The 61,957-nt window shown below is 42.0% G+C and overlaps 3 protein-coding genes across 7 annotated transcripts; 2 read left to right on the forward strand and 1 right to left on the reverse strand.

The window, feature by feature from the left end:
- The first annotated feature begins 7,705 nt into the window (after positions 1–7,705).
- LOC124256512 (zinc transporter ZIP1-like) lies at positions 7,706–11,048 on the forward strand. Its single transcript, XM_046690502.1, has 2 exons — positions 7,706–9,193; positions 11,004–11,048. Exon 1 carries the CDS (start codon positions 7,756–7,758, stop codon positions 8,902–8,904), a length of 1,149 nt encoding a protein of 382 aa, XP_046546458.1. The 5' UTR covers positions 7,706–7,755; the 3' UTR covers positions 8,905–9,193; positions 11,004–11,048.
- A 9,739-nt stretch (positions 11,049–20,787) lies between these two features.
- Positions 20,788–28,352, reverse strand: LOC124256568 (TELO2-interacting protein 2-like). Its single transcript, XM_046690552.1, has 3 exons — positions 27,762–28,352; positions 26,839–27,290; positions 20,788–22,264 (listed from the first exon to the last, which is right to left on the reverse strand). The coding sequence occupies exons 1-3, from the start codon at positions 28,257–28,259 to the stop codon at positions 21,751–21,753; spliced, it is 1,464 nt and encodes a 487-aa protein (XP_046546508.1). The 5' UTR covers positions 28,260–28,352; the 3' UTR covers positions 20,788–21,750.
- A 3,579-nt stretch (positions 28,353–31,931) lies between these two features.
- On the forward strand, positions 31,932–58,320 carry LOC124256562 (vesicular glutamate transporter 1-like). Of its 5 annotated transcripts, XM_046690545.1 has the most exons (13): positions 31,933–32,108; positions 40,808–40,897; positions 43,648–43,822; positions 44,221–44,354; positions 46,578–46,692; positions 47,252–47,339; positions 49,160–49,246; positions 49,363–49,499; positions 50,079–50,228; positions 50,801–50,933; positions 54,845–54,955; positions 55,448–55,572; positions 57,322–58,320. In XM_046690545.1, exons 2-13 carry the CDS (start codon positions 40,878–40,880, stop codon positions 57,613–57,615), a joined length of 1,569 nt encoding a protein of 522 aa, XP_046546501.1. In that variant the 5' UTR covers positions 31,933–32,108; positions 40,808–40,877; the 3' UTR covers positions 57,616–58,320. The 5 variants fall into 5 exon arrangements, with proteins under 5 accessions (XP_046546505.1, XP_046546501.1, XP_046546502.1 ...); XM_046690549.1 differs by lacking the exon at positions 54,845–54,955 and having other exon boundaries at positions 31,932–32,108; XM_046690546.1 differs by lacking the exon at positions 40,808–40,897 and having other exon boundaries at positions 31,934–32,108.
- The last annotated feature ends 3,637 nt before the right edge of the window (positions 58,321–61,957 follow it).

A 61,957-nucleotide genomic window follows, 5' to 3' on the forward strand; every position in this document is an offset into this window, starting at 1 on the left:
AAGAGGCAGTCCTGGGTCAAAGGGAAATAGTGTTGACACAGGCTAGCTGTCCTTCCGCTGGTCAGGTTTTGTTTCCTGATCAGAACTCAAGGCTGTTTGGATATTTCGTCATAAAACTCTGCGGATATATCAGTTCTGCCACGAATAAGTGCCTTTCGCCTGAAACGTTCATTTCCAGAACTGTGTGATATTTATGGAATATTGCCCAAACCGGGGTAAATCCCGGGTAAGCGCATGCCTTCGGAAACTTTATTCAAATTATATGGTGTCCTCCCATTACGCAGACAGCCAGTTCGCAGACACCTTAAAACAACAACATTTACGGTTCAGTGAACAGATTATCTACTACCTGTTACCTACACATTATAATGGAATAGTCCAAATAAAAACACAGGAACAAACTGATGTATACGGGCTTTTTTAATTTATTTCGAAAAACTGAAGTAATATTTATTTTGAAAGATGGAAAAACAGTTTATTTGTCAATTGGGAGATAACCGATGCTAACCAATTATATCCTTATTTATTAATCAAGTATAGAAAGAAGAAATATAGTTTATTAACGTGTCACATGCCTGCAATTCATTAAAAAGACATAATCGCCGTTTACGACACGCATGGGTTGCTGAAGACCAATTCTTCACGTGCCATTACAATCCTGAAACAATCAGAACTACTTTATACCTCATACGAACGACATATATTACATAAAGATTATACGCATACTCCATAGTATATGTCACAGGCATTTCCCAAATATTAAATATTAAAGGACGCGTAATGAACCAATGTTATATTTGTAGTAAACAAGTAATGCAGTATCAAAATTAACATTTACTATTTTGGGTTCACGTGTACTCCAACCACCATTCACTGTGTATAAGAGTTGCGTCCCTTGGGTACGTGAGAACTCATGGTCAGTTCAAATCCAAGTTCGTCTCGATAATTTGTCTAGGTTTTCATTACAACCCGTGGCTTTCACCAAAGTGGCTAATATTACTTCGGGTTTCCATCCCCCATTAAGCCGACACGCCGTGACATCACTGGCGTTAAACAGATCTCTTTCACCTTTCCTTACAAAGCAATAGACGAAGACTATGATTATGACTATGATAAGCACAACTACTTACAAAACACGTATAACACCTAGATTCGTCTAGACTAAGGCTTAGTCTCTGAATATATATAATTTTGATAGTAACAAACAAGCCCATTTATATTGAAAAGGAGCCCTAGGGAGACCAGAGATTCAGAACCTGAGGAAATCTAGACTTGCTTTATTTAGGGCTTTAGCACTGCAGAGAGGGCTTGGCAGTAGGGAAATTAATGTGGTTCAGGGACTGTGAGACAGACTAAGATTCGTCCTACAGCTGAGGAATTACATCCATTGTAATAGCAATATATTACTTTCTCCATGTTGGCAGCGAAAGTCTTTTCTAGTTAACACATGCACTACATACGGACATGGTAAGTGAGAGAGCTGGGTTTTAGGCAGTTTATAACAATACGAGGGGCGTTCCAAAAGTAGTCGGCCTAACTATATTCTCGAGGTTCAATTCTATTTTGAAGGAATCATTAGCAAAGCCATATCCAAAATTTCACATATGTGGGTAATGTGGTTAACGAAACATTAGTCATCACAACACATTGGGATATAATATTTCTGTAAAAATTGAAGAAAGTGAAAAACGATCTGTCATTATGTACCTCTTGGATAATGGTATGCCCTCAGATAATATCATATAAAATATGTTCAGTATAGTATTGGATGACTTCTAGTCATAATCAATATTCAAAGATTTGGATTGCTTGGTTTATATTTAGACGGGGCTGTTTAAAGGACACCCCCATTTTAATCTTTCAAAAAACATTTTATTGTGTCCAGATATTCAAGCTGGCACTGTTCACAATATACTGACATCTGACACTTGTGTGACCATTCAGTATTTAGTTTGAACCCTTCGCATCATGTATGAATAAGTGAAAACATTACAATAAGTTATGTCCGTATGATTACGTCATCTGGAAGGGGTGGGGGTAGTGTCTCCAAAACAAGCTCTTTCACTTTGACAAGCGAGTGTAGTTTCAAATTGCATTTTTATGCACTTTAATATCTACGTTTGATTTTTGATTGAGGTTGACAGCTGCATTTGTATAATTTTTCTAAGTGGGGCCGACTACTTTTGGGACACCTCTCGTATTCCAGGAGACAATGGGGAATCGAATCCGGGTCTTTGGCGAGACGAGCGAATGCTTTAAATAACCACTAGACTACCCTACAGTCCTCGACGTACTAACAAGAAAATGAGTCTGCATTATTACTTTATATATGCATATGATATAAGTAAAATACATTTTCATTCCTCATCCACACATTCGTGAATTCATTATTGATTAATTCATAAGAAGCCATCTTTACCTATACCCGTCTATACCAGACTCGATTATTTACAGACCGCCGCCATATAGCTGGGATATTGCTGAGTGCGGCGTAAAACTAAACTCACTCACTCACTATACCTGAGGAAACTTTCAACTTAGTGACCAGACTGAATTTGTAATGATAATTTGGTTGTTAATGAAACTAAACAGCAAGGAATGCAATGTACCGAATATTCGCGTCCCAAGGGCAGCTTACACACAATCTGATTAGAAATAAAAGCGACTGTAAAAATTCAAATAATATGGACAAAAAATATGGAGGTCTCCCCCGCAAGTCTTTTCTTTTTCCCTTTCGTGAAGATCCGGGTTAGAATTGGTCTTCAGTAACCCATAGTTGTCGTAAGATGCGACTGACTAACGGGATCGGGTGGTCAGCAATCAAATCAGGGTTGTAAGAATTAGAATAAGGAAATATCATGCTTTTGACGAACATAGATGCAGTGTCTATCAATATTAATATCAATTTTTATTTCCGTGCTCAGGCGGCATCGGGCTTATAGTACAAATACAGCTAGTGAACAATTAATCAGTAATTTTTTCTGTATGTGGTAGCGTAATAGATATACAAATGTACATAGATATTCTTTCTAAATGGAATTTACTAGAATTGGTTAAAAGGGATATGAATTTTGTAAATGTCAGAATGTACATAGTAGTAGCTCTTAATATACTTATTTCTCAACATATAATAGGCTGGGCATATACAAAGAAAATGGTACTCGTCTTCAATTACATTCAGATTACACATTTTACATATCCTATGTTCTTTTATTAAACCTACATACCTACCAGATTCTATTAGCAAATCAGGAGATGAACAGCGGAATTGGGCAAGGCTTATTCTGAATTTTCTTACGTTTAACACAGACAGATACTGTTCTTTGTGGATAGATTGTGAACAGAAGGAAATAGATGTTTACGTTTTTAGCTTGGGTCAGCGCGCCCGAATACACCCGTCGCTATGCGTATATGCACGTGGGTTTTAAAATTTCGTGCATTTCGTGGTCATAGCTGACGACAGCGCTAATCAGTATTAACATCGGCGATATAGTTAGACATATTGTTGAGGGACAAAGACGTCCATACGCAGCTCCAACCAGGGGTAAAAGTTATTATTTAGAAATAGCTTCCATTATCGGGAAGACATTCATTACATAGAAGCTAAGTTATCATTCACACTTTCGGTGAATGTACAGTGTGGGGGATTTTTCATTGGGTTTACTGTTTTGTTTTAGTTTTGAAGCATTAAATGTTCAAACATAATTATTTGGACTTTTCGTTTATTTATAAATGGGGAATACGAACTGCCTCATTCCCATATGGTAGCAGAGCGTGGTTTCAAGCGGTAAGTCAATTAATCAAGCTGTAAGTCAATTAATCAGTTATGTCTGACATACAGGAAAAAGGCTCTGTATAAAATGGTCAGTTAAAACCCCAAGAACCAAACGGGTCTCAGTCACAACTTGAGGGCATTTTGAAACTGAAACAACAAAAAAACAATGCAAAGTCAGCCTTCACCAAAGCTAAAAACAAGTTGTACAGTCTACTAGAATCACCTAATCAACCATCTCGTACAGACATAAGAGATGGTGTAAATAAAGTAGGTGATGCTGAATGTCTGCCTCTTGGAGCAAGATTTCCCATAATTCTGCCTCGCAAAAGTTGGGTGACAAAGCTCATCATAAAACAGTATCACGAGGATGGTAAACATGTACTGGGAACAAACCAGACATTTCCTGCTGTGTCCGGCACGTACTGGATTATCTCAGGACGAGAAGCTATACGAGAATGGGAGAAGGAATGTGCTAGATGTCATAGGCACAAAGCAAGACCTGCTTGTCCACTGATGGTACCATTACCAAAAATGAGACTCCAAAAGTCACTCCGTGCATTCAGTCAGACTGGAGTGGATTATGCTGGGCCATTGATCACAGTGCAAGGCAGAGGAAAGGCTCGTCAAAAACGTTATTTATGTTTATTCACATGTTTAACTTCTCGAGCCGTTCACCTGGAGATGGCATATAGCTTGGACACAAGTGCATTCCTAAATGCTTTCTACAGAATGGTAAATCGAAGAGGCCTACCACAAGGTCATATCGGACAACGGAACCAACTTTGTTGGTGCCGTTAAAGAACTCGAGGAACTTTTTCGCAATCTGGATCAAGACGCTGTTCAACGTTCCCTGGCTAATCGAGGAGTGAAATGTCACTTCAACCCTCCATACTCGCCACACTTTGGAGGGGTGTTCGAGGTGAGGTGAGGTGAGGTGAAATTGGGTTTAACGTCGTACTTTAGAATATTTCGCTCATATGACGACGTGCATGCGTGTGTATGTGTATGTGTGGCTGCTTGTACTAGCCCAGACTTAAGCTGGTTTTATAGTGCTAGCCCACTGAGATACCATGCCGCAGTGAAGCATGAATACCCCACTCAGACACATTATACTGACTCCGAGCCGACCAGTCCTTGTTGTACCCATTAATGCCGAGCGCCAGGCAGGGACCAACAAGTACCATATTTTAACGTCTTTTGGTATGACGCGGTCGGGGATCGAACCCGCGACCTTCCGCTCTCCGGGCGGACGCTCTAACCACTACACCACGGAGGCGGAGGGTATTCGAGACGATGATAAATCGGCTAAACGTACCATCTTTGCTATCCTGGGGAATGGTGATGTCACAGACGAGGAACTGGAAACTGCATTTACTGGAGCTGAAACCCTGATCAACTCGCGTCCTCTCACCTATCAGTCGACTCATCCCCAAGATGTGATTCCTCTGACACCGAATCACTTCCTGCACGGCCAGATCGGAGGGATATTTGCTCAAGAATCCGTAGACACTACAGATTACCATCCACGAAAGCGCTGGAGACGTATTCAAGATTTGATGAGACACTTTTGGAAGCGCTGGATGAAGGAATGGCTCCCAAGTCTGAACCCAAGACGGAAATCGAGAACTCCAAGCCGAGACCTGTGTGCCAACGAAGTTGTTCTTGTGATTTCTCCGGACACTCCACGAGGACAGTGGCCCCTTGGCAGGATTGTGAAGACATATCCAGGACGAGATGGACATGTTCGCGTGGTGGATGTACGAATCGGACAATCAGTGATTACCAGGCAAGCAAACAAGATCTGTCCACTGGAGTGATCAACTGAGAATTGTGATACAGATTTGTGACTTTGGATACATCGGATACAGCGACTTTGGATACATCGGACACAGCGACTTAGGATACAGCAACTTGGATTCTGTTACTCGGATTCTGTGGATTCTGTAACATCGGATTATGTGATACTGGATTCTGTGAAGACATTGGATTCTGTGGATTGTGTGACATTGAATTCTGTGGAGACATTAGATTCCCTGGATTCTGTGATTTTGGATTATGTGACATCAAGATTGACACTGAACTGTGAACTCTGAGTCTTGAACTTTGACTGTGAACTGTTATATGAACTGTTTGTGACATTATATAACTTGTTATGAACATTGTGGGATATTCGAGGATTAATGGATTATATTGATTTCAGCTTGTAAGTATGGAAAGTATTTAATTTCAGTTTATTGCAGATGCTAGAGGTGTTAGCATTGTATTAGTATTGGTAGAATTGTTTGTATTGTGTTGACAGGAGTCTGTCAAGCAGAGGGGTATGAACAGAAGGAAATAGATGTTTACGTTTTTAGCTAGGGTCAGCGCGCCCGAATACACCCGTCGCTATGCGTATATGCACTAGTGGTGTTCCGATTAATTGAAATAATCGAAGATTGGTCGCAGTGGCCAAACGACCAAGCAATCGATCACATTTTCTCATAATCGAACACAAACGATTTTGGAACCGCTGTAATAGAGTTTGAAATACTTGATGATAAAACATATTTAGGACGTTGTCAGGGCCTGAAAACGTGTTTATTTCTAAGAAAATTCACTTCACTTTCTGAAAAGTCATGACTGAATATTTCTTGAAGAATCTGGGAAGTTTATGTTACACTGGAACTGAATCATTTTACACTGGATGTGAAATTTGCAAATGTAATTTGTGAGTTTAAAAAAACAACAGAGAACCAAATGTTTTTTCTTTATACTTATCTGCAACTACAACCTGAATAGGAAAATCTAAAAAATGACGCGAACCAATTTTTTTCGATGATTGGTCGTTGGTATTGAACCAATCATCAATTGAGAGATTTCAACCAATTCCCAACACTAATATGCACGTGGGTTTTAAAATCTCGTGCATTTCGTGGTCAGTATTAACATCGGCGATATAGTTAGACATATTGTTGAGGGACAAAGACGTCCATACGCAGCTCCAGCCAGGGGTTAACAGTTATTATTTAGAAATAGCTTCCATTATCGGGAAGACATTCATTCATAGAAGCTAAGTTATCATTCACACTTTCGGTGAATGTACAGTGTGAGGATTTTTCATTGGGTTTACTGTTTTGTTTTAGTTTTGGTGCATTAAATGTTCAGACATAATTATTTGGACTTTTCGTTTATTTATAAATGGGGAATACGAACTGCCTCATTCCCAGATTGTTTAATCATTTCATAATAAAACATTTGCTAGAAAGAGAAGTTTTCATTCCAGTTTTGCATGTACATATCTTAAAGTCGTTGTTTAACAGATAGAAGGAATAACGAGTGCGATTGTATATGCTGTTCATGCCATGCATTACCAAATCCAATAGAAAATAATAATTCTTTTACGTTTGTGGCACCATTTCCTTTTCCCATTTCTATCATAAACAATCATCACATTATAACATTTTTTGGTAATCTGCTTGGAACCATACTCAATAATTTTAACCAATATTTAACAACTTTCAAATTTGCTTCAATATACAAGGGAAATATACCACACTCGCCATATCGTCTGATTGTGTCTTAGACTTTGTCCTGCTTCAATAGGAATCGGTTGTGACATTTGATACGGCATTCCTCATACATAGTGTCGTCAGAGTACATATGGGCAGGGTTAACCGAACGTCCTGTGCAAAATGGCATTCAATTTGGGATGCATTGATATAATTTAAGCCAGTTTAAATAATTGTTTGTATTAAATTAAATTTATCATTTATATAGAATTGCCGCTTTCATTCACTTAACTTTAGGCTACTGTGTCAATTCACCCATAATATACCACCTCCTTTCAAACATAATTATCAACGGCCTCACCTTCGAAGTTTCTATAGAGCCACAGTAAGTCTACATTCGTTGGGGCTATCATGTGACCGTGAATCATCACGTGATACAAAATGGCGGTTGAGTACTGATAGTCAAAGCATGACAGATACAGCGGACTGATAATGTTATCGTTGATAGTTATCAAGGTTATCGTCCTCTTCGTGTTATTCCTTTTGACGTTTACGTTAGGATTCATTCCCTTGAAACTGATTCGATATTTTCGTAAACGGTCAACCTCTCGAAATCTGAACAATCAGCTGACAGAAATTGGCAGCTCTCAGGAATCGCGACCAACCTACAAACGTGTCATCAGTTTTCTCAGCTGTTTTGCCGCCGGTGTCTTCCTAGCGACATGTTTCCTGGACCTTCTTCCCGAAGTACGCCGAGAACTGACGAATGTTTTAGATGTCATGAAAATCTACACCGGATTTCCACTGGCCGAGTTTGTTATGGTCATAGGGTTGTTTGCAATCTTGATCACAGAGCAGATTGTCATTTCTGTGAAAGAGAGACATTCATCACGACAAGGTGACAGGGCACCACTCTTAGCAGGAGGTGGTGAGGACTGGCAGAAAAGTGCAACGGAATCCACACGGAGTGAACATTCTATATCAGGAATAAGTGATCGACCTCACATTGAACATAAGAATTCGGAAATACTTCAAGAAAGTGAATCCGAAGAACCTGCATCAGATCAAGATCTCAATTACCAAGGTGGCCACACACACCACAGGCAACAAGAAGAAGAACATGTACATTCTCATATGCGATCATTTTTACTTCTTGTAGCCTTGTCACTCCACTCCATTTTCGAGGGACTCTCTGTTGGTCTGGAAACTCAAAAAGGGAATGTTTTGGGAATTTTTGCAGCCCTTGTTCTCCACAAGAGCATCTTAAGCTTTAGTTTGGGCATGAATCTCGTGCAGACAAATCTCTCTTCAAAACTTATGCTGCGTTCAATTCTGTTCTTCTCGGTGACTGCACCCTTAGGTGTTGGAATTGGCATTGGAATAATACATCTCTGGGACTCAACTGCTTCAAGCCTTGTGCAAGGCATTCTTCAAGGTTTAGCCTGTGGAACATTTCTCTACATTACATTCTTTGAAGTGCTACCACATGAATTTAATTCTCACCATGATCGTTTACTGAAACTTTTATTCCTTCTCCTGGGATACAGCACAGTTACTGGGATTTTGTTTTTAAGCGACAGTACAAGAAAACCGTTTTGTCCAGTTGTTAATCCATCTGTTAATGGCAGCACTTATGGATAAATTCTTTGTGGAAATAGCAAATTTTGTTACCTTAGCTTTTACACATTTATACATGCTTTAGTGAATGTAAACTTATCACCTGTTATGTTACAATTGATATCTGTCAGTGATGTATTGATTTTGAATCCAAAAGTGTACTCTGTATTGTGTACTCAGTATAGCATGGTAGAGTACTTACTGATACATAGAGATTGTTTCTGTTATGATATTTATTGCATTCTCATGTATTGTGTTTCGTCATATGAGCGAAATATTCTCAAGCACGACGTTAAACCCAATTTCACCTCATGTATTGCATTATCCATGAATATGCAGTTAATACATCTGCATAACATGTTTTGTCATTAATATTGTTTATACTTAACAGTGATATGTACTTCAGGTTTCCCAGTATTCGAGGATGTGACTTAGTCATGATTTTTCATATTTTCATAAATATTTCATATTTTCATGATAATTCATATTTTCATCATCTGATATGAACCTTTACTTCAGTTATTCTTGTCATTGGCATTGCAGGGTAAATGTTCCAGTTTTGAATAATACTGCCTTGAAATTTTAATGTGATACATACAGTTTGTGACTGGTTAGGTTCAGGGGTGGAAATAACTTTAAAATTGCCAGTGTACTCCGGTACAGTGGCACATGTAAAATCACTTGCCCTGATATTTTTTCTGCTATACCGGCCAATGTTTTTGGTGATTTTTTATATAAGCAACATAATTAACATTGGAATGTCAACCGGACACGGTACAGCGTGATATGCAAATGTGTTTGCCCGACAGCGAAAAACACTGGACACGGATGTCGGGCAATGGGTTATTTCCACCCTTGATGTTATATGTGCACTTCTGTGTCAGTCTGTGTGGAAAGAGACACATGATTGAACATCTTGTATAATTACTGTACTCAAGTCTGCAGCAAATTTGATCTAAACTTAACTAAATAATTCCATAATTATTTTGCAATGTATTTACTACTATAACTTATAACTACATTTATGGCTTTGTGGAAGTAACCTGTACTCTGTTAAAACAAGAACAGGAGTGCCTGTAGGGGCACTTTGTTAAGAATCTGGGCCCCGTTTCACAAAGCTCTCGTAGGCCTAAGATCTCGTAACTTTTCTCGTAGCATTCGTACCTCCTATACTGTAACATAGGGAGTACGAATGCTACAAGAAAAGTTACGAGATCTTAGGCTTACGAGAGTTTTGAGAAACGGGGCCCTGACCCGTGAAGATCTTGGTTAGGACACTGAAGGTCTGGGTTAGAATTGGTCTTCAGCAACCCATGTTTGTTGTAAGAGGCGACTAACAAGATCGGGTGGTCAGGCTCGCTGACTTAGTTGATACATGTCATTGTATCCCAATTGCGTAGATAGATGCTCATGCTGCTGATCACTAGATTGTCTGGTTCAGATTTGATTATTGACAGGACGGCGTCATATAACTGTAATATTGCTAAGTGCTGCATTATACAAGAAACAATCAACAATTGTTAAGAATCTAATTGTGTAAAAAGGTTTCCCTGTGTTAGCATGCTTTAGGGATGGGGGTGGGGGGGAGTTAAGATGTTTAATGACCTAAATCATGTTTGTTTAGTTTAAGAACGGGTAAGAGGTCTGCATGTTTTCCATCTGACAAATTGAACATTCCAGAGGTTTTATAGTTCAAGTCATTATACAAGAGCTCTGATCATCTACCCAGAAAATAATAGCATAATGAATCTAACAAATGAATTTTTTTTATTATTACACCTCCATAAGTTCTGAATCAGGGATAGAAATGCATTGTTTGAAGGGTGCCAGTGGGCACCAGATAGAAGATTTATGTGTGCTTTTGGTGAAAATGAGTGTACCCATACCTTTTGTTATTCCACTTAAACCATCGCAATAATTACATCATTTGAATTTATTGTTTAATAAATCAGTAAATATGTAAAGGTGTCAACTTGAGAGTTGGATTTTCCTGAACACTATCATGAAAATTCATTTCACAATTTTAGTCGTGAAGCCAGGGCACATTGAAAATATTTCCTTTGTGCTATTTCAATATTTACTGTGCCATGGCGTGCAAATGAAGCACTATTTCAATGCCTGAGATTACCAGCTTTATGAAAATTTGAAAAGTAAAACCTTGAGCTATCGACAATTCTGCAGCTAAGTTTATTTAGTGTGGGGGACCTATAGGAACTAAGCTCGTATGTTAGAGAGAACATTTTAACTGCTCCATTGTTGAAATATGTGTACTCCAGGGTAATGGTAAACTAACAAGTTTGATATTTCTATGCAAATATGTGTCAAAGTGTCCTTATACAAAAGTGTATTATCAATCATTTGCTTTTGTAATGTAATTCTTATGTATACTGACTTGAATGTGTGATCAATGATTAATACGTCTTGAAGCCTTGACATACCTGAGGCAGGATCTGACCTGAGGCATTTAAACAGACAATGAGATCTTTGTCATAATGGACTGTTTGTATTTGTATCCATTGCCACATATTACTTGTTTTTTCATTTGGTATTATTTACTTGGTATATATTTAGTTTAGTTTACAATTACAATTGTACTTCCGTATATATTCATATGCTTATGTTTAGTTTACATTTGAACTGAATTGTACGAGCTGTGGCAAAATTTAAAGGTGCTCTGATCCAGAGTGATTATTGTTTCTCGCCAATAGTTTAATTACGAAGCCAAGCTGCAGGGTGGTCAGTACCTGCTCCCTCGACCGTGATGGACACTGGGACTGGGCTACTGTTTACCTTGGCAGAATTTCTTCAACCTAAACAGTGGGACATTAGGAAGGGTGGATGCCCGTTACTTGAAAATATCCCCAATAGTTCTTGTCAGACTGTAATAAAGAATCCCAGCAGTGTAAACATTTTCAGATTTTCTAATGCCTGGATGGTAAAATGATCCAATTTGATTCTAATTCTGTGTTTTTTACCTTGATATTCAATCATGTCATGTAAAAATATGTTCATTACCTGTGCTATGATATTAAAAACACACATTTGATTTATTTGAATCCGTAAACTAAACAACCCCACTTTGCCATTGCTAGAAAAATCTGAAAATTTAAGTACACAGCAAATGCGTATATGTATTTCTTATTTAAGAAATACAGTTCGCTCTACCACCATGTATAATGTAATAAAACACACTTTCGCCCTGAACTATTATAGTTAAAGTACGAGGACTTTTCTAAGAGGCCAAATTTAATACTTTCTAAGGATAATTACGATTAATTTAAGGCAGAAAACAAACGACGGTGTCGGTGACCTAAATTAAGAATCCTCGCACAGGGCTAACTGGCGCGCTGTTCTATTGATGTGTCTGCCCCCCCTACGTTAAGACAAACGTTGCCAGAAAAAAACAAATGATAACAGTTTGATGTACACGGTTTCCACGTTGGGGATTAAATATCTTCTCTGAATTATTTTAATTACATCTGTCATTAACTTCAAACCAAGAAGCGGGATGCAGCGGAGTAGTTTACTTTTGGAGGCCCGTCGAGGCGATGACAACTGACATGCATCATGATGTAAACGGCTTGCATTGTGACATAATGTAAAATGGTTCGATTACGAGGGGGCACACTAGAATGGTGCAGTGGACGGGATAATGTCATTCAATTGTTACGTCATCAAAACTATACCTTTATTGTCTGATAATGTTTTGTTTTTCGATTGTTCAAACGCTAGGCATCTTAGAAGCAACAATGCAGTTCCGTTCATATCCTCAAAACAGTGTTGGCCCATAAGTGGGTTTTCAGGCAATCAAAATTGCATGCAGTACAGCGATTACTACTCCCTTGCTGTAAACCCGTGTTTGATGGTAAACCTACCGTTATTTGGCATCATTCACTTGGTCAGTTAATGAATTTATTAGTAGTGGTAACACCACTCAGATTACCGACAAAGGTTTCTATTTGGCATTTCTTGTGTCTGGACTAAATGCTGTCCTAACACGTTTTACCACTGGCAGGTGGTTATACTTAAAAATGTTTTCATATGTTATCAAAATAATGAAGATGGAAATTTTATCGAGTAAAACACATTTCCTCTTTGTTGATCAATCTATACTTATACTATCAATTGTGCATGCAGGTGGCGCAGCAGAGGTCACGAACCTGTCAAGAATTCTGGGATATCATCCGGGTACTCACAGCAGAAAAAAAGTAACAAAAGCAACAACCAGTCCACGGAAATTGCTCTGGATCAGTGCCCCTTTAACTAATATCATGATAAAAAAATGGGCCGATGGGATAGCCTAGTGTTTAAAACATTTATTCATTATTCTGAAAGCCCAGACTTAATTTTCCACATAGGCACAAGCCAATTTCTTAAAAGCAACCAAAGACCATATTCACTCACTTACTCACTGTAATTATCATGTCTTCCTTGGAAGTGGTTCTAATATATGTTCATACAGTCAGGCTTTTTTATTATAACCTTGGTCGAAGCATGTCAGATTTAAATCTGAAAGATCTGTTTTCCCATGTGAGAGGGCACTGTAAACACTTGAGAGAATTTGACCTGTATCAGTTGAATTGTAACTATGTAATGTGTATAACATATTGCTTTTTTAAAAATTTGGTGCTATGACTTTTTCTTGGTGAATAATAATGTCGCTATTTGACTGAAAAAATGCTGATGCGACGTAAAATTTTAACTCTGTCACTCTTTCTCTCTCTCCACGTTATATTTTATTGTCTTTGCATCTTCCCTTACAGGTAAATTCCTAGTTTGTAATGGGGATTCCTTTGTTGAGTTTTGGGTTGTGGTATGTGACCACCAGTAACATCTATATTAGTTTGATGTTGTGTGGTCAGAGTGGTATAGACCTGGTATAACCAATGTTGAATTCATGCGAATGTTATCTGGCCTACCTACAATACCACATTTTATTTCCTCAAGTTGCCATTTGTGACCATGGTTACAGGAGTAAAGTTAGTGACTACTGATATGGTTCACTTATTTTTTAATTATGTGGTTAACAACCACTTGTTCTTGGGAGGATTGGGTTTATTTGTCATGTTGAGGAACTGTCGTTCCCTCAAAGAATTTAAAGTTTGAGAAATGGTCTGCGGCAACCCATGCTTGCTGTAAGAGGCGACTAAAGGGATCGGGTTGTCAGACTCAGCTGACTTGTTGGATTAAATTCACTGCACCCCATTTGTGTAGATTAATGCGCATTTGTCAATCACTGGATTATCTGGGCCAACGTCAGATACAACTGCTTACACAACCCCAGAAGAGAGAGAATGAGAAGTATTGCACTGCCTGGAACTACTGCAACACCTCTGTAACACCCAGATAGATGAGTTCTATGGACACTGACTCAAAAACTGAGTAACATCCAGAGAGAGAGATGGGGGTATTGTACTGACTGACACTGTCCAAGTGCATTTGGATCAATCCCAACAGCTGTCCTGATGCAAGATATACATCAGGTTTTGATATAATTGAACTGTGGTATGAAGGGACTTCCTTTAATATAGAAGATGACACATTATTACCAACAGAGGATGTTGAGTTCATTGTAGGTTACTCTTGTAGGTTTGTGACCAAGATGCATATATATCTGCTGACAAGACATTTCATGGCAGTGAATCTTAACAGAGCAGTCATTCGGAATGAATGAAGGTCCCACCAGGGAGGTCATGCAGCACTAACTACACAGGTCCCAACTGGGAGGTCATGCTGCACTGACTACAGAGGTCCCAACTAGGAGGTCATGCTGCACTGACTACACAGGTCCCAACTAGGAGGTCATGCTGCACTGACTACACAGGTCCCAACTGGGAGGTCATGCTGCACTGACTACACAGGTCCCAACTAGGAGGTCATGCTGCACTGACTACACAGGTCCTGACAGGGAGGTCATGCTGCACTGACTACAGGCCCCAGCTGGAAGGTCGTTCCCAACTAGCTGGGAGGTCTTCAACTGACAGGTCCCAACAAGGAGGTCATGCTGCACTGACTACACAGGTCCCAACTGGGGAGGTCATGACTACACAGGTCCCAACTAGGGAGGTCATGCTGCACTGACTACACAGGTCCCAACTAGGAGGTCATGCTGCACTGACTACACAGGTCCCAACTAGGAGGTCATGACAGGTCCCAACTAGGTTATGCCAGGTCCCAACTAGGAGGTCATGCTGCACTGACTACACAGGTCCCAACTGGGAGGTCATGCTGCACTGACTACACAGGTCCCAACTGGGAGGTCATGCTGCACTGACTACACAGGTCCCAACTGGGAGGTCATGCTGCACTGACGACACAGATCCCAACTGGGAGGTCATGCTGCACTGACTACACAGGTCCCAACTAGGAGGTCATGCTGCACTGACTACACAGGTCCCAACAGGGAGGTCATGCTGCACTGACTACACAGGCCCAAACTAGGAGGTCATGCTGCACTGACTACACAGGTCCCAACTAGGGAGGTCATGCTGCACTGACTACACAGGTCCCAACAGGGAGGTCATGCTGCACTGACTACACAGGTCCCAACAGGGAGGTCATGCTGCACTGACTACACAGGTCCCAACTAGGAGGTCATGCCAGGTCCCAACTAGGAGGTCATGCTGCACTGACTACACAGGTCCCAACTAGGAGGTCATGCTGCACTGACTACACAGGTCCCAACTGGGAGGTCATGACAGGTCCCAACTAGGTTATGCCAGGTCCCAACTAGGAGGTCATGTTGCACTGACTACACAGGTCCCAACTGGGAGGTCATGCTGCACTGACTACACAGGTCCCAACTGGGAGGTCATGCTGCACTGACTACACAGGTCCCAACTAGGAGGTCATGCTGCACTGACTACACAGGTCCCAACTGGGAGGTCATGCTGCACTGACTACACAGGTCCCAACTGGGAGGTCATGATGCACTGACTACACAGGTCCCAACTAGGAGGTCATGCTGCACTGACTACACAGGTCCCAACTGGGAGGTCATGCTGCACTGACTACACAGGTCCCAACTGGGAGGTCATGACAGGTCCCAACTACGTTATGCCAGGTCCCAACTAGGAGGTCATGCTGCACTGACTACACAGGCCCAAACTAGGAGGTCATGACCGGTCCCAACTAGGAGGTCATGCTGCACTGACTACACAGGTCCCAACTAGGAGGTCATGCTGCACTGACTACACAGGTCCCAACTGGGAGGTCATGACAGGTCCCAACTAGGTTATGCCAGGTCCCAACTAGGAGGTCATGCTGCACTGACTACACAGGTCCCAACTGGGAGGTCATGCTGCACTGACTGGCACAGGTCCCAACTAGGGAGGTCATGCTGCACTGACTACACAGGTCCCAACTGGGAGGTCATGCTGCACTGACTACACAGGTCCCAACTGGGAGGTCATGCTGCACTGACTACACAGGTCCCAACTAGGAGGTCATGCCAGGTCCCAACTAGGAGGTCATGCTGCACTGACTACACAGGTCCCAACTAGGAGGTCATGCTGCACTGACTACACAGGTCCCAACTGGGAGGTCATGCTGCACTGACTACACAGGTCCCAACTGGGAGGTCATGCTGCACTGACTACACAGGCCCAAACTAGGGAGGTCATGCTGCACTGACTACACAGGTCCCAACTAGGAGGTCATGCTGCACTGACTACACAGGTCCCAACTGGGAGGTCATGCTGCACTGACTACACAGGTCCCAACTGGGAGGTCATGCTGCACTGACTACACAGGTCCCAACTGGGAGGTCATGCTGCACTGACTACACAGGTCCCAACTAGGAGGTCATGCTGCACTGACTACACAGGTCCCAACTGGGAGGTCATGCTGCACTGACTACACAGGTCCCAACTGGGAGGTCATGCTGCACTGACTACACAGGTCCCAACTGGGAGGTCATGCTGCACTGACTACACAGGTCCCAACTAGGAGGTCATGCTGCACTGACTACAGACGTCCCAACTGGGAGGTCATGCTGCACTGACTACACAGGTCCCAACTGGAAGGTCATGCTGCACTGACTACCCAGGTCCCAAATGGGAGGTCATGCTGCACTGACTACACAGGTCCCAACTAGGAGGTCATGCTGCACTGACTACAGACGTCCCAACTAGGAGGCCATGCTCAACTGACTACAGAGGTCCCAACTAAGAGGTCATTCTGAACTGACCATTTGTCAATCACTGGCTTGTCTAGGCCAACTTCTGATACAACTGCTTACACAACCCCAGGGAGGGGTAATGAATGCATTACCTGTAAACTCACTCACTCACTCTAGTCCAGGTCCAGATCCACAAAGCGTTCGTAGCTCTACGGCATTTGTAAGCCTATGGAAAACTATAGAGTTACGACAGGTCGTAACGTTATGAATGCTTTGTGGATCGGGCCCCTGACTTTGATTACTACCAGACTGCCATCATACTGCTTGAACATTCCCAAGATTGGTGTTAAACAAACACACAACATACAACATTCAGTTCACTTTAAACTCACTTTGGGAATCAGTCTTGGCATTGTGCGATGTAGGTGAGGTGAGGTGAAATTGGGTTTAACGTGGAGTGCTTGAGAATATTTAAGCTCATATGGACGATGTGCATGCGTGTGTGTGTATATGTGCGGCTGCTTGTACTAGCCCAGACTGTAGCTGGTTTTATAGTGCTAGCCCACTGAGATACCATGCCGCAGTGAAGCATGAATACCCCACTCAGACACATTATACTGACTCGAGCCGACCAGTCCTTGTTGTACCCATTAATGCGGCCAGGCAGGGACCAACAAGTACCATATTTTAACGTCTTTTTGGTATGGCGCGGTCGGGGATCGAACCAGCGACCTTCGGCTCTCGGGTGGGCGGCTCTAACCACTACACCACGGAGGCGGTCAGCGATGTAGGGGTGTCACATATTTTATGTATGTCTGTCACAGCTGTGCCACTCAGCTGTGTGATGTAACTGTGTCATGTATGTCTCTCTGTCAAATCTGAGTCGCATAGCTGCAGGAGTCACTAAGTGCTTTGTCTCACTTCCACGAAGTAGGACTGTGTCCGTAACAAAGTCATGCTTCATAGACAGGTCAGCTGATGGGATGTCTGCCTGTCAGTGATAGCTGTGAATGGGAGGAAAGGGATCACTTGCATTATTAGTCATTATTAGTCATTATTAGTCATCATTAGTCATCATTAGTCATCATCATTTAGCTTTGTGTGCATGTGTACCCGTGTGTCTTGTTATATCTGAAATCAGTTCTCCCATTTACTTACTAAATTATTTAATAAATAAGTATGTACGTAAATAAATAAATAAAATAAATAAATAAAAGGGTGCAATATGCATATATATATAATTTTCTTTAGTGTAACTGATATAATAAACACAATCTGAGCCCACTTCACAAAGTTATCTTAGCGCTTAGATCATCATAAACGTATACTTTAAGTATGGGAGTTACAATAATCTAAATGCAAAGTTTGTTTTGTGTAAGCAGACCCAGATTACTGACAGAATTGTATCAATACTCACACTAAAAGAGTATTTAAGTCTAGTGGTTATGCTAACATAACATGGAAATGAGTGAGCGAGCGAGGTTAGGTTTACGCCGCACTCAGCAATATTCCAGATGTATGGCGGCGGTCTGTAAACAATCAAGCCTAGACCAGACAATCCAGTGATCAACAGCATGACCATCGATCTGCGCAATTGGGATACGATGACATGTGTCAACCCAGTCAGCGAGCCTGACCACCCCATCCCGTTAGTCGCCTCTTACGACAAGCATAGTCTCCTTTTGTGGCAAGCAATGGTTGCTGAAGACCTATTCTACCCCAGATCTTCACGGTCGACCTGGACTAGACGATCCATTGATTGACGTCACAGACATGCATGCACTAAAGTCTTCAGCAATGTGTGGCTTAAATTTGTAGTGTAATGTTTGATGACTGATGTTGAGAGATTATGACTTTAAGGTAACACTCTTTTATATTAAAGGTTTAGCATGCTGTTTAATGTCACATTCCATATAGTCAAGCGTTATGTAATGATAGTGTGTGGACCGGTGATTGATATTGCGAGCTACTATCCTCGCTGTTGTGGTCAGATGACATACAGACCCGTGAAGATCGGGGTTAGAATTGTCATAATAGGCGACTAACGGGATCAGGTGGTCAGGCTGCCTGACATGGTTGACATGTCATCGTATCCCAGTTGCGTAGCTCGATACTGATGCTGTTAACCACTGGATTGTCCACAGGTCCAGACTCGATTATTTACAGACCGCCGCCTTACAGGTGGAATATTGCTGAGTGCGGCGTAAAACTAAACTCACTCACTCAGATGACATACAATCAACAATATCACAAAACGTGATCACTTGATCCACTAACTGGCCTCCAAAGACAAGCTCAATCATCCTGCACACAAACAAACATGCATGTAAACTATGATGAGATCTAATAAAGCAGCTTCCATAATGGATGGCATTATGTTTCTTGAATATCATCTCCAACCAAAAACGTCCACTTAATAAACACTCTTTTAAAAGCATGTCCAAGCTAGGCCCCACACTGCAAGGGATTTCTTGACTGTGCACAATGTTGCAATTTTTTAAAAGCCAGGCTCTCTAATGAGTGAGTGACATCTTCCCAAATCAAGGGAGTTAATTAAAGTCCAGTTTCCACCCTTATGAAATTGACATGTGTTTCGTAAAATGCCCTGCCCTGCACAATTTGCAAATAGAAGCAACAAAACGCTTTCCACATCCATAAGAAACCTCCATATTAAAGAGTCGATTGTACAATTATGACAAAAACATGCTGGGGCGTTAGGAGATATTTTCCATATCTTTTCAATTTTCTTATCAACGTCAGCTCCAGTAATTCGATGCACTTTGTGAAGTAAGTCCTGTATCATTACAAAACAGATCTTGACTACCACTCAGATCATCTGGACCAGGAGCCTGTCTTGTAGGAAGCAAATACATGGATAATGATTGGAGGAACAAGATTGGCTCGACACAGAAGGGACATAACTCTTAATAGCCACCATTGGTGCTATGAAAGGTATGGGTGGAAACTGGATGTTTGTCAGTTTATTCCCTATCCTACTGAAGAGTGTGTGATCGAACATGATTTTACCCGCTTTTCAGCAATATTCCAGCGATATATTACTGATCATGGTGAAACTAATATTCTGTATTTTGGTGAAACTTATATTCTGTGTTTATATTTTCCTAATATCTGAATCCTAATATATCGCTTGTAGTGGTAATAATTAATACTGAAGGTGTGTATAAATTATTACTCCATGATAATACCATAAGCTCACTTGGACCTATGTTCTGGATCAGGTAAATACTCACTGAAACATAAATTAAACCCACTGCCTCTAGACATTACATGGCCGAAACTAAAACTGTGCAACATTTCTACAGCTCATTGTAGCAACTTCCGATCAGATCTTTCATCAAATTCTATGCAAGCTTTCGTTGTTTGTTTATTGTTTAATGCTGCACTAAGCAATATTCCAGCTATATAGCGGCAGTCTGTAAATAATCTGGACCAGACAATTCAGTGATCAACATCATGAGCATCGCTCTACGCAATTGGGATATGCATTAACTAAGTCAGCAAGCATTACCACTTGATCCTGTTTGTCGCCTCTTACAACATGGGTTACTGGCCAATCTGCACTGCCATTATGCTACAGTGTTAAAAGAACAGAACTCAAACACTCTGAATACTAGAGATGTCACGATACATAAGTTTCATGAATCGATACGTATCACGATACCCATGTCACGATTCGATACGTATCACGATACCTATTTTCGCGGCATTATTGCGTAAACTTAGTTACATTTTGAACATTAATATTTCATATTTTATAATTGTCCATGAAAGATCAACATTTTTTATTATCAGAGCTTAAAAGTTCTATTTTCTCATCTTTGTGCATGAAAAATAATCATTTATAACTCTCATAACATAAAAAAACATGATACAATTGCAAAATGTAAACGATAAATAAACATATTTAAACCAATACTTTCAAAACTAAATATTGATACAGTTTTGAACGTATCGATAATTGTATCGTCTTAGAAAAGTATTGATGTATAGATGTATTGTGGCATACCTACTGAATACATTGAAATACACCCACTGAGTCACAGTGAGTGTCAAATGGTGAAAGGCTCAACTGATCAAAATAATTAAAAGGGATAGTCCTTGTAAATCCCACTGATATCAGTTTGTTATGTGCCCACAGGATGGTGTATTGGACTTTACACAAACATTCAGCTGGTAGAATTCTATACATCCTGCTATGACTGCATACATCTACTGTATATGAAACAGATCATGAGATTGATCAATGTACCAGAAACAACATGCTTTCTCAATTGTTCAGGATCGGACTCATATTTAATGATATAAGCACGATAAAGAGTCTGAAACTCCAAGAGAATATTTTGATCATGGCAATTTTAACCATAATATGGGGAAATAGCACTCACAGACTTCAAGGCCCATGTCTGACAAGCAATGTTTCACATGCACAGGTGTGTCTGCAATTTTCACTCAAATGGCCAGCTATGTCTCTCACAAACATGTTTTTGAATGTTTCACACCCTTTGCTAGCTGTTTCTCACAAGTATATGAGTGTCTGTATGTTTCACACAATTTGCTGGCTTTGTCATTAACAACGCAAATGTGTCTATATATTTCACGAATATTGTTATCAATGTCTCTTATAAACGTGTCTAAATTTTCCTGCAATTTGCCTTGCAATGTCTCACACAATAGGGATCTGTGAATAGTCAAAAAACTTTGCCACATGTGTCTGAATATTTCACACATAGCTAGGAATCTCTCTCACATGTGTGTCTGAATGTTTCACACACCTGTTTAGCTATGTCCCTCACAAATATAGGTGTGTCCGTGTCACAGATGGATCGGAGTCCAGGTTCAACAATATCTGGAGCTGTTTTTGTAAGAAGCAGCAAGCATTCAGTTGCCGATCTCGTCATTTCATCTTTCACACACTGGGGAGTTATAGTTTCGTCAGCCCCAACGTCATACAGAAACTTGAGAAGACATTTCAGCAAGACAATGGCATGAACTGGGATCCTTGGCCAGACAGTCAGCAGCAGAGACTTCAAGATTGACAACCCATTCAACCTGGAGGTCTCTTCAGGCCCATCATAAATTTCAAGGTAGCTGGAAACAAGGTTCACGAGGCTAGCCATGTGGCAGACGGCATTGATGCCCATGACATCAATGAAGGCTGGTATGTGAGCTGTGAGTGAACGTCTCAGGTGGATGTTGTTTTCCATTTCTGAATCGTGAATTATCATCTTGAAGATTTCGTCATGCCTGAAACAAAGCAGACATCTTGATTATTGTAAATATAGAAAACTAAGCTCCTGCCTCTAACCACATACTTGGGAACTGATCACCTTTCAACACCATGGTGCACACCAAAGCCAACTGGCGACATCATGTAACTTTCAAGATATTTAAAAAGTCACAAATGAGTTTTACTGAAATCAGAGCAGTTCATACTTTCAGTGTGGCTTATAGACTGGTTTGCATAATTATAGTACAAAAATATTACCTACTTACAACCTGAGTTAGTGAGTGAGTGAGTTTAGTTTTACGCCGCACTCAGCAATATTCCAGCTATATGGCGGTGGTCTGTAAATAATCGAGTCTGGACCAGACAATCCAGTGATCAACAGCATGAGCATCGATCTACGCAATTAGGATACAATGACATGTGTCAACCCAGTCAGCAAGCCTGACCACCCGATTCTGTTAGTCGCCTCTTACGACAAGCATGGGTTACTGAAGACCAATTCTAACCTGGATCTTCACGGGTACTTACAACCTCAAAGTGGGGAGAGTGAATGTATAACGTACGTATAAGTCTGCAGAATAATGTCATGTTGGTAAAAGTGACAAACTTACTTTATGAGTGACCATCACTGTGACCTTGACCTTTTGTGGAGATTACTCACAACCAAAAGTGTTTCAAGGCTATAATCTAGAGAATGACATGCCAACATGATTTCACAGGGTTATAAAGGAGATGATATGATATTCTAAACAAATCAAAGCATCATGTGGTTTCTTAGATTAATTTGCATATACTATGCACTAGTGGTGTTCCGATTAATTGAAATAATCGAAGATTGGTAGCAGTGACCAAACGACCAAGCAATTAATCACATTTTATCATAGTCGAACATAAACAAACTACTGTTTTAGTGTTTGAAACACTTGACAATGGAACATATCATAGAAGTTGTCAGGGCCTGAAAACATGTTTAATTCTTAGAAAACTCACTTCACTTACTGAAAAGTCATGTCTGAATATTTCTTGAAGACTCCAGGAAGTTTATGTTCATTATATATTAGTCATCACTTTAAAGTAGCAAGTTGCATTATTTTACACTGGATGTGAAGTTTGCAAATGCAATTTGCACAGTTTGGCACAAAACAAAAAGCAACAGAGAACATGTTTACCCATTTTGTTCTGGGGAAGTAGGGGGGGTTCATCAATTTTGTACACATCTGTTGGTGGGGGTCAGCAATTGTGTACATGTAAATATTAATTAATTATGCTTAAAATTTATGGAAAGGGGGTGGTCATTGATTTTGTACATGATATGCAGGGGTTGTCACTTACTTTGTACATAAATGTTGGGGTGGGGTGGGGTGGGGAGAGACATTCACTTTGCACCGGTACATGCTTTCTCCATAAAAATCATTATCACCCCCCTAACCATAAATTATGAACGGTCCCTTATGATTTTTGTCAGCAAGACATCCTTTGTTCCCATGGTTCTCCACATGCAGTTGACTGTCAGTTTATTCCAAAATGTCCACATTATCAAAGATCCTCATGGTTCCATGTCTTGAATTTATGTAAATGATACTTTATTATACAATGAACCTTAAACCCCCTGAAGCAACACAAACTAACGGCTGACTTCAAAATACTGACATTATATATTCCATTTGTGCAATTGTACATTATGTATAGCACTATCTCACACAAAGTGTACCAATTAATTACCTGGAGAGGTATTTACATAAGCAGGTTTTGCATTTTTACTGACCCAGATTTCTTTGGAAATAAAACTATGTCGAAACCAAACTAATGTCTCTCTTCATGTCTCCTTTTAGAGGACACAACAATTTCCTAAACCCATAGAAAACCCTTACTCTAACTGTGTAGTTATATTACAAGGCCTATACAGATATGTATTGTAAGTCCAGCTCATTCGATGGTTGTTCAATATCCAATATGCTATATACTCTTTTGTGCATTGTTAATTTTCATCCATTACCATTGATTATGATGTATAAATGCAAATTTTGACATATATATGCTTAACATGTTTCAGGATGTTTCTGATATGCATCTAGGAACCTGTTTATTGATCCTCTATATGAAAATAGAAAAGCAATAATTTCAACTGGACAAAAGTTCCCTGACCCCTGAAGTACAAGGAAATAGGTCACACCTTCTCATCATTATCGACAAACAGACTGTCATTATTTCCTTGAAAAACTGTGCATACGAAAATAGATTACATGATTTCATAAATTTTCTGTTACATACAGACCTGTTACAAACAGACATAAATTATTTTCATGACCAGGACACAGACAACATTCAACAAAGTAGTACACAAATTTATAGACAGACAGACACAGACAGACTGACAGACTGACCAGACAGACACAGACAGACTTTTTCATTGGGTCAACAACCAAAGTAGTACACAAATTATCAGATGAGACAGGCAGAGACCAGACAGACACAGACAGACTTTTTCAGACAGACTGACAGACAGACAGACAGACAGACTGACAGACAGACTTTTCATTGGGTCAACAACCAAAGTAGTACACAAATTATCAGAGACAGACAGACAGACACAGACAGACACAGACTGACCAGTACACAAATTATGAGACAGACAGACTGACCAGACAGACACAGACAGACTTTTTCATTGGGTCAACAACCAAAGTAGTACACAAATTATGAGACAGACAGACACACACAGACTGACCAGACAGACTGACCAGACAGACACAGACAGACTTTTTCATTGGGTCAACAACCAAAGGAGTACACAAATTATGAGACAGACAGACAGACAGACAAGACAGACACAGACAGATTTTTTCATTGGGTCAACAACCATAGGAGTACATTAATAACAATATGACATACAGGATAAAAGCATCACATGACCCCCTCCAACATTGATAGCATACACTTCTACCGAAGCCAAATTTTTCACGTTTATTCATAACACAATAGAGCTGTTATCACATGACCATGTTCAATACTATCTTTCAATTTAGATTTTGTAATAGTTATATAAACTGACACATTATAGGATAAGTCCTATAGTTAATGGTACACACCTACCATTATCTAGCACACAAACATACAATGCCTCCTTAGATGATGTTAAAGTCAACAGTAATGATCAAAAGCCTTCTTTGTTGTATGTACATTCTGCCGGTATGTATAAACCTTTATACAACCAACACATATTTTATCCATGTGTGTTGTCGCTACTAAGCAAACAGTTGAACATAGCAGTGTCACCCTGTCCAGTCAAAATTAATAATAGTCCGATATAGTGGTGGTCCGATTAATTGAAATAATCGAAGATTGGTCACAATGACTAAACGACCAAGCAATCCATTATGTTTTCTCAAACAATTCACAAACAATTCTGGAACATTTGTTTGCATTAACAATATTTTTCACAAGGTTGGTTTTGTCTGTTACATTTCATAAACATTACAAGCTCGTTCCAAGTCAGGATTGAATTTATCTTAAAGACTCCAGGAAATTTATGTTCCTAACATACTAGTCATCCTTTAAAGATGTGAAATTTGCACATGGATTTTGTGGAATTTGCAAAAAGACTCATAAGAACTACATGTTTTTTCTTTGTTTATTGTGCAGTAACAAACATAACCAGAAAAATTTGATAAATGATGCTGACCAATTATTTTCGATGATTTATCGGTTGTAATGAACCAATCATCAATTATGAGATTTTATCCAATTCCCAACACTAGTCCTATATATGCAGCATATATCTATCGCACATTGTTTTTTCTGTTGTAAGAGGTTTTCACAATTTACGATGATATGTTTTCTACAGTCTGCTCAGAGCATATCCAGTGAAGGTGTGCATCCACCCACCCCCATCACCCCCCCAAATTTCCCTGAGGAGCATCTCCATCTAAACTCTGCACTTCATGATTTATGTGCACCCCTACTTCTCCAAAATCCCAGATCCACCCCTGCCGCTACTGTAGTGTCGTACAGTCCACAGATTACAGGATCTGGTAAGGTTAATGTCGGATATAACATGGATGATGTGTACTATTTGTCTGGAGGATATCACATGTTATTTTTCACAGATGATGCATATGCATAGCATCTCGACCAAGTTGAGTAGACCTGTACTCGACCAACTCGATCTAATTATCACCTAAACTTGATGTTTTTTCAACCTATTCTTGACCTGGTCTCAGAGAACATTTTTGACATGTCAAAAAATTTCAAAAACTTGGTTGACCTCACTCAACCTTACTCAACTTCAGGTCGAGTAGGTCAAGTAGAGAAGGTCGGCACTGGGACCACCCCATGAGTCATATTGTCAATTCAGCCACTAATGAACAACATTAAACAGTGATCTGGGTTTGAATTGGTCTGCAGGAAATCATGCTTGTTGTAAGGGGTGGGATCAGACTCATCGAGTCACTAGATTGTCTGGTTCAGACTTGATTATTTACAGACAGTTGTCATATAGCTGGAATATTGTTGAGTACAACATTTAACAACAAACAATAAGTATCACACTGTACTAATGTGTTAGTTGTCAGACCATTTACACACAAATTACCTGCTCATATCTCTGGAATGTGCTGTGGCTGCTGCTCTCTCCACAACACGGAGGATAAAGAGCAGGGCAGGGTGAAGGACTGTCATCAAGGTGGCATGCTTTGTGTAGAGTTGGTGTTTCAAGGCTTCATACACGACATCAGCCCGACCATACCATCGCAGTTCCTCATGGGATACATTCTGCATGATGTGGTGCAAACACCTCACGCCGACAATCTTGCTCTCGACCGCGAAATCGTCCACCATATTGAGAGGCAAGGGTAGCACCTGTCCCAGGTACTCACTGAGGTAGGGAGACTTGGTGTGAAGCAGCACCCACACAAAGGAAGCAACAGAAACAGGATAGTTCCGCCACCTATCCTTCGTCAGCGCTTGTTGTACTATTGCCAGGTACTGACTGTACAAGGAGTCTGCTGGATTTGGGAGATCATGTTTGCCTCCTGTCAAGCTAACCTGCAGGAAGACAAGAAAACGCAGCCATATAATCACATCAACATTGTCAAGTAAACAGCAGAACAGCCATGGTATTAAGATTATACTGATATACATAGATTAGTCAACTGATCATGATTGACACAGCATGATTGATGTGTAATACACTGACACTGCATGATTGATGTGTAATACTTTTATTGACACCTCATGATTGATGTGTAATACTGTTATTGACACTGCATGATTGATGTGTAATACACTGACACTGCATGATTGATGTGTAATACTGTTATTGACACTGCATGATTGATGTGTAATACTGTTATTGACACTGCATGGTCGATGTATTACTTTGATTGACACCGCATGATTGATGTGTAATACTTTGATTCTGATAGGCATTGATTGACTCTGATTTGCAATACTTAGACTTACTACCGTGAGCATTATACCTGCAGATATTCCCACCTCGCCTGAAGAAACACCCACCTGGAGAAGATCGGAGTACTCGTCAACTCCGTACAGTGATTTCAACTGATTCAGCACCTGTTTGGCCTTGAGGACGGAGCTGTTGCTGGTCCACAGATTTTTCACCACATTCCCTGAGACCAAGTGCAATAGATGTGGACTTATCTTTCTCAGTGTCTTTCCACCTGCCACATCCTCAGGTGGCACGTACTTCAGTAAGCAGTGTAAACTCTCTAAAACATTCTCCGACAGGGAAGCTCTTCCTCGGAAGACGTCCTTGGTATATTCTGAAGGTTCGACGTCAGATATCTCACAAACGGCGGCTCTGTCAATTAACTGATTTAATGTTTCATGTATTAACACAGAGCCGAAGCAAGATACAATATACGTGTTTTCGGCCTTTTCTACTTGCTTGTTGAAATTTGTCAATTCAGGCAGAAACTGCTCTTCGTTCGTTTCATTCAAGACTAATTTTAGTCTCTCGTGTAATGTCTTTCCCGAGAATGGATTTCCGTTCATTGTAATGAGGTCATATGTTGTTGAAATTAACAAAACACACTCCTTGCAGTCAGATCAAAACACTGCACATGCTGTCATCGCTCGCATGCCCGCCTAAACGACGCCTAGTGGCGCAAAGAGTAGTAATAGAGTTACCTCCCCTATTACTATCACCTCATGTTTGAGGGTTTACCAAAGGTTCACTTTATATTCCTTTTCTGCATTATCATTCGTTTTGACTGAGATTTTCTATGCTGTGCTGTGACATTAATGCCAATGACTAAAATCGTAAAACTGTGTGATTACAAGTGACCAGCAATTACAATGAAAAAATTATGTAAATTTAAGTTAGGGACCGTTCATAGATAGTGATGATGGTTTTATGGAAAAGCATGTACAATGTGAATGACACCCTAACATTTATGTACAAAGTAATTGAAACACCCCACCCCACCCCACCCCACCCCACCCGCATGTCATGTACAAAATCAATTACCCCCACCCCTTCCCGTAATTTTCAAGCATACTTTTCAATGTTTTTATGTATAAAATTGCTGAAATTAAACGTAACAGGATTAAGGTCGAGACCAACAAATAACAAGGAAATGTTACATAACTAGTTTAAGCAATCAACACTTATCTATTCAAAGTAATTGCAATGGCAGTTCACAATAAGGCGGAAGTCCAGCATTCAGAGGTAGTTGAATGGCAGTGGCAATCGCTGTATGAATTAATTTTGAAAAGTCACTAGCCAGGAGGGCTAGTTAGGTAAATTGTTGCTAGCCCACATCATACTTCACTGGCCCTGCAAAATATCAATATCAAAATGCACATCGGTCAGAATTGGTGAGTTGGTAACTGAAGATGTTAAACGTTACATTTGTTTTGTAATGGTTCCTCACCTCTTTTGTGCAAGGCTGTTAACATTTTCTATATAGCATCTTCGTGTGACAAGAGATCATAAATATTCAGGAAACTGTTGCGGGTGGATTTTTTAAAACCTTAATAACTGACTTCATCATATTCATGTGCATATTTCTCGTACTTGTGGATCATATCAATCATGTATTCTTGGCTCTCTTCATACCCTATAGGATCATTCTACATGTGAAACGGATGCAAATGCTGCTTGAATATTGCTGCGTTTTGGCGATTGATATTGCTATGTGTAAACAGAAAATGGAAAAAAGTTATTTAGCAAGCAAAACTGTTAACAAAGATAATTTGAGATGTTCCTAAACATTTTTTCACAATATCAAAGACACGTTTTACTTGTTTTCACTAATGCAAATCAGCAGAAAATGTTTTAAAGACTGAAATCAAAGGAATGATTATTTTACACTTTTACACACTCTACAACAGTTGTTTCTTGTTTTAATAGTTGAAAAATGGCGACTTTTAAATGGTTTATCATTGTCCCAAAGCAGAATTTTATTTCAACTTTTCTTTTGGACATCAAATTCACTGTTATTGGTTTATTTCGGCATGGACGAATATAGGACAATTACAATCTTCTGAAAAAGATGCATTTCACCTAAATATGAATGCATTTGAGAATTATTTTTTCGTGATTTGCATAAAGCTGTGTTGTTAAGCTTTTAGGTAAACTAATACCTTCTAACACATCTCTGATAATTGTTTGATCTGCATTCTAGAAGTTGGTGAGTCAACAAAGGAAACATACAACTTTATGGATGACAACTTCTGGTTTATTTGCTTTTGAGCAACGTTTCGATGTAGATTCTTACACCGTTATCAAACGTTTCGATGTAGATTCTTACACCGTTATCAAACGTTTCGATGTAGATTCTTACACCGTTATCAAACGTTTCGATGTAGATTCTTACACCGTTATCAAACGTTTCGATGTAGATTCTTACATCGTTATCAAACGTTTCGATGTAGATTCTTACACCGTTATCAAACGTTTCGATGTAGATTCTTACACCGTTATCAAACGTTTCGATGTAGATTCTTACACCGTTATCAAAAACGATGTAGATTCTTACACCGTTATCAAACGTTTCGATGTAGATTCTTACATCGATTATCAAACGTTTCAAACGTTTCGATGTAGATTCTTACATCGTTATCAAACGTTTCGATGTAGATTCTTACACCGTTATCAAACGTTTCGATGTAGATTCTTACACCGTTATCAAACGTTTCGATGTAGATTCTTACAACGTTATCAAACGTTTCGATGTAGATTCTTACATCGTTATCAAACGTTTCGATGTAGATTCTTACACCGTTATCAAACGTTTCGATGTAGATTCTTACACCGTTATCAAACGTTTCGATGTAGATTCTTACACCGTTATCAAACGTTTCGATGTAGATTCTTACACCGTTATCAAACGTTTCGATGTAGATTCTTACACCGTTATCAAACGTTTCGATGTAGATTCTTACACCGTTATCAAACGTTTCGATGTAGATTCTTACACCGTTATCAAACGTTTCGATGTAGATTCTTACACCGTTATCAAACGTTTCGATGTAGATTCTTACACCGTTATAAAACGTTTCGATGTAGATTCTTACACCGTTATCAAACGTTTCGATGTAGATTCTTACACCGTTATCAAACGTTTCGATGTAGATTCTTACACCGTCATCAAACGTTTCGATGTAGATTCTTACACCGTTATCAAACGTTTCGATGTAGATTCTTACACCGTTATCAAACGTTTCGATGTAGATTCTTACACCGTTATCAAACGTTTCGATGTAGATTCTTACACCGTTATCAAACGTTTCGATGTAGATTCTTACACCGTTATCAAACGTTTCGATGTAGATTCTTACACCGTTATCAAACGTTTCGATGTAGATTCTTACATCGTTATCAAACCTTTAGCTTGATAACGGTGTAAGAATCTACATCGAATCGTCGCTCAAAAGCAAATAAACCAGAAGTTGTCATCCATAAAGTTGTATGTTTCCTTCGTTGATGTCTTTGATAGTTTTTCAGTAATTCATAAAGGTAGGAGGTAACGTTTCTTTTGGCGTTTAGTGTATATTACAGGCCTGATTCACAACCAGCTATATCATTTGGCTAGCCGGCCAGTGGCAATATACAGTTTGACGGTATCTATTTGGTGTCAGTGAATATTTTGTCATTGCAATGGTTACATTTCAAAAGTGTGGCCTAATAATAATAGCATATCCTGAAAGAATTGATGCAAATAACTTGTGGTGATTATTTTCATTATGATTATTTTTCATTATGCAAATTGCAAGTCCACATATCATACAAACCACACATCGGCTAACACCAAGGTACATATATATACAGCGATAGATAATACACAGTTGGGGACACACATCCTGTTTCTCTGTCACAAGTGTCAGTACATGTACACTGTAAAAGGAAGTATTTCAGATCAATGTTCAGCATGAGAAGCAATATCGGTTTTGTTTATGTGGTTTAATGTGTAACTCGTTACTCTTTGTATGCATGTGTGTGTGTGTGTGTGATAGTTGTATCTTGTCAAAAAAACTGCATCTTTTCTTATGTCTCAAAAGAGGGCAAGGATTTCCCAGGCTCCTTGTCCCCACCTGTAACAAAAATATTAAATACAAAATAAAATGTGTAACTTGTAGTTTCACACTTTACTATTCATACACGGATGTTGATGTGTCGGAGTAGACAGGTCGAGGAACAAGACTACCTCTCCCCGCCTGAGTTGTGTATGGGGATTCCCGCGAAGCTCTGTTTTCCAAGAAGCCGACAAAGCACTTGCGCAGAGAGTTCATGGAATGCGCGCGGGACCTGCCCATTGCCCTAAGCACATAAGTTATACTGCGTTGGTATACTGCGGTAGTACCAGTTTCAGGTGGAGAAATATCTGCAGTTCGTGCAAGGTAAGTGTACTAATCTTGTCTCGGTTTTAAAAGCGGAGTTTGTTCGACATTCTGGCACTGTTTAAAAAAATAACTCAATAAGTAGAATATGGGTTTGTTTGTCAGTTTGTTTTGTATTTTGGCATTACATTAATCATTATTTCAGTTTATAATCCCTTAAGTGAATATGAAACATTGGTAATATATATAATTAAAGCTGACCTTGCCAACATTCGTTTTGGGGACTATTTGCCGGAACTGCATTTGTAGGATAGCTCCTTTAACCCAAGGGAGATAGAAAAGACCCACGTTCAGGAAACTGTTCTCTTCGGCCCTTAGGGCATCATTTGTTATGTGTTTCACGTAGCCACCAAATTCCGAACATGGGTCAGTCGGTCGGGAATTTTTTTAAGAAAGACAAAATTATCTAAATAGTGTTCTTGATAGTTGTTCCCATGCACGCTTGGGTGGAGCTGCTTGCCCTCCAGTCGTCACTTGAAATAGGATCACGAAATATCTACTTATTACATAACGGTATGTGTTCTAACACTAAGTGAAAACAAGGTATTCCGTGTATATTACCCACTGAAATGACAGAAATCGTAAATGTTTATTGCGTTAGCGATAAGTACAACATTTGTTTATCTGCTATGCAACCTGGTTAATGGTTTGCCGTCAGGTGATTGCGAGCGGGTCTGTTCATGACTCGAATTCATGGATTCATTAGAGGACTTATGTCCGGGTTGTGTTGTTTATAGTGTTAGACAACTGAGATGCCGAACCGCAGTTTAATACGGATACCCACTCAGACCACAGGCCCTCGTGTCTTTGCGATGATTAAAAAAATATTGTTTATGAGATGACCCCGACTCGAAATGCTTCACAGTACAATTAAATACATCATGACCTTGTCGGGCATTTCGATTCGGGGGCCATCTCAAATTTTAAAATATTTTACAAAAATCTTTAATCCTCGCAAAAAGACACGAGGGCCTGTGACTCAGACGCAGCATAATAACTCCGACCTGACTAGTCCTTGTTTTATCCTCCCGAGGACCAGGCAGGGTAGCAACAAATACCATCTTTTAACGTCTTTTACTGTGTCGCGACCAGGGATCGATTCACCGCCTAAAATGGATCCACTACATCACAGATGATGCCTCATAGCGTTGGGTGATAGAACTAATGACAACGCTTTAAGATTAACTCAAACATCCTGCCCCCACCCCCGACCACACCCTGAATCCTGAATCCCATTCGCTGAATCTCGCATACCTTTTAACTCAAACCTCAGAAGCTGGTGGGGGGTATGGTAGACTGGTATTTAAACCGTTCGTTCTTTGCGCCAAATACCCGGTTTCAGTACCAAGTATAGTATGTTAAGCCCATTTCTGGTAGCCTTCTATTCCGGTATGTCGTGAAATTGCTGGAATGTTGCTACAAGCGGCGTAAAACCATCCTCACTCACGCACTCACCCCTGAGTCACTCCGGTGAGGAAAGAGTGCGATTACTGCATAATATCGAAAAGATAAAGTATTTCAACGTGTCTCTACAAGCCATATTTTTCATAATGTTGAAACCGTGTATGAAATTCAATGATATCAGCGCACGGCACACCACGCTACAGCTCGGTTACACCAAACAAAATGTTTTCCTATAGACTTCTAAAGTTACATTATATTTAACCAGATCGTTAACAGCCATTACATGTACAATGTACATATATGCACAGTATGACCTTAAAGCTGCAATAAATAAAAAAGTGGCTACGGTATCCAATATTCCTTTCACTTCCTTACACATCAACCCCAGTTCCGCACCAGATGTCACCTACTTGAAAATATCTCTGCACACATTCAGCATAAGTCATCGTGCTAAAAAAAAGCGCTAATGATTGAAAAATGTGCGCAGTTTTAATTACTGGATGGATGTACATATATAAAATACCAAAATCTTACACAAAGTCATCCAATTACAGCTGTTTCCACTGAAGGCTAAACTACGGACTCTGATTTGGTGTACTATAAACCTGCAGAGTCCGGAATGTCCTCTGGCCGAAAAGGCCCAATTGAGTCCACCCCAAACCCCAGAGGATGTGTGTATGAAATATCATGCATCCGTGGAGTCAAACACATAGGAGGCTCAGAGAAATGACGCCCAATTGCCAGCAGAATAAATGAACGCAAAATCTCTGATGAAAACTCGGACATGAAATGTGCCATTTCGGAACACCTCATCAAAAAATCCCGTCCACCATATTTCCTGGCAACAAACCAAGATTATCCATACAGACACAATCAACTGGAAAAAGAGGAAACTTTATGAAAGCATCGATTGAAATCCAAAGAATGAAGAAGAATAGAGAAGCCAGCCATTAACTGAAACTTCGGACAAACTCTCACCTTGCGTTGTGTAAACATGTTCTATTAATTTACGCTCAATTTACACTCTGTGACTCATCATTCATCTGATGAAGGAGCAAGAATTATCTATCGTCATATAAAGAGTAAAAAGCGTGTCATGCATTCACCTCCGAATGAAGCCTAAATGCCGTGTACGAAAAGGGCGTTGGCTGTCTCACCGCGGTCCCAGGTCAGTCTGACATCGGATGTTGTAAACACGCGCTAATGTGCGACAGTGTGTTTGTGCACCTTCGTGTGCATGTGTCCTATTACCTCGCATGTCATTACACTATACTCAGCCAATGAAAGGATAGATGTGGTATGTATTTGCTTTTCTGCAAGTGCTGTGATATTAAATAGACACAGATTCATGATTATAATCTCAAGTGACGTCATACCATTGTCACTTGGAACTTTTACAGTTTTTAAAAACATCTAGTGACTTGATCTTATTGTTCTCAGCACAGGGGCTAGTCACACAAAAGATAGCATCAAGGCATACACTGTCATTATCGGGATCCGTTTACATTGTATAACGCTATGACGAAAGTATCGTGACAGTATTTACCTTGATGCCTTTTCTTGCTTGATGCGGGCGGTGGGGTAGCCTATAATGGTTTAAGCGTTCCCTCGCCAAACTGAAAACCCGGGTTTGATTCAACGCATGAGTACAATGTGTCAAGCCTATTTCAAGTGTCCCCGACGTGATTTTGCTGGAATATTGCTAAACGCGGCATAAAACCATACTCACTCACTCACTCACTTGCAAGCCGTTGCGTTTCTTAGAGGGCGTTCTACAGGATATCACCGTGGCCCAGGTTGATTTTATATCAAATTTCTCCTTCTCAGAGATTTATTTTGCATTTGTAACACACATGACAAATGTAAGTCAAGTCAGGTAGAATGTGTGAAGTACATGCATTCCAGCAAGGTACACGTAACGTCCGTGTCTTGAGTTTCGTGTGTGGAAATATATTATTGCTGATTTTCCACTTGTTATATTTCAGGCTTATAGGGGCAAAGGGGCAAAGTTCATTGTGTACAGTAGTACATGTATACGGAAACCCGCACAATAATGACCCAACACGAATTTCCCTATAAGTTTCAACTTCACATGTAATAAGGAAATCCGTGCTGTCAGCATTTTGTGGGTTTCCATTTTACCAGTACCTCTGGTAATTTATTAAAAACTCTTGCTATCAATATAGTAATCTGTCATACTTGAAATAACGTTTCTAAACATATTCCATCAGTTGTTTATCCTTGGTCTTACAACCACGATCATAAGCGGGGAGCGGTGCGACCTATACATCAATTGACAATCTGTTATTATACCATGACTTCAGTAAACACTGGATTGTGATTGGTTAAATAAAGTCATTCAGAGGTATATAATCACGTTATACAGGTCTCTGTTTTCCGTGCGCAATCATACATGGTTTACGGTAATGCACTATTTTTTGTCTGCCCACCAACATGGCGGACACCAAACAACCTACCGATGCATCGATAAATTACGGCGATTTTACTGTCGGAAATTACACATATGTCTTTAAAGATGGATTTAGCGATGACGGGCTCGACTCACTACTTGCGTAAATCACAGCAATACGTGTTTATACATACAAAAGTACTTCGAAAGGATGGAAACAAATATTCAGTCGAACAAGAACAAAACATCGCTACGCGTTCGGTTTTAAATGAAATTTAGAGCTATTATAATTTCGTTATATACCTCTGATTTTCCCACACAGTAGGTTTATCTCCTAATTATATACCCATTACAACTTCCGTGATTCCAGGCAAACCCCGTTATACGATGGTCCCTGGTAAACCCCGTGATACGATGATCCCCGGCAATCCCGCTATATAATGACCCACTTTCAAACAACCATGCTTGGCCTTCACCAACCCATGCTTGTCGTAAGAGGCGACTAACGGGACCCTGTGGTCAGGCTCGCTGACTTGGTTGACACATGTCATCGTATCCCAATTGCGTAGATCGATGCTCATGCTGTCAATCACTGGATTGTGTGGTCTAGACTCAATTACTTCCTCCATATAGCCGGAATATTGCTGAGTGTGGCGTTAAACAACCAGCCAAACCAACCACTTGGGCCACCATCCTTTTCTTATTCTGTCAAAAAGGTTTAATGTTTTACATTCAACGCGAAATTATCCGATTATCCGGTCAGACACACCAATAATTAATTACATTTTGCTTGTAATGATAAAAATCCACCCTGTAATGAATTACAGATGATACACTCATCAAGTTGCAATGGTAGTCGTCTTTCAGTCGTCGGAATTCGATGTGCAGAGTTTCTTCCCTTGCGCACGCCAGGAACCTATGATTCTGGGTTCGATTCAGTTTTCGTAACGGATATTTTCTAGGTTTGTCAACAGCGTACCCGAGCTCGTGGTTGCACAGTTCATTTTCACCCGTTTTCACGAGAGTTTCAATGGTCAGTTAATATATTTTCAGGACAAAAGAGGAATGGGCACCCCTGCACCCCTGCACACTCCCACCCCGACCCATCAGGATCCGCCTATGGAATATCTTCACTTACAGTATTATGTATTACAGTGACTCTGTTTCTGTGATATAACTGTAAATGTATACTCCTCACAAAAAAATAAGCAACAAGTATTTTCAGTGTAATACCTTTATCAATCTCGAAAGCGATTTTCCGGCATGTTACTGAAAGGTAAATATTCAAAGAATACATAACCTTTAGTGACTGTCAAATTGATTTAGCTGATAACATTGACAGCTTCACCCGAACACAACCACCCTCAGAAACAACATGCAAAATGTGTGGCATGAATGTGCTCCACTCTTCACACATGCACCCTGATCGGTGTAAACCTACCTGTAATCATTCCTCTGGTACAACAAGCGGGTCCTAACTTCAATTTCTAGGGATGATAATGCCCGTCCGTGGATGGTAATGCCCGAGAAAGAGTTGTTAACGATGTTGTTTAGATCAACAACATCACACATATGGACTGACCTGCAAGGTCACTTGATCTTAATCCCACTCAACATGCTTGGGACATCATTGGAAGTCGTGTTTACGGTCTCCATGTTCGCCCCAGACTCTGGATGACCTTGAGCAGACGTTACAGAGAGAATGGCTGAACATTCCACAACAGCAAACTTAAAGGCTCATTTGGTCGATGCAAATACGTGTAGAAGCTTGCATTTGTGCTCATGGTGGTCATACGCGTTACTGAACACTGCTTCGCTGTCCAAAACTGACTTGAACCTTAATGTTAACATTTTGCCCCATCAATGCAGCACATTTTGCACGACTGTTTCACGGGTACATGCTTTTGATGATTTGTAAGTCTATTATTGTTTGATACTATTTCATTTCACTTTGGTAATCGTGTGTACATATATTTCACATTTCAGTTGCATCATTCCATGATTTGCAATTTCAATAAATGAAAATGTAATGAGACTACAATTTGTGTTGCTTAACTTTTTGTGAGGAGTATGTGTGCATATGCATGTTGTGAGGGTGGTGGGGACACCCAGTGGATAGCAATAGAGCGGTAGCTCGTGAACGTCGACGTCACCAAGTGTGAAACCCCATGTTTTGTGTCTCTCGACGGATATATCCCAAAACTTCCACATCCCAATACCACCACACCTTGCTAAAACAACAATTCCTCATCTCCCTTTTGCAGACCGCGCCATTGCTGGAATGTTGCCAAAAGCGAATAAAATTATACTCACTCGCAAGTTGTTTGTTCTAGTTCATTCTACCAAATTAAAATATCGTTGTTTGAATTCAATTTAAGCTAATGGTATAAGGATACGCGTTTAATGATATGCGGGTATCAGGCACATTTGACAGCATCCAGGACTCTCATTGTTTGGCGAGAGATCCAGAGCGAAGACCAATACAGAGTGATGTGTCGCCATAGCTGATCCGTACATACAGTCCAGAAGCGGCGATATAACACTGCAGAGGTGTGTTGGAATTAAAAAATATATACATCCCCCCAATCATGACAATAAATCATTCAAACACAACTGGAGAAAATCCGCCATTTTCCAGGCTTGCTCAACAGTCACACTTCAAGTTTGATATTTGATGTAATCTATAACACTAATGGGGGAGAGTTTATATTGGTATCACCGGTATTTCTCACTTCATTCGGGACATCCGGACATCCATTCAGCTCAACCAGAGTCTACACCTGCCCTGTCCCGACAATCCTGATGTTCACAGTTCACCCAGAAGTACAACCAGAGTCTACACCTGCCCTGTCCCGACAATCCTGATGTTCACAGTTCAACCAGAAGTACAACCAGAGTCTACACCTGCCCTGTCCCGACACTCTTGATGTTCACAGTTCAACCAGAAGTACAACCAGAGTCTACACCTGCCCTGTCCCGACAATCCTGATGTGCACAGTTCACCCAGAAGTACAACCAGAGTCTACACCTGCCCTGTCCCGACAATCCTGATGTTCACAGTTCACCCAGAAGTACAACCAGAGTCTACACCTGCCCTGTCCCGACAATCCTGATGTTCACAGTTCACCCAGAAGTACAACCAGAGTCTACACCTGACCTGTCCCGACAATCCTGATGTGCACAGTTCAACCAGAAGTACAACCAGAGTCTACACCTGCCCTGTCTCGACAATCCTGATGTTCACAGTTCAACCAGAAGTACAACCAGAGTCTACACATGCCCTGTCCCGACAATCCTGATGTTCACAGTTCAACCAGAAGTACAACCAGAGTCTACACCTGCCCTGTCCCGACACTCCTGATGTTCACAGTTCACCCAGAAGTACAACCAGAGTCTACACCTGCCCTGTCCCGACAATCCTGATGTTCACAGTTCACCCAGAAGTACAATCAGAGTCTACACCTGCCCTGTCCCGACAATCCTGATGTTCACAGTTCAACCAGAAGTACAACCAGAGTCTACACCTGCCCTGTCCCGACACCTCCTGATGTACACACAGGTACAACCAGTCTAAGCACCTGCCTTTCGACAATCCTGATGTGCACAGTTCACCCAGAAGTACAACCAGAGTCTACACCTGCCCTGTCCCGACAATCCTGATGTTCAACCAGAGTCAGAGTCTACACCTGCCCTGTCCCGACACTCCTGATGTTCACAGTTCAACCAGAAGTACAACCAGAGTCTACACCTGCTCCCTGTCCCGACACTCCTGATGTTCACAGTTCAACCAGAAGTACAACCAGAGTCTACACCTGCCCTGTCCCGACACTCCTGATGTTCACAGTTCAACCAGAAGTACAACCAGAGTCTACACCTGCCCTGTCCCGACACTCCTGATGTTCACAGTTCAACCAGAAGTACAACCAGAGTCTACACCTGCCCTGTCCCGACACTCCTGATGTGCACAGTTCAACCAGAAGTACAACCAGAGTCTACACCTGCCCTGTCCCGACAATCCTGATGTTCACAGTTCACCCAGAAGTACAATCAGAGTCTACACCTGCCCTGTCCCGACACTCCTGATGTTCACAGTTCACCCAGAAGTACAACCAGAGTCTACACCTGCCCTGTCCCGACACTCCTGATGTGCACAGTTCACCCAGAAGTACAACCAGAGTCTACACCTGCCCTGTCCCGACACTCCTGATGTTCACAGTTCTAGCAGAAGTACAATCAGAGTCTACACCTGACCCGTTCAGATATTCCTGTTCTATAGACAGTTCAAGCAGATTCTACGACTGCCCTTCACAGAATCTATATGTGCCCTGTACGCGATGCCACTACAGCATACAAAGAAAGGTTATACCTGCCCCTCTCAACAACCTAACGTGCACCTATGATCTGGACAAAGGCAAGGTTGTTGTTTTCACCACAGTGTTTTGGGTCTTTTCGAGATATGGAACAAGTGCACAATAGAAAGCAGGGAGACCCTTTTGCCAATTGCAGTGTACATGTACATACGAGCAACAGAGTGTGTGGCGACCGTTGGGGGGGAGCTCTAAACTAACGCTTAGTCCCTGAATGTATATAATTTTGATTGTAACAAATAAACACATTTAAATCGAAAAGGAGCCCCAGGGAGACCCGAGATAACCTGGAGAAATCTAGACTTGCTTCATTTAGGGCTTTAGCATTACAGGGAGGGCTGTAGGGAAATATGGTGCAGGGAGTGTGAGACAGACTAGAGCTCGTGTCTGTTTGTTTTCATAATCAGACTTTCCTGCTGTGTTTTATGAGCATTAAGGCTGCATATGTATTTTCCTCGTGACTATGTTGCTGCACGAACCGATAACATAAACGTTATAACAACAACAGATTTGATAAGTTTCAAAGGATATAAAGTATACACCGGACAGATATGATTCACTTCCTTCCCTGACACTAGACTTGAACTAATGATCCAGGAAGAGATATGGTGGGTTTATGTTGTTTGTGCGTTCTCGGTCTTGTAGAGAGACGATGTATTTGAAATAGAGAAGCAGAGTGACGCTAGTTTAGTTGACTATACACTATGCTCAACTAGTCTGTTGGAATCAACTCACTCACTCACTAATTGTAAATCGGATGCATGTAAGTAAAATTCCTATATATGCAAGGTTAAATGAAATCTGCATTGCTGTCGTCTTCACTGAACACTAATGCGTTTGCTCAGGTTTTGTCTTTGAATGTTGATTAAGCAGTGGAAGTTTTGTCCATACGCAAAATCGCTATTCGAAATGGTTTACCAGCATCCATAAATCATGGATAAAGCGGTGCTGGAAAGAAGATATGAAGTATACAAAGTTTAATGTATCTAATGAATTTAGAGTTAATTGTGCAAAAGATATTCTTTCTAAATATTGTACAATAAAGTAACAATAACAATTGTTTATGCAGAATGAAGACAACAGAAAGCGAAGAAAGTTATGTTCGTGAACTGTAAACGTTAGTGTTATGTGTACAGCTTTCTGGGGAGGACACCTGCATGTACAAATAATAGCAGTTGCAATTGTGCTCCATGCAAGATTAGTCCAAACTGGTTATTGGTTATTTTACGATAATTAAAAAAATTATTGACATGCGTGTGGTATCATGAGTAGGTAGACTTTGTTATTGATAATCATTCTTACTTGTGTGATTTTTTGTATTGGTGGTAATGTCAACGACATGCTTAATAGTATCAAGTGATCCACACATATATTCGACAGGTACAGCTGCAGGACCAGGTAATACTGATCCCGAGATGATGCTGTGTTACCGTATTGTTCCAGTTCCAGTTTTGTCAGTTATGGATAGTACCATCTTGTTGACATTAATCCTCCGTCTGTATAGGCTTGGTATGTTATTGCACGAGTCCATTGTGTGCACTATAAGGTTTCCACACGTACATGCCGATTTGTTGTTCTGAGAGTGCAAACAACCACTTCCTCTAAATCCCCAAATCTGCGTTTCCTCATTGTTAATCCTTGAATACCTAAATCCTCTTAACACAAATCTCAGAATCTCAGCTGTGTGATTAGAAATTACTGAAAAAGTAGAAACAATTATGTACATATACGTATATAACATTTTCTTTTGATTTTTCTCCAAATGATGAATTTTCGCACCAAAAATGATGTACCCCGATGTTCCCTAGATTCTGAATACATATAAGATAGATCTTGGGACAGTGGGGTAGCCTAGTGGTTAAAGCGTTGATTATAGGAAAAATAGTCCTCGGTAAAAAAGTACCGGAAAGAAGTCCTCCGGAAAAAAAGTCCTATTATTGTGAAAACAAATTAAATGGATGTTGACATCAAAGTTATTGTAGAGAAAACATAAAGTGATTGTGTATAAAAGACATGGATTAACTTACTGAATTAACCAAGAACAATGATATTTTAACTGGGCAGATCTAATCCAGGATTTAGCTTGAGTTGTGTTTGTCAAAATGAGATTTTAGCTGCTTGAATCAGAGAATAATTAGTGTTAACTACAACATCAATCCCAGAGTTTCTCCATGGTGTGGCCACCAATATTAGACTGCATAAAACTCAGTAAATGTCAGGAAAGTCTTGCAAATTGTCAATTGTCAATTTGCAGTGCCTTGTGAATAAAATATTACCAAATTAAAAAGTCCTGCAAATGTATCAGTGCAGATGCAATTATTTATCAATTTACATTGTTGTTTGTGAAAGTGCAAATGTATCAGTGCAGATGCATTTTTTTAATCAATTTACATTGTTGTTTGTGAAAGTGCTTATGTGAATAAAATATTAAAAAATTAAAAAGTTCTGCAAATGTATATTTGTCAATTTACATTGTTGAATGTGAATAAAGTATTAGAAACACGAATATCAATATTTTTCTTAACATCTGTTATAAAAAAAAATAGGACTTTTTTCCGGAGGACTTTTTTTCCTAGGCAAATTTAGTTCTTTTTTACCAGTACTTTTTTTCCGAGGACTTTTTTTCCGAACACCAAAGCGTTGGCTCCTCACGCCGAAGATCCGGGTTCAATTCCCCACATGGGTTCCGTGTGTGAAGCCCATTTCTGGTGTCCCCTGCGCCGTGATATTGCTGAAATACCGCCGAAAGCGGCGTAAAAGCTTAATGCCTAAATCTTCACTTAAATAGAGATATAAAACCCAAGTACCACCATGGTACTTCTATCTCTCTCTCTCTCTCTCTCTCTGTGTGTGTGTGTGTGTGTGTGTGTGTGCGTGTGAGATTGGTTTTTTTGTTTTTATGGGTTTTTGTTGTTGGTTTTTGTTTGTTTTTAAAAATTTGGGGGTGGGGGTTTTTGTTGTTGGCATTTTGTTCTGGGGAGGTATACGGGGGTCATATGTTTTTATTTTTTACATGTGTTAGGGTGCGTCAGCAATTCTGTACATATTAATATTTAAAATTTATGCTTAAAAATGCGGGAAGGGTGAGGAGGGGTAATTGATTTTGTACATGACATGCAGGGGGGGGGGGGGAATTCACATTGTACATGTTTCTGCATAAAAATCATCATCACACACACACACACACGCCACCCCCCATCCCCAAACATGCACGCGCCCACACCCACACCCCTTGCCGTAAATTTATGAACGGTTCCTTATGACTGAACTGCGTTTAACCAGGTTCAACGTTTATAAAGTACGTTTGTGTTTTGTTCCAGTCTATTATGATGACCTGAGATGATGTGTGTTTTTGCAGCTCAAGAGACACGATGGCCTGCTGCGTTGACTGCCCGAGACGTTACTTTGTGGTCTTCCTGGGGTTTATTGGACTTCTTGTTTCCATTGGTTTCCGAACATGTTTCGCTCTCGTCATGGTTCATGTGACCAATCACACATCCACAGAACGTGACGACGATTCCCTGTTTCACAATGTGAGTATTCGCTCTGTCGACTAAACCTACGGGTATCATTTACAGTTGACCAGCGCTTTGGAGGGAGGGCTTGAATACTAGAGTGTATTGAAGTTAATAAATACAGTAGCATATACATTGTACAACACGTACCATTTGTAGGGTCTGTTTACAGGTGTAAGTGTTTCATCTGTACGTCTAATACTGTGTGACGCATTGCAGTAAGGAACGTATGGATTGGGTCCAGTCATGTACTGAGGTGGTTGGCTAGAAGGAAAGAAATATTCACCTCTCCTAGGAATATGTCATATTCTTGAAGGACTTCTGCTTGTCCTAGTCCTCTCTGTACTGACAGGTTTCAAATAGAATTTTTATAAAATATACTTATATTTATGTATCACTTCTTTTGTATGTGACAGTGCACAACCTCTCGAGACCTGCAGCTCAACATAGAACCAAGTCATGTATTCCTGTTGCACACTGCCTTCTACTGTGGTAGTCTCGTCACTCAGATACCAGGCGGTATTCTGGCTACTAGATACTCCCCAAAGTGGTATGTGATATCCATTAACAGTGGTAGTCTCGTCACTCAGATACCAGGCGGTATTCTGGCTACTAGATACTCCCCAAAGTGGTATGTGATATCCATTAACAGTGATAGTATCGTCACTCAGATACCAGGCGGTATTATGGCTACTAGATACTCCCCAAAGTGGTAGGTGATATCCATTAACAGTGGTAGTAACAGTGGTTGTCGTCACTCAGATACCAGGCGGTATTCTGGCTACTAGATACTCCCCAAAGTGGTATGTGATATCCATTAACAGTGGTAGTCTCGTCACTCAGATACCAGGCGGTATTCTGGCTACTAGATACTCCCCAAAGTGGTATGTGATATCCATTAACAGTGGTAGTCTCGTCACTCAGATACCAGGCGGTATTCTGGCTACAAGATACTCCCCAAAGTGGTATGTGATATCCATTAACAGTGGTAGTCTCGTCACTCAGATACCAGGCGGTATTCTGGCTACAAGATACTCCCCAAAGTGGTATGTGATATCCATTAACAGCGGGTAGATATCGTCACTCAAATACCAGGCGGTATTCTGGCTACTAGATACTCCCAAAGTGGTATGTGATATCCATTAACAGCGGTAATATCGTCACTCCAATACCAGACGGTATTCTGGCTACTAGATACTCCCAAAAGTGGTATGTGATATCCATTAACAGCGGTAATATCGTCACTCATTCTGGCTACTAGAATACCAGACGGTATTCTGGCTACTAGATACTCCCCAAAGTGGTATGTGATATCCATTAACAGCGGTAGTCTAGTCACTCAGATACCAGGCGGTATTCTGGCTACTAGATACTCCCCAAAGTGGTATGTGATATCCATTAACAGTGATAGTCTCGTCACTCAGATACCAGGCGGTATTCTGGCTACTAGATACTCCCCAAAGTGGTATGTGATATCCATTAACAGCGGTAATATCGTCACTCAAATACCAGACGGTATTCTGGCTACTAGATACTCCCCAAAGTGGTATGTGATATCCATTAACAGCGGTAATATCGTCACTCCAATACCAGACGGTATTCTGGCTACTAGATACTCCCCAAAGTGGTATGTGATATCCATTAACAGTGGTAGTCTCGTCACTCAGATACCAGGCGGTATTCTGGCTACTAGATACTCCCCAAAGTGGTAGGTGATATCCATTAACGGTGGTAATCTCGTCACTCAGATACCAGGCGGTATTCTGGCTACTAGACACTCCCCAAAGTGGTATGTGATATCCATTAACAGTGGTAGTCTCGTCACTCCAGATACCAGGCGGTATTTTGACTACTAGATACTCCCCAAGATACCAGGCGGTATTTTGACTACTAGTGGTATAGTGATAGATGATATCCATAAACAGAGGTGGTCTAGATACTCCCCAAGATACCAGGCGGTCACCCAGATATTTTGACTACTAGATACTCTCCAGGCGGTATTTTGACTACTAGATACTCTCCTAAGTGATAGATGATATCCATTAACAGCGGTGGTCTAGTCACCCAGATACCAGGCGGTATTCTGGCTACTAGATACTCCCCAAAGTGATAGATGATATCCATAAACAGCGGTGGTCTAGTCACCCAGATACCTGGCGGTATTTTGACTACTAGATATTCCTCTGAGTGGGAGGGGCTATCCACTAACGGTAGTGTGTGTTTTAAGTCAAGTCTGTATGTCTGTATAAAGTAGAAATCTGCACTATCCACTGTATCCATCTTCTCTGCCAGCCTCCTGGATCGATGATGGCAGAGGGAAATTCATTCATCTTCATAGACTCGTACTGTGAAAAGATTTAGGAAAGAGCATACATTTTTCTACAATGTCTGCAGTTAAAACTATTAAGATAAACTGCTCGTGAAGATCCGGGTTAACACTGGTCTTCAGCAACCCATGGCCATGCTCCTCGTAAGAGGCTAGTAACGGGATCGGGTGGTCAGGCACCCGACTTGGTTGACCCGACTTGGTTGACCCAACTTGGTTGACACATGTCATCGTATCCCAATTGCGTAGATCGATGTTCAGGCTGTTGATCACTGGATCGTCTGGTTCAGACTCGATTATTTACAGACCGCCGACATATTGCTGGAATATTGCTGAGTGGCGTTGAACAACAAACAAGAAAAATTAATATAAACATTTTGAATGGAGAGTAGTTTTAAATTGCATATCCCTTTCACCGTGTAATTATGCGTTGTCTACCTCCCTAAGGGTGTGCGGACTGAGTATTGTGTTGAGCAGTGTGTTGTTCCTGGTGCTTCCCACGGCCATACAGTACAACCTCCCAGCCGTGTATGTCATCCGGGTCCTCCAGGGCCTAGTCGAGGTAGGTTGTCGTCACTCAACATAGTGAAATGGATTGAGCCATACAATTCGTTAAAGTAACGCGCACAAAAAAAACCCGTTTCTGTACTTGTCTATTTTGACGTCCTCCACTTTTCCCTGGAAGACATAAAATAAGTGACTTGTTACAAATGGGTTTAAGTTTTGCTAAGGGAGGTAACTCTGTCATTAGTCCCACATCTACCTTGCGCAGTGTGGTAGTTCTTTCCAAAGTGCTTATCCTTAGCACTAGATGTCAAGCACCAAGCAAGTATTAGTTAAAGGGAACCTACTTCAGTGTGTCAGTAATCGAGAAAATTGTTTGTTTTGTGATCACCATAATCAATTACTTGTTTCTACCATTGACCATTGTTGTTGGGATGGACGGAAATTCAAAGTAGGCCTTGACATAGAAGCCTGTGTTATGAAACAATAGAATACATTTTATGTTGTATGTGGAACCGATTTTATCTTCATGGAATTTAAGATTGGGACTGTAGGTGCTTTCCTGTACTGATATATCTTGATAATTATAGCAGTTTCAAGATGTTACTGTCTTTCAGGGTTGTTCGATACCTGCTCTGAATGGCATCATTTCCGCCTGGGCTCCCAAAACGGAGAGGAGCCGGATGATAACCGTAGCATACGCTGGTATGTGTTCTAATCCAGTGAACCGCCTCCGTGGTGTAGTGGTTAGAGCGTCCGCCCGGAGAGCGGAAGGTCGCGGTTCGATCCCCGACCGCGTCATACCAAAAGACGTTAAAATATGGTACTTGTTGGTCCCTGCCTGGCGCTCGGCATTAATGGGTACAACAAGGACTGATCGGCTCGGAGTCAGTATAATGTGTCTGAGTGGGATTTTCATGCTTCACAGCGGCATGGTATCTCAGTGGGCTAGCACTATAAAACCAGCTTCAGTCTGGGCTAGTACAAGCAGCCGCACATACACATACACACGCATGCACGTCGTCATATGAGCGAAATATTCTCAAGCACGACGATAAACCCAATTTCACCTCACCTCACCTCTAATCCAGTGATAATAAGCTTCGTTTCCGTGGTGCATCCATGGTACGTCCCTGAACATGTCCAGGGCGTCATGGAAAATGATGCTTTTACGCTTCTTTGGAATAGGCCATATACAGCTTCATAAGAATTCCAGCCAACAAACCTGATCTTGTCCTTTATGATAATGCTAATGAATTTATCTATATCTTTGAATGTTCTATCCCTTTTGCCAGTAATGTGATTGGCAAGATTCAGGAAAAGCATGCTGAATATGCGGACCTCGCGTTTGAAATGTCTCGCTTGCATCTCAAGTACACTGTCGTCAGACTCCCCATTGTTCTCGGTGCCCTTGGTTTGGTACCTCCTGATCTCTTGGCGCAGATCAGGAGAGTGCCCCGGGTTTTCCACCGGGAGCACAGCCCTTCTGACGCTCTGGGTAATGCAGACGGCTGCAGTGTTGGGGAGTCTGCATATTCTCCGAAACGTTCTTAGTGGGTTCGACTAGGCAGCGTTTCCTGGGAGAAGTCCCATTCGCTGTCTGGGCTGCGTGTAGAGGGGGCAAGGGCCCTGATCTGATGATGAGCCTTACCAGCCTGACTGTGCCAGAATCAGCCGAACCCTCTCTTTTCATCTTAATCTGTAAAATATATAACAATATTACACACAAACTAGGGGAATCAGTGATGTGCACTGTTTTCATGAGTCCGGGTCCTCTCTGGACGTGCATAGACGTGTCTGAAGGCGTCTTACCTAACGTCATGCGAACATCAACGAAAGGCAACTTGATATATTTGGTTGGTCTTGATATGGCGTGGTGGTCTGTGGTCCTGTATAGAGAGTCCAGGTCTCAAATCAGTTGAAGTTGAGCAACATTGGTCGGGGAGGGTTCTTGGATAAGTGACTGTGTCTGGCAGCTTGAGTCCTCGGGGGTTCTAGGTCTTCAGTCCTGTTCCACAACAAAGAACACCTGACACATGTGGCCTCAACCTAAGCAAGTGCCCCTGTTCGCCCAGCAGTGAATGGGTACGAGTGCGCGGAAACAGCAGCTTTATAAATAGCCATTGTATTATTATCATCCTGCAAAAACGCAACACCATATTGTTCATCGGAGGGTCACATGATAGCCTTACCTAGACAATATTCGTGATATGGCTGAAATACAGATACTGCGACCCCGTGCACATGGTACTGGCGCCAAAGTTGTGGAAAAAGTGTGTAACAGCTTATTTAAGTCTGTAATATTATATCTTTTCAGTTATATGAGAATAGAGTGTAGGCGTATGTTTACATCCTTGTATCTTCTGTATATTCACACATTGTAAAATATATTGAATACAACACCGTAATTTGATACACTGTAATAATGGGTTTTAGAAAATTTGATGTAAATAATGGGCATTGCACATGAAAGGTTGACTTGATGAGCTTACGATATGCAGTTAGCTGAACATTTTTTAATGCAGGTGCATACATCAGCCCCGCCATTGCCCTCATGACATCGGGCGCCTGTTCCTGCTACGTCAGCTGGAACAGCATCATCTACATCTACGGTAGGTGGCCATTCCATCTGTGACATTTGTGGGTCTATATTTGAAATACGAGAAAATTGTCTGCACTTTTTTCCATCATATCATATGCATTTTAAAATATTGTCCTGGCTCTGCAGGTGGATGTGGCGTGGCGTGGTCAATAGTCTGGATGCTGTGTATCCATGACAACCCCAAGCATCATCCTAGGCTTGGGGCGAGGGAGAGGCAACTGTTCTGCACTGACGACGTCGTCATCAACAGACCTGACCAGGAGGTATGACATCAGCCCGTGTTCTGAATCAACAAGACAAATATTTGTACATCCAAGATCCACATCCACGTCCACGTCCACATTCACACCCACATCACATCACATCCACATCAAGCAAGACCAACATCCACTTCCACATCCACATCCACATCACATCACATCCACATCAAGCAAGACCAACACCCACATCCACATCCGCATTTACATCCACACCAACATCACATCACATCACATCTCATCACATCACATCACATCACATCACATCAACATCAACATCAAGCAAGACCAACATCCACATTCACATTCACATTCACATTCACATGCACACCCACATCACATCACATCCACATCCACATCAAGCTAGACCAGCACCCACATCCACATCCACATCCACAATCTTCCTCTTAGGGTATCGGTTATCTCAACAACTGTTCACTGACCGCCCTTATTTCAGGATATGGTAACAGACTTTTGCTAAACACAAAGTTACATCTTCACCTTTACGTTGCGGTACCTATTATAAGGTATACGCTAAAGAGATAAAAGGGGTGGTGTTTCTTTCATTCAACTCGCCCTTTGCAGGAGAAGATTATTCCTTGGAGAGCAATTCTGACGTCACTTCCGGTGTACGCCATCATCGTCGGTGCCTTCTGCCGGAACTGGATTTTCTCAATGTTGATTACCCAGCAACCCCAGTATTTTAAAGAGGTGTTCCATATGACCACAGCTGACGTAAGTATGGCCACCACTGAAACAAGTGTAATTAATTACGTGAATGTAATCAACTTCCCTGGTATCTCAGTTGTAAGGTATTATCAGGTACCACACCACGAAACGTGGGACATTTAAACACCTTACTGACCACTTGTCAAAAAATCAAGCATAGCTAGAACCTCTGAGTAAACCAATATATCGTCTAGTGTAATTTGATGTCACAGGGGCGGTGGGGTAGCCTATAGTGGTTAAAGCGGTCGCTCGTCACGCCTAAGGCACGGGTTCGATTCACCACATGGGCACAAAGTGTGAAGCCCACTTCTGGTGTCCCCCGCTGTGATATTGCCGGAATATTGCGGCGTATAACCAAACTCACTCACTCACTAACTTAATATCACCGAACGTTACTGGTACCGAGTGTCACTGACAGTGAGTGAGTTAGTGAGTGAATGAGTAAGGTTTTACGCCGCTTTTAGCAATATTTCCGCAACAGCTACCCCACCGCCCCGTGTCACTGTCAACTTCCCCCAACTACAGTGCTGTGTATCTTCTAACTAACGTGCTTGTTGTGATGTGTATATTTGTTGCAGATCGGGTTTCTGTCGGCTGTACCCCACGTTTTGATGACAGTTGTGGTGATAACTGGCGGCTTTGTCGTCGACAACTTCATCAAACGAGACATATTTTCCACAACGGTAGCCAGGAAGCTGTCGGAAACACTTGGTGGGTCACTAATGTATCACCACCAACCATATCTAAACTTAAAGTCATGTGGTAATTACCTGTGTCCCCAGTGCGGCGATATCAAGTGTCCTGTTGCTGGGTACATGTGGTAATTACCTGTGTCCCCAGTGCGGCCATATCAAGTGTCCTGTTGCTGGTACATGTGGTAATTACCTGTGTCCCCAGTGCAGCCATATCAAGTGTCCTGTTGCTGGATACATGTGGTAATTACCTGTGTCCCCAGTGCAGCCATATCAAGTGTCCTGTTGCTGGGTACATGTGGTAATTACCTGTGTTCCCAGTGCAGCCATATCAAGTGTCCTGTTACTGGGTACATGTGGTAATAACCTGTGTCCCCAGTGGAGCCATATCACGATCCGACTACTGGGTACATGTGGTAATTACCTGTGTCCACAGTGCAGCCATATCAAGTGTCCTGTTGCTGGGTACATGTGGTAATTACCTGTGTCCCCAGTGCAGCCATATCAAGTGTCCTGTTGCTGGATACATGTGGTAATTACCTGTGTCCCCAGTGCAGCCATATCAAGTGTCCTGTTGCTGGATACATGTGGTAATTACCTGTGTCCCCAGTGCAGCCATATCAAGTGTCCTGTTGCTGGGTACATGTGGTAATTACCTGTGTCCCCAGTGCAGCCATATCAAGTGTCCTGTTGCTGGGTACATGTGGTAATAACCTGTGTCCCCAGTGGAGCCATATCACGATCCGACTACTGGGTACATGTTGTAATTACCTGTGTCCACAGTGCAGCCATATCAAGTGTCCTGTTGCTGGGTACATGTGGTAATTACCTGTGTCCCCTGTGTCCCCAGTGCAGCCATATCAAGTGTCCTGTTGCTGGGTACATGTGGTAATTACCTGTGTCCCCAGTGCAGCCATATCAAGTGTCCTGTTGCTGGGTACATGTGATAATAACCTGTGTCCCCAGTGCAGCCATATCAAGTGTCCTGTTGCTGGGTACATGTGGTAATTACCTGTGTCCCCAGTGCAGCCATATCAAGTGTCCTGTTGCTGGGTACATGTGGTAATAACCTGTGTCCCCAGTGCAGCCATATCAAGTGTCCTGTTGCTGGGTACATGTGATAATAATGTGGTAATACCTGTGTCCTCAGTGCGGCCATATCAAGTGTCCTGTTGCTGGGTACATGTGGTAATTACCTGTGTCCTCAGTGCAGCCATATCAAGTGTCCTGTTGCTGGGTACATGTGGTAATAACCTGTGTCCCCAGTGCAGCCATATCAAGTGTCCTGTTGCTGGGTACATGTGATAATAACCTGTGTCCCCAGTGCAGCCATATCAAGTGTCCTGTTGCTGGGTACATGTGGTAATAACCTGTGTCCCCAGTGCAGCCATATCAAGTGTCCTGTTGCTGGGTACATGTGGTAATTAGCCCTATGTGTCCTGTTGCCAGTGCAGTCCCATATCAAGTGTCCTGTTGCTGGGTACATGTGGTAATTACCTGTGTCCCCAGTGCAGCCATATCAAGTGTCCTGTTGCTGGGTACATGTGGTAATGCTGGGTACCTGTGTCCCCAGTGCAGCCATCAATCTGGGTACATGTGGTCCTGTGTCCTGTTGCTGGGTACATGTGGTAATAACCTGTGTCCCCAGTGCAGCCATATCAAGTGTCCTGTTGCTGGGGTACATGTGGTAATTACCTGTGTCCCCAGTGCAGCCATATCAAGTGTCCTGTTGCTGGGTACATGTGGTAATTACCCTGTGTCCCCAGTGCAGCCCCAGTGCTGTTGCTTGTCCCCAGTGTCAAGTGTCTGTTGCTGGGTACATGTGGTATCAACCTGTGTCCCCAGTGCAGCCATATGTCCCCAGTGGGTACACCTGTGTCCCCAGTGCAGCCATATCAAGTGTCCTGTTGCTGGGTACATGTGGTAATTACCTGTGTCCCCAGTGCAGCCATATCAAGTGTCCTGTGTTGCTGGGTACATGTGGTAATAACCTGTGTCCCCAGTGCAGCCATATCAAGTGTCCTGTTGCTGGGTACATGTGGTAATAACCTGTGTCCCCAGTGCAGCCATATCAAGTGTCCTGTTGCTGGGTACATGTGGTAATAACCTGTGTCCCCAGTGCGGCCATATCAAGTGTCCTGTTGCTGGGTACATGTGGTAATAACCTGTGTCCCATATCAACCGCGTACATGTGTCCTGGTCATTGCTGGGTACATGTGGTAATAACCTGTGTCCCCAGTGCAGCCATATCAAGTGTCCTGTTGCTGGGTACATGTGGTAATTACCTGTGTCCTCAGTGCGGCCATATCAAGTGTCCTGTTGCTGGGTACATGTGGTAATAACCTGTGTCCCCAGTGCAGCCATATCAAGTGTGTTCCTGTTGCTGGGTACATGTGGTAATAACCTGTGTCCCCAGTGCAGCCATATCATGTCCTGTTGCTGGGTCCTGTTGCTGGGTACATGTGGTAATAACCTGTGTCCCCAGTGCAGCCATATCAAGTGTCCTGTACTGTAATTACCTGGGTACATGTGGTAATTACCTGTGTCCCCAGTGCGAGCCATATCAAGTGTCCTGTACATGTGCTGGGTACATGTGGTAATAACCTGTGTCCCCAGTGCAGCCATGCGGTCATATCAAGTGTCCTGTTGCTGGGTACATGTACCTGTGTCCCCAAGCCATAAGTGTCCATATCACGATCCGACTACTGGGTTACTGGGTACATGTTGTAATTACCTGTGTCCCCAGTGCTGTGGCCATATCAAGTGTCCTGTTGCTGGGTACATGTGTAATTACCTGTGTCCCCAGTGCGGCCATATCAAGTGTCCTGTTGCTGGGTACATGTGGTAATCAACCTGTGTCCCCAGTGGAACCATATCAAGTCCCCGCCATATCCTGCTACTGGGTACATGTTGTAATTACCTGTGTCCACAGTGCGGTCATCCAAGTGTCCTGTTGCTGGGTATATCCTGTGTGGTGTCCCAGTGCAGCCATATCAAGTGTCCTGTTGCTGGGTACATGTGGTAACCTGTGTCCCCAGTGCAGCCATATCAAGTGTCCGACTACTGGGTACATGTGGTAATTACCTGTGTCCCCAGTGCAGCCATATCACGATCCGACTACTGGGTACATGTTGTAATTACCTGTGTCCTCAGTGCGGTCATATCAAGTGTCCTGTTGCTGGGTACATGTGGTAATTACCTGTGTCCCCAGTGGAGCCATATCAAGTGTCCTGCTACTGGGTACATGTGGTAATTACCTGTGTCCACAGTGCAGCCATATCAAGTGTCCTGTTACTGGGTACATGTGGTAATTACCTGTGTCCCCAGTGCGGCCATATATCGAGTCCAGTTGCTGGATACATGTGGTAACTACCCGTGTCCCCAGTGCCCGCTAGCCAGTGGCTAGTCCTAGTACTAGTAAAAATCCAGTCGGGTCAGTAAGTTCCCACAGTTACTTGCCCGACTGGCTGGTTAATTTTCATGGCGTCATTTTGTAAATATATCACTGTCTCCGACTTGTTAAGTTATAATACACTTTTAAATCATGCAAGGTTATGGCCTGATAAAAAAATCATCACATTAGCGGCTTACTGATGGAACCCGTGTCTACATTCAAATTTCGGGCTAGTGAATTATTTTGTGGGCTAATAACTTTCAGACAGCTAACCCGACTGGGTAGCAAAATTTGGAAACTGTTTTGCACACTGTGTATGGGGCCACTCTGTTGGGTTAAGGGGTGGTGATAAAGAGAAATGGTGGTGCGTTCATAAGATGCCTGTCTTTGAAAAGTTTGTTAACGCATATAATTCCTATCCCAAGTGAAAGTTCAGGTTCCCCTACTGTTTTGAAGAATAGATATGAATGGTTGCAGGATGTAACGTGGTAAATAAACTTTTGTTCATTATGATCATATGAAGGAAACTGTTCTAGGGTTCGGTGTGGAAGCAGCGTGCGTCATGGTTATCGCGTTCGTGGACGACAAGCACAAGGCTTTGGTTCTGCTCTGTGTGGGGGTTGCCTTCAGTGGCATTGCTATCTCAGGTAAAACTTTAATGTAACCCAGTATATGTCAGGTGAAGCCGTATTACGTTTTGAGATAGTTTGTTCCTTACATGTGAAATAATTTGGCGTTTTACTTCACGCCATGTCCACTTATCAAGCCTTGTATGAGTGTTCGAAGAATGGACCACAATGGAAACGTTGTTTTGATATTTCATGTCTCTTGTAAGTTTAGACTATACCAGGAAACGTCTGATATTAACCCCCAGGCCCGTTCCTCTGTGCGACCGTAGCGCTACGACAGTCGTAAGTCTATGTTAACGTACAGGGCCTAGATTTACGAAGCTCTCTTAGCGCTAAGATAGTCGTAAGTGCCATACATTAACATTAACTTACGACTTTCTTAGCGCTAAGAGAGCTTCGAAAATCTAGGCCCAGGAGTTTCAATCATCTTAGCGCTACGATCGCTTTGTGGAACGGGCCCCAGAACGTTATTTCTCGCTATTTGTATTCGTATATGCTTCCTACCCGTAGGTTATCAGGTGAATCCTCTTGACCTCGCCCCCAAGTATGCCAGCGTTGTGACAGGTCTGGCAAGACTGGGCATGCTGGGTGCCGTCCTCAGCACCGTGGTGGCCTACTTCGTGAGGGACATAGTCGTGAGTAATATTGATGACACAGCTTTCATTCCCTATTATTCTCACCTCCCGTGAAGATCCGGGTTAGAATCTTCTAGTCTTCAGCCACCCATGCTTGTCGTAAGAGGCGACTAACGGGATCGGGTGGTCATGCTAGCTGACTTGGTTGACACATGTCATCGTATCCCAGTGCTCTTGATCTTGATCACTGGATTATCTGGCCCTGACTCGATTAGTTACAGACAGGTCCCCATTATCCCTCTCTGTCCACCGGTATATGTAGGTCCCCATTATCCCTCTCTGTCCACCGGTATATGTAGGTCCCCATTATCTCTGTCTGTTTTCCGGCATATGTAGGCCCCCAATTTCTTCTCTGTCCTCTGGTATGTGTAGGTCCCATTATCCCCCTCTGTCCTCCGGTATATGTAGGTCCCCATTATCCCCCTCTGTCCTCCGGTATAGGTATGTTCCCATTATCCCTCTCTGTCCTCCGGTATATGTAGGTCCCCATTATCCCCCTCTGTCCTCCGGTATATGTAGTTCCCCATTATCCCTCTCTGTCCTCCAGTATATGTAGGTCCCCATTATCCCTCCCTGTCCTCCAGTATATGTAGGTCCCCATTATCCCTCTCTGTCCTCCAGTATATGTAGGTCCCCATTATCCCTCTCTGTCCTCCAGTATATGTAGGTCCCCATTATCCCTCCCTGTCCTCCGGTATATGCAGGTCCCGATTATCCCTCCGTGTCCTCCAGTATATGTAGGTCCCGATTATCCCTCCGTGTCCTCCGGTATATGTAGGTCCCGATTATCCCCCTTTATCCTCCCTGCGGTATACACATGTCCCCATTAACGCTCTCTGCCCTCCAGTATATGTAGGTCCCCATTAACGCTCTCTGCCCTCCGGTATATGTAGGTCCCCATTAACGCTCTCTGCCCTCCGGTATATGTAGGTCCCCATTAACGCTCTCTGCCCTCCAGGTATATGTAGGTCCCCATTAACGCTCTCTGCCCTCCAGTATATGTAGGTCCCCATTAACGCTCTCTGCCCTCCAGTATATGTAGGTCCCCATTAACGCTCTCTGCCCTCCGGTATATGTAGGTCCCCATTAACGCTCTCTGCCCTCCGGTATATGTAGGTCCCCATTAACGCTCTCTGCCCTCCAGTATATGTAGGTCCCCATTAACGCTCTCTGCCCTCCAGTATATGTAGGTCCCCATTAACCCTCTCTGTCCTCCGGTATATGTAGGTCCCCATTATCCATGTCCGTCCTCCGGTGTACGAAAGCTACCCTTGTTCCATTGACGCAGTGCAGGCCGCTAGAACCCATGTTTCCCCCGATTCAGGATGTGTCCCACTACCTGTGTTTCCCTGTATGTTCTCTAATGGTTCCCTGCACCTTATAATTTTGGGTACATCAGGCAACCTCTGTATATATCAAAGATTGTGCTGGGGACTGTGCTGTAGAAATATCCCACATGCCAGGCTTGAAGTTATAGTTCTAACATTCATGCTTTTGTTAAATCAACAAAAATAGGTGTCAAGTGTAGTGTAGTTTGATGTCACCGAGGGGCGGTGGGGTAGCCGAGTGGTTAAAGCGTTCGCTCGTCACGGAGAAGACCCGGGTTCAATTCCCACATGATTACAATGTGTGAAGCCCATTTCTGGTGCCGCAGTGATATTGCTGATATATCGCTATAGCGGCGTATAACTGACCTATTAACCCACCATGTAGTAGTATGAACTGGTTTCAACCTATCTCTGTCCCTAGACTGACCCCGCCGAAGTGCCCGAAGCATGGAAACGACTCTTCATCATCGCCGCCTCCATCCACTTCTTTGGCGTCCTCTTCTACGCAGTCTTCGCATCCGGAAATCGACAACCTTGGTCAGGATCACCGTCAACGCTGTCAGTCTCCATTACTCAACCAGTCGCAAATGACGACAAGGATTATGACGAGACCACGAGACTGTTACGGCGGCGATTACGACTTCATCGACCTCAGCTTGTTGACGCCGACAGCTATGAATATGGTTCGACAACAAGATTTCTCAATACTATTTGATAAACACACTGTGTCATTACCTTATCAGAAAGTAGCTGAAATGTTACTGCGTAATTGTGAAATGCCTTAAAATCTGACTTGTTTGGTGACAGTTTTAAGTACCGTTGTAATATTTGTAGGTTATTACAGGACAGTGGCTAAACTGTGAGTTTGGATTGAGTTTATTTTGAATGCATTGCTGATCACACACACCAGGGCCTTGATTTTCTAAGCTCTCTTAGTGCTAAGATAGTCGTAAGTTAATGTTAAAGTATGGCACTTACGACTCTCTTAGCGCTAAGAGAGCTTCGAAAATCTAGGCCCAGTCAGATAAATCATGTATCGAGCGCGGATAGTGAGCTTTAAAAACTTTGGCTTGTTGGGCCATTAGGTGGTCAGTTTTGTTTTTTTTATATAAGGTGAGTGAGTGAGTTTAGTTTTACGCCGCACTCAGCAGTATTCCAGCTATATGGCCGTGGTCTGTAAATAATCAAGTCCAGTCATTAACAGCATGAGCATCGATCTACGCAACTTGGATACGATGACATGTGTGAACCAAGTCAGCGAACCTGACAATCCGATGCCGTTAGTCGACTCTTACGACAGATCAATTCTAACCCGGATCTTCATGGATATTCTGTATAAGGAACCACATTGGTTTGTGAGTATATCCCCAATGTCATTGAGTTGTGTACATATGATTTGTGAATAAACACAAAAGACATATGAACATGTTCTTTGTCTTGCTGGGTCCATATGTCATCTGTTGACCATTATGTCACATGGGGTGGGGTTGGGGGACCACCATCCCTATGTTGTAACAGTGAGGGAATCGAACCCAGGCATTCGGCATGACGACTGTCCGCTTTATCCACTGGGATACCCCACCTAGCTTTTCCAGCTCGAACGGAGTCAAAAGTTGCTGGATCAGGTTAACAATATTTAAGGCCGCGTCAATTCTATTTACTAGTATATGGTTCTATTAACTATACTAGACTTATCAAGACGCTTGGTTGACAAACATCGTGATCTTCTTGTGTCATATATTCCGTGTTTAATTAGGTGAACAATTGACTTGTCTTTGCATGTGTTTGTGACGGGTGTCACAGGTGGGACATGATCCACCTCCCATTTCACGAATACCTTGCTAAATAACTATTTAATAGTGATTAAAAACACACTACTGACTGCATCTTGTTGTATAGAAGAAGTATCCGTTTTGGCCAATGTATAGCGATGTCCTTCGTTGCTTCAGATTTCACATACAGAAACGTTGTCTACATTGCAACCGGTGGGGCAGGATACGCTCACCTTTTCGCGAACACCTGGTATCATCACTATGTCATAGTAGTTCATAAACACATGCTCTGTCATCGTATCGCATGGTGACAATCACTGGATCATCTGGTGCAGACCCGATTCGTTTACAAACAACATCATACAGCTGTAATACTGCTGAAACAAATATCTGCTCATGATATAGTCACAAATGTACAATCGACTCTGCTTTTTGCAGAGATTTCTTATGGATGTGGAAAGGGTTTTGGCGAGTCTATCTACACTGCAATCGGAGGATAATATTTTGACAATATGTGTAACGCTCGATTGATGTTTCATCCATACTGTCCCGGGTGTAGGGCTGGCTAGCAACATAGATGATAGGCATCGATAATCGTTAACTAAATATCTATCGATGATAGATAAATATCGGAGACGTATCTTTGAGCAAAAATGCCAAAAAAATGTCTGGCAGAAATGAATATATTTCACATCACTGGTGAGCGGTGACATGTTGTTCATGGATTATTAACACACAGCGTCCTGAACGTAATTTAAAAGCAGGCCATGAATAAAGTCCTAAATTTGTATATTGTGTGAGAAAATGAAACTTCGTTTCGATCACAAAAGTTAATGTACGATATTGTCGATAGCACAATTTTCACATCGATAATCATTAATAATTTTTCCTATTGACGATATTTCTGAATTTTGATCATTTTAGCCAGGCCTACCCGAGTGTAAACCACTTGTAGCGGATACAGGGAAATAAACTGAGGGGCAAAAGAAACGCTGGCTTCTAATTTTCTCATCTAATAAAAACATATGACAAGGTATGTCAACAGATATCATTGTATTTCACAGACACAACAATTAACATCAGGTTGACCGACTTTAACAACCAGATGATGACATTGTAAGGAATAGTGAGCATTCTTGTAACATGTGTTGGATTGTCCATAATTCGTTCACATTCCATTTCATGTTACCATTACACAAATCAGTTAAAAGTCACATTCCATCATCAATAGCGAGTATGTCTACCTATAGCAAGTATGCAGTCCCTGATACGATGTCGTACAGACGTTAACAGTCCCCTCACAATGGCTGGAGTGATATGACGCCACTGTTCTTGCGGTGCCTGCGTCAACGTCTGTCTGTCATGTGGACGTTGCTGACGTTGCCGAATCCGTCTCCAAAGACGGTCCCAGAGGTGTTCTATGGGATTCATGTCAGGGGATCTGGCTGGACACGGAAGAACTTGTATGTTGTTGACAATGAAATACTCTCTGGTAACACGTGCAGAGTGTGGAGTGGCGTTATCCTGTTGGAACAGCGTTCTTGGGTTATTCTGCAAGAATGGAAGCACGACTGGTGTCAAGACCTGGTTAATGTAGCGGTCAGCGTTGAGGGTACCATTTGTAACCACCAGGTCGGTCTTCGTGCCACCACAAATACTGCCCCAAATCATCACACTTCCGCCGCCACGAGGATGCACTTCTTGGACGCAGCAACGTGACGTTCGTTCGCCTCTACGCCGGTAAACTCGCACTCGGCCGTCAGCACTGTAAAGCTGGAACCTGCTTTCATCCGAAAACAGCACTCTGTCCCAATGTTGTCTTTGCCAGCGTTGCACAATGCGAGCCCACCTCAATCTGTTGAGTCGATGTTGCCGGGTCAAGGTCATTCCCCTAAAGGGTTGGTAAGCTCAAACCAAAATGGCGGAGACGTCGGGCTACAGTCCTCTTGCTGACGGGGTGTTGTATAGCATCTCGTGCTGATGACGCCGTTTATAAAACCAGCGTTTCTTTTGCCCCTGAGTTTAGTTTAACCATAACACGGCTGCTTTCGCGTTGTGTTATTATGAACGTATGTGCCTTGTACAGATGTTTAACAGGAATTAATATATACTGAACCACAAAAGAAATATCGCACTGATAGGGGTTTCTTAAGCACACTTTAATTCACTTTAATTAACAATCAAATAGGAGGACTGAGTTCAAACTTGATAAGTATGGTTAACACATTTTCGGGAATCACATTTAGAGTTCACACAAACAAATCACCAAAAATGGTACCATTAAGATACCCCAAAGTCAGTATCGTGTGTGGCCTCTATGGGCATTGAGGAAATCGTTGCATCGTCTGTACATGCAATGAATTAGCCGGTCGATGAAAGCCATAGGCACATGGGTATATTCTGCGAAATGCCTGATCGAGTCCAGCCGTAGTTGTCGGCCTTGGTTGGAGGCTATTCAGTCTTCTTTGAATCTCGCCCCAAAGGTGTTCTACTGGACTTAAATTCGGACTGAGTGCAGGCTATTGTAGGGTTTGGATGCCATGTTGTCTTAGGAAGTCCAATGTTGCTCTGGCAGTGTGGGCGCCACCGCTGTCTCCAAAATGTGGTATTACGTGGGGTCTTATGATTTAATCAATATAGCGAGCAGCTTTCATGTCATTTCCTCATCCTTGACCAAGATTCTGGAACACTGTTCAGACCGATTGCACCCCACACTAAGATGCTTGGACCACCCCACTAGTCTCTTTCAACAATACACTCATTGGAAAACACTTCACCACGCCCTCGCCATACTCTCACTCTGCCATAGACGGTCGAAACACAATATCGGCTTTCATGAGATAACAGCACAGTTCTCCATTGTCGATAACCTCAATTTCGATGCTGAGTTGCCCATTTTGGTCGTTTTTTTGGCGTCGATGAGCGGTGAGGACAGGACTACGATATGATCTGTGACAGCAGGGGTTTCTTCCGTGCAAACGTCGACGCACTGTATCGGCACTGATGGGTCTGTTTTGAGTCAAAAATGGTCTGGCGTGCTGTTTCCGTCGCTCTGGGGAAGCGATCCTGCAGATGTTTGCGCACAGCCTGTCATTATTGACGTTGTGATGTTACTGAAGGTCGCCCACTGTTGACGGTCTTGAATGCTCTTAATGACCTGATACCACTCCTGCTGTCCTAACATGAACATTAAAATGATTGGCCACCCTCCGTGCAGTCTGGACAACTTGCAATCGTCCCACGACTTGGTTCCTTTGATCTCTCGTAAGACGTGGCACGTGACAT

The sequence above is a fragment of the Haliotis rubra genome, unplaced genomic scaffold (assembly GCF_003918875.1).
Source record: "Haliotis rubra isolate DU_JTF1 unplaced genomic scaffold, ASM391887v1 Scf63, whole genome shotgun sequence".
Taxonomy (NCBI): domain Eukaryota; kingdom Metazoa; phylum Mollusca; class Gastropoda; order Lepetellida; family Haliotidae; genus Haliotis; species Haliotis rubra.

What these genes read in the sequence shown, in the direction of transcription:
- LOC124256512 (XM_046690502.1), top strand. Translation starts at nt 7,756, where the DNA reads ATGTTATCGTTGATAGTTATCAAGGTTATCGTCCTCTTCGTGTTATTC.
- LOC124256562 (XM_046690545.1), top strand. Translation starts at nt 40,878, where the DNA reads ATGATCCAGGAAGAGATATG. An exon ending in TCAACAGACCTGACCAGGAG is followed by an intron (nt 49,500 to 50,078) that starts GTATGACATCAG and finishes CGCCCTTTGCAG; the next exon opens with GAGAAGATTATTCCTTGGAG. An exon ending in TCCATATGACCACAGCTGAC is followed by an intron (nt 50,229 to 50,800) that starts GTAAGTATGGCC and finishes TATTTGTTGCAG; the next exon opens with ATCGGGTTTCTGTCGGCTGT.
- LOC124256568 (XM_046690552.1), bottom strand. Translation starts at nt 28,259, where the DNA reads ATGAACGGAAATCCATTCTCGGGAAAGACATTACACGAGAGACTAAAA. An exon ending in AGTACTCCGATCTTCTCCAG is followed by an intron (nt 27,291 to 27,761) that starts GTGGGTGTTTCT and finishes GTCTTCCTGCAG; the next exon opens with GTTAGCTTGACAGGAGGCAA. An exon ending in CATTCCAGAGATATGAGCAG is followed by an intron (nt 22,265 to 26,838) that starts GTAATTTGTGTG and finishes GCTTTGTTTCAG; the next exon opens with GCATGACGAAATCTTCAAGA.